The sequence below is a fragment of the Teleopsis dalmanni genome, chromosome X, assembly GCF_002237135.1.
Source record: "Teleopsis dalmanni isolate 2A chromosome X, ASM223713v2, whole genome shotgun sequence".
Taxonomy (NCBI): Eukaryota; Metazoa; Arthropoda; class Insecta; order Diptera; family Diopsidae; genus Teleopsis; species Teleopsis dalmanni.
The window spans coordinates 35407219-35464831 of record NC_051848.1 but is presented as its reverse complement, the minus strand read 5'-3'; the positions used below and the strand labels follow the sequence as shown (position 1 = coordinate 35464831).

The following is a 57613-nucleotide window of genomic DNA, read 5'->3' as shown; positions in this document are numbered from 1 at the left end:
ACAAAAATAATAATAACTATAAAAGAGTAAGCTTATTGTTGCTTCTTTCCTCCGACTACAACTCCAACTCCAACTCCGACTCCGTCTCCTCTTCAAAGCTATAAAATCCATATGGTCCCATAAATCTCTCCTAACCACGCGAATATTGCGCTTACATTGAAGCTTGTAAACAATGTTCGGGTTTTCCTAATAAAAAGTGCCACAAACTTAGGCCGAATGACCAAAAGTATCCGGCAGTAACTATGCGTGTTGAAATAATTACAATAAAGTTTAGCCATAACTCATTAACACACACAGAAGCGAACACTGCAGGCATTTAACAAACAAAATATTTTCTTCTTAGCATAAAGTCTCATTAAAAGTTCACTTTTATGAACAAAATTAATAAAAAATAAAAACAAAACAATAAAAAATAAAAAATAAAAATAATAATAATAAACCGAGTGTATTTAGGTGCCTCCAGTTGAGCGAAGGACACAAGCAACAGGACGAAATGGTGTAAGTAGAGTGTGTTAAGTATATTCCGAGCACATACTAACTGGTACATAACTGCAACATGCCCAGGAGCATCATTAGCAATGACAATGCCACCACCGCTACCCACCGCTACCCACCGCCACCCACAGTACGACAATAGAAAATTAGGCAAAAGTATATGACAAAGGCATTAAGCATATTCGTTAAACAATGCCTGCCAGGATAAGAGTGTGTTAGCAGGATATTTATGGAAGGCACATAACTTCGTTTAGCTTACAAAGTACATGAACTTTTAATGTGAGGAATTCGGATCCAAAGTCAGCTACACAACAACTGAGAAATGCGGTATGACTTTTAATTTTTTTAACCCTAAAATGAGCAGCAAATATTTATAATATATATTATTATTTATTAAGGATATACATATTATGGAAATACGCAAATATGAAGATTGCAGTTTGTAGTAATTAAAGTATTTTAAGTAATACTTTGAACTTCTCCAAACTCAGTTCTGAAATAACTTTACTTTGTGTCTCTAATTCAGATAGTAATACAAGTTTCAAGGACATCGAGGAAATGGAAAGGTTATATCCCCTACTATAAGAAGCATAGTTTATTTCTTCATAGGCCCAAACCATTCTGAGAAGAAAACATTCATTTTAAATTTGCTGATGAAACGGAACTGACTTTACTTAATCCTAGTGACCTAAAAATGGTACATGCTTAGCAAAAAGACTAATGAATCATCAATGGTTTAAGATTATATTTAAAATCTCGATCTAATACATTGTGACCGAAAGGTTTTCGGAGGTTCTCATTTAAAATTCGCGCGCTGTATATTTTTCGATATTTTAAGTTTATGTAGTTTGGCAGCACTGTCCTTAATTACTATGCCAAAAATGAGCGCGAATCTGTCGGACAGTTCGTTTACGGCAGCTGTTGAAACCAGTTCACCTCAGTAGTGCGTTGCGAAAAAAACAATGGAAAAAAATATTGAACAAAGAGTTTGCATCAAATTTTGTTTTTCGAACGAAATTTCGTGTGCAGAATCGTTGCGAATGCTACAAAAGGCTTATGGGGAATCAGTTTTATCGAAAACTCAAGTTTATGAGTGGTACAAAGCCTTTCAGGACTGTCGTACGACCGTCGAAGACATGCCGCGTTCTGGACGACCTTCGACCTCTACCACCGACGAAAACATTGAAAAGGCAAAGGAAATCGTGTTCAAAAATCCTCATGTGAGTGTTAGAGAGATAGCACGAGAGCTAGGCATCGGTCGTGAGATGGCTCGTTTGATTTTGGTGGACAATTTGTGTATGCGACGTGTCAACGCCCGGCTTGTTCCGATTCACCTCAATTTGTTCAACATTATCAACGATTTTAAGGCCAAACATTCAATAAATACCATCGAACAGCCACCGTATTCACCTGATCTTGCACCGTGTGACTTTTTCCTGTTTCCCAACCTCAAATTACCACTCAGAGGAACGCGTTTTGAATCCATAGAAGACGTAAAACAGAATTCGCAGAGGGAACTCAAAGCCATACCGGAAAGCGCCTATAAAAAATGTTTTGATGATTGGAAGAAACGTTGGCATTTGTGTATCGCTTCTAATGGAGCATATTTTGAAGGAGATAAAATAAATATTGATGAAGATTAAGAATTTTGCGTTTTATTTATTTATGACCGGAAACTTTTCGGTCACAATGTACATGAGAACTAAACACAAGCGTACTTCTGAACTTATGCAGAATGCCGAGACTTTATATTATTTGCGTGGAAACTGATTTTAGTTTGATTTTCTTATATCTTATTAATAACAAAATCATTTTAACAATTTATAAAGAAAAATTAATGCATTAGTTAATATCTTTTTTATATTACAGCGGACTTAAGTTAAATCAACCCCATAAATTGTGTAGCATTTTTTTATGGTAGTCTTTGGTGACTAGACCCGGACACCAATCAATTTCGGGTTTTAATATTTTCACACTTTGTTTAACTCTTTTTTTTATCGATTTGTGACAGTTGATGAAGGAATGCTTACTTTTTTACAATTTGGAACTTGTTTTTAAAGTTTCATCCTTTAAACTTTCCAATATCGATATAAAATTGTTTTTATTGCCGGATACTTTTGGTCATTCGGCCTAAGTTTGTGGCACTTTTTATTAGGAAAACCCGAACATTGTTTACAAGCTTCAATGTAAGCGCAATATTCGCGTGGTTAGGAGAGATTTATGGGACCATATGGATTTTATAGCTTTGAAGAGGAGACGGAGTCGGAGTTGGAGTTGGAGTTGGAGTCAGAGGAAAGAAGCAACAATAAGCTTACTCTTTTATAGTTATTATTATTTTTGTTTACTTGTAAATTATATTAAATAGTTTATTAAATAGCTAACACTATAAAGCTTATCATTAAACGCTTAGAGTTACTATTTTAATAATTATTTTCATATTTATTTGTCACAATGCAAGCATAAGTTGTTTAATAATATAATCAAAAGAAATATTAAACCTAATGGTAAGCTACGTAATATTTTTACTCAGCACTTTTTTCCTGTGCTGAACAAACAAACTGATTAAGCAAAAAACTTAATCCGATTTTTGTCTTTTGTGTCATCGAGATAACATCCTCGAGATAACGCACTCAAAGTCTTAACATTTTTTATAAAACATAAATAAGTACATAAGCCAATTAGGAAACACGCTTTAGAAAGATTAAAGGACATCGAATGTAATCCATTTGACTAAAATCAAATAAAAATGTAAATCAAGGCCTAAGCTAACTCCATTACGGTAAGTAAATTTTCTTATATTTCAATACACAACTTTCTATCTTCCTTCTTGATATGCTTTATAAAGTGACCCAAATGAACTGCAACTTTTCTAAAAGCTTAATTTTTTATTTGTCAAAAAATTGTATTATAAGTCATATTCCATCAGGAACATAAACGATTTACATAAAATCTCTAGTTGTCGCTGTCTTTGGCTAAATGCCAGATCTAGGTAGGTCGTAAATGTGTGTATAGTGTATAGTCGTTCGCCATATCCGAATAGAGTATGCGATGTCCACGTGAGATCCACAATTCACCGTAAATTTCGCTGATGTCTATTATGGACAATTTTCATCGTTATGCTCCCGCGGTAATTGGGCCAGTTTTCCAGTTTGAAATAAAGTATTCACGTTCCAGATTTCAAATAGTATCCGAGGACGTGCCAAGTGTATCATCAAAAGATCAGTCCGGTTGTTTCTGTTTCTGTTGTTATTGTTAATTGTTGCTACAAAACCCATTAGTCATGCATCCATTGTATGACTAATATCTTTATGAGACATATCAATTAGATTGTCAGATTTTCTTTTTTTGTTGAGGGTACTAACTTCCAAACTGGTATTATGTGTTACCTTATTTTTTAAGCTCAATTATTTGTCTAGAATAAAGATGTTATATATTTCTACTACTGACATTATTAGTCCTCCATAAGTTTTGAAATTTTGATAGCCTTTATTAAATGAACATATTATATTTCTTCATTATTTCAGTATGATTGTATTTTTACAGCAATTTTCGATTAAAACGGTTTTCGGTGTCGATTTCACTAACTCTTTAAGATTTTTTCGGTAGAAATTCTTTAAAGGATTCCCAACAATTTGAGTACCATTCATCTGAACCTGTGAGCTCGTGCTTATTACCTGCTTTTCTCCCTCATAATGTTGGTGTTGCCGAGCGGAAGTTGTTCTAATTAGCGATAATTGTTGTGTTTTATGTGTGTTTCCGTGTGTTTCCGTATGTTTCCGTGCGATAATTACGAAAAAGTAAAATTAATAATTACATAAATTTATCTTTTAAAGAATGTGTAAGCCAGCAAGGAACGTTTTTGGAAAAAAGGAAATGAAGAAGAGGAATGAAGCATGTGAATAAAAGAACGGAAAAAAGAATTTCTTTAAAAAATGGCTGCACGCGTTGATTACGGTTATCTTTATGTAACAACAGAGATAAAGACAAGAAAAACACGTCAAAAAGTCGGAAAGTCGGAAACTCAATAAGTCGGAGAGCAAAACATCGCAGGAGAATGTGAAATAAAGTAGCGTACATTTCATATATTTGTTGTTATGTTTCGTGAAAAGCCATTTCGTTTATTTTGTAATAAATTTCTAAGAAGAATGTGAGTTTGTGGGTTTGAGTTGCACTAATTATTATCCTGTTAACTTCAGTAATAAAATTGGTAATTCAGTTGTTATGTATGCGAAATAAAAACATTGTTAGATTTGGTTGGAATGCTGGAGCACTTTCACATACATACATATACAAAAATGTATACATGATATGTTTTAGATACAGAAGATGATATGTTCTTTTGTAGTATTACAAGATTATTACAAAATTGTGTAATATTGCCTTTTGTAATATTACAAAAAAATATGGAACGCAATTAACTCCATTCCTCCTTGTACTAAAATAATTCATTCTTAATTCAAACCACATAACATGGGCCTTAGCAATAGTTTACATGACATGAATTGTTCTAAAAAATAGAAAATGGGTAGCATATGAATTGTCTAAAAATAATATCGAAAATCGTTCAATATTTATAATTCTTTACTTATAAAACACTCAAGGTAACACTCAAGGAAATTGTCAGTTGCGATTAAAAGTTCACTTAATACAATTATCCTAAACGCAAAAACTAATGGGTTGATCCAGGCGAACAATCGATGTCAACAGAAAAATCAAAAAATTTATGGACGTGAGATTATGTTATGCATTTGGTAGGATCAGTAAGAAGTAAGGAGAGTAATAAAAACCAAATAAAAATGTGACTGTTAAACGTTTCGAACTAGAATTGATAGATTTGAATCATGCATTGAGCAAAAAATATCCAATTCCATCCAACAAACAACATAAAATGAAAAAAAAAGCAAAGAAGGATTTTCGAATCCTTCTAAATTTTAAAAAAATAGCTTCTTTGTGGTCACAAAACGGTCTTTGTGGTTTCGGCATAAATAATTAACTTTAAAAGTTAGAATTGGAAATAGGAACAATAATATATAATATTGTTTAGCTTTTCCTAATCACGAAAGCGAATTTCTAGAGTAACATAGCTTAGCTTCTTTGTAAAATAGCACTAAAAAGTCGCTTTACATATAATATTTAAAAATATACATAACAAATATCTCTGCAAAAAAAATTATCATCATTGGCTCGATAGCTCTTCACGGATCTTTGCCTGCTGTAGTATACACCTCCATTCGTCTCGATCTCTCGCTTTCGTTCTCCAACTTTTCTAACCTGAAAATTTGTGCAGCCTTTGCTACTTGTGAATAAACACGATTAATCATCGCTTCTAATTTGACAGGCACAAGTTCTAGGCCTGGCACTTGCAGTCTAAACCTATTATTTACGGACTACAAAAAAAAAAATTCGAATATTTCCTAAGACTACTGATAATGAGTACTTGACAATACTTGAAATAGCGTTGTATGGTCAGCCAAATTTCAATAAATTAACTAAAATTTTTGTGCTTGTCTATTCTTTGCATTTCGAATTCTCATAAAGAGATTATGCTTCAAGGCAATTGTCGATCACATATCACAAGACTTGTAAAAAATTCGTCAGGTTTTAATCACAGCCACCAAGACAATTCCATTCCCATTAAAACCTTTATTGGTCAGGACTGCCGCAACTGTGGGCTCTGACCTCTGTAGTATCAGATTAACAACTCTGGTTGAGTGTCGTGAGTGAAACTAATTCTCTACCATTTATACTTCAAAGAGTATCGGGTGGTGCCTACTGGATTTAAGTCGCCTATTACGACACGGATAAGGCATCATCTAAGAAATATTTTATCCTTTTCTTACGGGCTTGGGTGTACAGTAGTAGTTAATTAAAAAACTGTGTATACTGAATATTGTACTTCCATTCTTTTTACACGAAGTATCTGAAGTAATGAAGTAAATTATTCGCTGAAACCCAGATAATTATCCATGGCAATCAGAGCTTTGCAATATCCATTCAACTAGGTGACTTTTTCATCACTTGAAACATCATACGACATACAGTGATAATTTGGTACCTCATAATTTCTTCTTGTTTTCATACAACGAAAACAAACTAACAAGATAACGATACTCGTTGGTGACAGAGTCCATTGTAACATTCAAGAACCATATTCCTTAAATATCTCTAGTAATTTGCTCAACTTATTGAATGAGATAAGTCTAATATATAAAAATCTTGGAAATTTCACTTTCTTAAAGGGAGAAAACCTTTAAGAAGCATTTGAATTAGGATAAAAAATAACTCACTAAAATCTCTGCTTTAAATGTAGGACAACTACCTTTAAGTAAAGCCATTCTAGTAGTTATCCAAATCACAAAGCCCATAATGGACATTTCCCTATGTCTCGTAATTGTCTGATTAACACAATAATAAAGTTGTAAATCTGTTCCGTCCCAAATAGATATCTACGTAGTAGATAAGTGTGCGTCTGATGTGTACAACATGAGTTGTTATGTAGAATAAAACCATTAAGCGGACACTAACATGGACACACCATAAACCACGTCAAGACGCAAGCCTACCAATACATGACACAAGATTTCGGTTTCCTTTTCCTGTTGTGAGTTTACGCACGCCATTACTGGTTAAACGTTTCACAATTTTTTCACCATTCCAGGTCTTTCCTTCACGTTTGCTTAATGAGCAAAGCACTAAAGTTGCTTGGCAAGGATATTCAAAGTCAACCGAAGAGATTTCACTGTTAAACATTGAGAAATATACGTAATTAACTTGTTATCCTTAATTTTTCTCATTACATGCTTTTCCAGAAATATTAAGAGCCACTCCGTAAGCGATTGTGAGTTTATTTAACATTGGCATTACCGTAGACTTGGTGATATATAAGTCAGCAGAGTTGCAATACTGGATTTCCAATAAATTCTGAAACATATATGTGGGTTATTATTTTACAACAGGGAAGGATTTTGACAAAAATTTAAATCATCACAACCGATTCAGCTGAAATATGTTATGAGCTCCTCTTTTAAAATAAAAAAAGTAGGAGTTAGAAAATACAGAGTCGTGAGGTTTTTAGAATTCGCATTTCGGAGAAATATTTGAAAGACAGAAACTTTTAAACATTAACAATTTCTTACGTTTTAAAAATAATTTTTTAAATATTTTATTAATAGTTTAGTTTGTTCTGAATATTTAAAAAGTGAAAGAATGCACCAAAGAATGATGGGTGATCAATAAGACCACAGAATTTGTTGACCGATTCGTTTATTCATAAATGAAAATTATTATATACAAATATTAGCTTAAGAGTGCTATAAGTGAATTGTCGCCTATCTTGTTCATTTTAGCTTTGGATGAAGTGATGCAATCAACAATTAGTGGATGGAAAGGTGCACAGTGGGGGCCATTTACACAGTTGGAGAATTTTGAGTATAGTCATGGCGTTTGTTTATTAAACTACAGATAACCGACCACAGATAACCGATAAGCACCAATAAAACCAAAATTATGAGCAGTGGCTACGGCTCTGAACAGAGACCAACCTGGACACTAGACAACTGTAAACTTCAATGTGTCGACCGCTTTTCGTACCTGTGCAGTATAGTTAAGAACAAGAATGGCGCGGACAAAGACATTGCTGGATGTATGTTATTAAAGCCAAAACCGCATTTGGTATGCTATCATGAAATATAGTGAGGTATCATAATCAGGCTTCATCACACAAAAAACTAAGCTAAGCTTATTCAACCCTAACGTAAAGTCAGTATTGTGTTATGGCTCTGAAACTTGGAAATGCCAAAAATATGGTGGCCAATTCGCATATCAAACGAAAAATTTTGCGAACAGTTCAAATATGCACTAGTACTAAAGTAAAAAAACGTAAATGGAAGTGAATAGAGCATACGCTCTGCAAAAATAACATCTTCATTGTAAAACAAGCCCTGAGGTGGAATCCTCAAGTATCCCGCCGTCCTGGTGCCCCAACCAAAACTTTGCGAAGGACTGTTAAAGGCGAACTACGAGGTTTTCTCTCCTCCTCTGAGAAAGCGTTCCTGTGCCATTATTTTGATTAGAAACTTTTTGAATTTCCGAAATAAGGTCTGACTTTTGATTGAAAATGTATATGTTTCATTTAGATTTATAAATGGCAGTGTTGCTTTGTGATTTATAGATGCTATTGACTCATAACTGCAGTGTCGTATTTTGAATTGCACAACTCATATGAGCTTATTGCCGAAATTTCAATATGTTGAAGCAAGCATTACCTTAATATTGTGTAATAAAATAATATTCTCCTCTGTACGTATTAAAACTGATCAAATCGATTTATTATAACAAATAAAATGAACAATTTTGTTTTTGGCTATTATTACGTATATCTTTCTAGTAAGACACATTTAGCACCAGAAGAGATTTCAACAGCTGTTTTTCATCATTACAATATAACGTTTACTCTAATCAAATGTGAAGAGAACTTATAATGACAGATATAGATAGGATAAAAGCAGTCATTAATAATTTAAATGATTTATTTGGTTCTAGAACAATTTCCGAATATATTCATATTCCAGTAACACAATATATATTTTACCCGTCGTGGTGATTTATTAAAAAAATTGCTCTTATTCACCACTTCGATTTGGTTAACGAATTCGTTATTGAAAAGTAACTGGAATTGACTTTGCGCACCCTGTAATATATTCAGAACATATTTATGGTAGTAAAAATATAGAAATGTATAAATATAGCTCCAGAAAGTATAGTAGTACATATGCTTTGTATACATCATCTCTTCCGCATTCATTTTATGCATATGTGGAACTTACCACTATGTACAATGTGTATATAATTATTTAATTAAACGTTTATTATGTGAGAGACACAAATTTTTAAAATAAACGGATCGGATCCGAATGCGGATCTTTTCAATAATAATAAATTAGTTTTTAATTGACTTTGAATGTGTCGGAAATGTGTCGATATAGTTTTGGTTTAAACATATACTAAGAGGAACATAAAAATGTATGATGTATATGATTATTTCTCCATATGAATAATATTAACATATTAAAATATAGATAATTTCACATCTTTGCAGTTAGGTTATTTGAATTGAATATGGAATTTAATATGGAAATTAAAAATTCATAGAATAAGTGTGATGATCTTCGTCCGTTTAACTTCACCCCAAAATATTGCTTATGGAAATCCATCCCTGCTCAAAACGAATTTTCAATTTTGACATTCGCCATTTATTCCTTATGAGGTGAACATACAACAAATAAAGAAGGATTGCCTTATCACAAGTGGACAGCTTCTAGTTATAAGTAACTTTCAGATTGGATTCTACGAACTTGACGAATTTAAAACAATGGAAGAGGTCAATGGCACTCCCAAACGTTTTGATGATTTGATGAATTGTATCGCAATGACGTAAGTATTCTTTACATCTGTGAATGATATAGTTTCTAGCAAGTACAAAAACAGTTATGTACTTGCTACAGAACTGTTTTATATGACTTATATGACTTTTGTATCATTTTTTTGGTATAAGTGTATTGATGAACGTATATTTCATGCTTTGAAAATAATGGAAATGGAAAATCAGGGACTAGAGAGAAAATACAGAAATATGAAGAATAATTTCCAGGTGATATTGAAAAACAAGTAATGTGAGCAGGAATAAAAAACCTTGAAAAATATTTAATATAAAAGTTATTAACTCCAATTTATTTGTTATTTATTTCATAACTGTAGGCTTGATTGTATGGGATTCGGATGTATCTGTCGACATAAGAAACTAACTAATTATCATTTTATTTCCAATAAGGCTACTCTGAATTTGACAATCAAAAACGCTATCCATAATTTTAGGGAAATTCTACTATCTACTTAATAAAAATAACTAAATAATTTAATTGAATACACAGTATTAAATGAATGAATATGTATATATTAAGATTGTAATAGGCATCATATCAATCTGATTTATTTTTTATTGAGTGTTTCCTTCGTCTCCATGTTAGGTCGATCCGCACCGGTGTAGATGTTTGGCCACATGCCTTCAGTCTCACATTCTAACAGTGGTCTTGCTAGGCGTAAGCTTCGTATGTCTGAAGTTCTCCTTTGGCTTGAGCCCAGATCTTGAAGATCAGGAGGTTGCACTATATCATCAGACAGGTAGTCGATACCCGCTTCTTTTAGAAGCTTTTCTATTTTATCTTTACACTGAGAAGGGTGTTGTAACTCACGTTTTTTCTTCAAAACACCTGGAGCACGTTCGTCACTCAGCGACATTCTGTATAAAATAAACGAAACGAAGTTATATACCATATTATAAATTAACTTGAGTGAGTGTCTACTACTTCATATAATTCGGTCATTAGATTTAATCTATACATTTATCATTCAATGCGGTAAACGATAATTTAAAAGTTAAAACATATATTTATTTTCTGTTGATTTGATATTGAAGTATTACAATTAGCGTATTTTAAATTTAAATGTAGTCTCCGACTAAAGTTCTTGTATGGACTTGCAACTAAATTTCGACTTAAACATATATAATAGTTTTTTCCCGAAAAATAGTAATTGAAATACTTATACACATACCTCATGAATGCATCAACATTTGACGAATGGGTGGTAGATGGTGGGGTTTCAACTGGTATATCACTGAAAAAAAATTATATAAAATTATAATATTACACTTAAATCCACTAAAAAAATGAAGAAAAAAATATAGATTATTAATCAATAAATACTTCATACTTATTAATATACTTTGCACGAGCTGTTTCGATTAACGACTTTTTATCGATATTAGGTGTAATTACACCTTTTTTGCCGTGTTCCTCCTCTAACATCTCACCGTAACCATTATTTTGAACCCGTTGTGCCTAATTAGTGAATTAGTGAATTAGTGAATTTTTAAGAATTAAAAATCTTTATTTTTCACAACTATCTTTTAAAACAGCGAATTATTATTACAGCGAATATTCAAGAAATAAATACCCGAACGGCAGCCAATTGTTTAGGTGACATACTCATTGCTTTTTCGGAATTATCAGACATTTCCTGAAATAATATGAAAATAATGCACTTTTTATCGAATATAACATTTATTCAGATCTTTGTTAGAATGCAATTAATATATTTTATAATAATACAAATTTAAATATTCGATAAAGGCAGCTTCAACAACGGTCGAAAGCTCTGCTTACTAAAAACACACCCCTTATATTGTTGCACTATTATTTATATTTATTTGTTATTTAAATTTAATGAAATTTTATTTAAAAAATAATTAATTAATAATGAATTATCTTGAAAATGTACTTACTATGAAATTTTCACAAATCAATTCACTTGCATAAGAAAAAATTTTGTAAGTCAAAAAGATTGACAGTGCAATTCAATTTTTGACAATCAGGGTTTTGTTTAAAATTTTAATTAGGGTACTCACAAAAACTCCCAAAAAGTCCCAAAAACTCCTAAATGTCTCTTATATAACTAATATTCTGGCAAATATCTTGAAACTTGAAGTTTCTGCTTCATGCAATTCGCCGTGAATAGTAACTGTGCAGCAGCGCAGATGAGCATGAAATAGATAGAAATAGAGCAAGCAGTAGCTCTAGAGGTATGCTGTAGGTTTGTTTAGTAGGTCTAACAATGGAGTAAAGAAATAAAGAAAACTATTTAAACACATACACACAGAAGAAAAAGTGTACGGACACTTCTTAATATTTACATTTACCGTTAATTTAAATTCGCTTGCAAACATAATCATGTAATTAAATGATATTTAATTATCAGTTGACTACCTAGTGTCTAAGAATTAATCATTTAAAAATATTTTGGATGAAAATAATAAATGTTTACTGTTGAAATTCTAGACGTCAAATTAGTGTTAGTGAACGACAAAAACATTACTGTTCAATTCTGAAAAGACGACGTAAGCCAACGAAAAATTGCTGAAGATATTGGTCGACAATATTCATCTGTGCGGAGAGTTGCACATAACTTCAAAGAGACGGGTACTTAGGATTCTAAACCTTTTAAATAATTAACTAGAATTTTTATTATATATTTTAATTAAATATTTATAATCAATTAAAACTTTTGTTGTTTGTAATTAAATCCGAATTCCTATTGACAGTTAACAGCTGACAATTCAAACCTCAAACTGGTTTTAAGGTGTTAACGCAATGCTTAAAAGTGATATTTCTTACGAAAAGTTTTAATGTTTCAAAAATATTTTGAAGAAAAGTAAAGATAGTAAGTACAGTTGTTATAAAAAACAAAAGATGATGTGTATTAAATTTCTTTTTACAGAAGACACACAAAAGTTCTACAATTTTAGATTTGATATAATTTTTGATGAATGTGGGACTTCAGTTAACTTTTTATTATTTCCATTTCATTGGAAGCATTTTTTGTGAGAACTTCATCAACTAACAATTATTAAATGTTAGATCATAATCAGATCATTAGATCTGATCATTTACTAAATAAATTGTTAAATATTTAACTTAAATTCTGTCTGCCAAATTTGCTCGTCGAGTTTTGAGCAGCAGATTACCGAATTGTACTGTTGCACTAGGCTTGAGTATAACTAGAAATAGATAATCAAACCTATCCTTTGACTATGATCACTTGTAGTAGATATTTTTGTAATTAAGATTTGCTAGAAAAATGATTCAATTTCGCTGTGTTTCAGCAACATTTTGATATTGATGATAATTCGATCAATCAAATCTTTTTACTCTGTATGTATTTTCTAGTATTTTTGTACACATCTTGGTCCTCTTGATCTTGTACTTGCCTATTTGTAAATTTAATAAATAAATCAACTACAATATTACTATAGCATATTGTACAATGAAACGTACCATAAGAATGGTATACCTAATTTAATTCAAGGCAGAAAATTGCTTTACTTTCTGTTGATATCATACCAACAGAATATATGGAATCTATAGACTCCATCTATATGGAGTGTGTTGATTTGCTAATGCTCATTTGTATTATGAACCCCTTAATTTTCCACTTGAGCAAAAACTCTAAAAACTTAAGAGAAACTTACGACATCCTATTATATTTGATTATCGCAATCCACACTTTCTTGCTACAAAAATAATATATTCCATAGGATGGCGCAGTTCGCTCATACAAATTTTAGAGCTGTGATTGAAGTGGACTATCATGAGGTTCGCAACAACAATTTGCTTTAGCCAGTTAATGCCATCCACATATTCTTGATACGATATATTTTGTTATTATGATTTTAACAGAAATGAATACAATTCTGTTAAAGCAAGTAAGATTCTGATCTAATGCACTTGGGGTTGATGTTTATATGGCAGCTTTACTAGGCAAAGCAAATTGTTGCTAATTTTTACTGCTTTAAGCAGATCATTTTTTTGTAAAATATCATGACTTTGTTGATGCTATAGAATTTATTAGTGTGATATTAACAGAAACTTATTTATACATTTTTGTTAATAATAATTTATTTTCAAAAACATAAAAATAATTTTGTGTTTTTCTATATATTTGGTCTACATATAGTAGATCAACACATACATATAGCTAATGACAAAAGTAATTATAAGTTAATCCCAGTCTAATAGTATGTTTTCTTAGTACATAATGATCCAGCAAATGAGCAGACTATACCTTGGTGGAAGCAGCTAACTGATACACGTCTATATTAAGTATTGTTCTTCTTTGTTCGTAGAATTTTATAACATTCGCTTTTTTACGGATTATCACTATGCTAGTACTTCAATCTAATGGAAGTATTTCTTTAATATTTTTTCAAAGAATTTAATTTTATGTGGCGTTAATATAGTACCGTAGTATATTAATAGTTCAGTTGTATTTTGGTGGGTACGACTGCTTTTTTTACTTCTCCACAATCTTAGTTATTAATTTCAGTATTGGTTGTGGTATTACGTACGGAACACATCTAAACAAATGGTCTTTTGTATATGTATGCGTAGATATTTTTTTTGAAGGGTTCATCCCCAACATGATTTTCTTTCTTATTTGTCTGTAATGTGGTACTATTTTTTCCACATTACATTACACATTAATAATAACAAATAAAGGCTAATAAAATGAGATAAGTACATAAACAAAAAAAAAAAAACTTTTAATAGTTTTAAATATTTTGGAGCAAACAGCTTAAATTCAGTTGAAAATTGCAAGTTTCTATAGAATGCAGACGTTCTCCTTCAGAATATTCAAATCTTAATAAAATTCAAATAGAAGCAGGATATAATGAAATATTCCTATGCACGTAGAGCCAACAATACATAATATCCTTGGTAAGCAATGTTTTCAACTTGTTCTTTGCAAGTTGCATGAAGTAAACCACATGAAGACATTAACTGCAAAATGCGGACTCAATAAATTACTTTGTCCTGCATAATCTTTCTTAACCAGAAGTTCGCGCTGAACTTGGTAAGGATTGCATACGTTCGCGAACTAGCGCAATTTGTATGTCTGTCTGTCTGTCTGTCTGTCCGTTTGTCTGTCTGTTTGTCTGTCGTTTTATCAGCTTGTGTATTCCCTCCATGCTGTTATTATTATTGTTATTGTTATAATAATTGTTGTTGCTTTTGAAGGTTACAAATTGCAGTGAGAGCACTACCAAAAGGAGCAATTCTTCCATTATTCCTTGAATTTTTTTTTTCTTTTAATAATATTATTGTGTTATTGTTTTTATTGTTTTTTATTGTTTGTTGTTTGCTGCTTAATGTAATTGTTGCTGTAAATTTATAGTGGTCGCGGAAGAATATTTTACACTGATTTATATGCCATTTCCATGCAGACTCATCGTGAATATAGAAATCGCAAAAATATAATAAAAAAATATGAATAATTTTTAGTCCTTGTAAAGTAGAACTGATGTTAAAAACTAAGGACTATTTCTGCTGTGAAGTCAAAGTGCATAGAATCATTAAGCACGACAACTTATAACTTTAAGCAAATCCAGTTTAAATCAAACAATTATATCTATAAAAAATACTTAAAACTGTTAATATTATTAAGGATTTATAATAATCTACACTGTATACAGTTGATCTCTGCTTGTCCTAATCTGTAATTATTTGGAGATCTTTGCTATCCAAAACCAGATCAGGAAATGCAAAATATGTGTTATATGGCGTGTGGTGTATGGTAAGGGGCGACCACTTGTTCATATCATTTGGATTCTGGATCACATAAATCTGCGAGATAGTTTGTCTAATTTAAATACTTTTATGGATAATGTGTATATTCATAGGTATATATGTTTTAATCGCCCATACATTTTATTTTTTATTTATTTATTTCCTTATACACTATATCATTTATTATACGTGTATAAAATGATATTATTCAAGTTGTGTAGTTGAAATGCATTAATATATAAAGTCTATTTCTTTGATTTATATACATTTTGCCATTGTATTTTATTGTGGTGTATGTACCATAGCAATTTACAATAAAAAATATTTGTAGCAACGTATGTGCCTAAATATATACTAATTAGAATGAGATGATCACACCATAATAAAAAACAAATGTTGCGACACATGTGCCTAATTTAACACTAATTACAATTATGATATTAATTACAAAGATTAATACCATAATTAAACATGGTATATGGTATAAATAGCAATGGATAACTAAGTATATCTCTATTAAGCATCATAATTAAGATAAGATAAGATAGTAAGATAAGATAGTAAGTTGTAAGTTCTTGAACTATGCGAATCTGTCATTTTATTTCTAGAATTATTAAATTCTAGATAAAGAAATATTAAAAAAAGAAATATTTATACAAAAAACTCCGGATCCATTTAAATTGAACTCAATGCGGATTTCTGAGATATTCGAATTACTGAATTTATAATAAAAATGCAATAAAAAAAGGATTAAACAAATATTGTATTTTTAATATAAATTCAGTAATTCGCATATCTCAGAAATCCGCATTGAGATTAACTTAAATGGATCCGGAGTTTTTTGTATAAATATTTCTTTTTTTCTTTATAACTTTATTAATAATTACTTTTATTAATAATCTTTTAATTATGCTTTAACATTGTATGTGATAAGTTACCAACAATATCAACAGAAGCCACAATACTGACAATGTACTATATTAATATGCAATACATGCTAACAATATTCTTCTATAACTGTCTATATTTTTATTAACAAATATCACAAAACTAAATGAGAACTATTTTATTAAATATCAGAAACAATTTTTCTATTTATAGTGCTGTTATAATTCATATTTTATAAATTGAATTTCAATTAAATTTTTTTCATTTGGTGTGTTGTTTACATTAGTCTTAATAAACAATCACTAAATATTTGATTATGAATAAATTACTCAATATGATGTCAAATTTTTAACTCCTATACTCTCCTATTCTATTTTGCTTCGTGTTCTTTGATTGTTCCAATCAAGCGGTCGAGCTGTTATCAGTAGAGGATCGAATTAGGTATTGCACTAGGCTAGAGCAGCTCATAATAGACAATTCTTTGTTATTCCTATCAAACAGTCAACATAATCTTGATTGCTATTAATCAAGGCTATATTTCAATATCTGAAGAATCTTCTTTTGATTCTTTTAGATCTCTTGCGGCGAAGTTATAACATTTTTGTTTTTTTATATTTATTTTAAAATTTTGTGTTTAATATTGTATTCAAAAAAATATAATCCGTGAACCTATATAAACTATTGTTTTTTGTACTGATAATATGTGATAATATAATTTTATTTAGAAAACTTTACCCTCACAGGTTATAGAATAATGCTATGAATTTTTTATTGATATTCTCGAATAATCTTTAAGCTTAATCTATACTATGCTATACCTCATAACTTGATATTATAAAAACATAAATTGTTTAAATCTATACTGCTTATTTTATTAAATAAATAACTTTTTTTTATATGTTTGTCGTGTTCTTGTTTTATAATTAATTTTTCTAATTATTCTCTTCACTTTTTCTCAATTCTCACTACCTATATTGCCTCACGAGCGCATGCAGATTTTTCAGACCACCACTATACTTTCCAGTTCTAGTAGTTCATGTAGTATTCAGCTTAGGTTCCTCACATGCCGGAATCACACTTTCGACACCACATATTCGTTCTTTAATAGTATGTTTTTTGTGATTGGCAGTGGAAACTTCGCCATTCTCTATTAAATCTAGTTAAGATTTAATTTGAATAAACAATATTCTTTTTGTTATGTTAACTTTATATAATAAAGTCAATCTTAGGACCCATCTTGTTTGTGCGAAAAATAACAGTACCTTCTTATTTAATACAACTCCTCCATCCCTTGATTTGAGATTCTACTGGATCTCGTACCTTGGTTAAATATTTTTTTCTGACTTTCATGTCTTAATTCAATGTCTTTAAAAGTGTGTTCTTGAAAATTATTTACTATTTTAATATGATTATTTTTTATACAGAGGAAAATTACTACTATTGCAAGTTTTATTACAAAAATTAAAAATCCACTTATTCTATAAGATATATTCAGATGAAACTGTAGTTCTTCTATTTGTTTAATATTTTTAAAATTTTTAATAACGATTTTTTTTAAAATTGATTGTTTTTTGGAAGGGTGTAATTAACATTGGTGGTCGGAATATAGAACTTATCCTGTACCATCGCTTTTTTATTTTCAAAAACAAATTGTCTTGTTTTTATTTTACAATTATATATTGATATTTAATAATTCTTGTTCGAAGTTATATTTCTATCATCACAATCTTGAATATCTTTTTTTATTCTTTGTAATATACACTATATATCTATATTATTAATAATCTACACTTATACCAAAGAATCTAGAGTACTGTAGATTCTTTGCTTATACTATTTTAAACATACTTAAGAAATTAGAATTCAAAAAACTCCAAGAGTTTCCAAAATCCTAATAATTTCCTTTATTTTTTTATATTATTTTTTCCTGTAATTATCTGCTGTAATTGATCTTGTTTATGTTTCCCCGCAGCTATTCCCCACCCCTTTCAGTTACATGTATTTACCGCCTTATAGTCCATTATTTCGCGCCTCTTATGTTATATTAAATTTTATTATAATTTAATATAATTTAATATATTAAATTTAAATAATATTATTGCCTTGTTTTTTTGGGGTTGTTAGAATCAGGTTCCTTTCACTTTATTTGCAAAATAAATATTTATATGTTGTCTTTGTTGTGTCCCATTATATTATTCATTTTTTAATATTCTAATGATAATGTTTCTTGCATTTTCTTTTATTTATATCTTTTATTATCTCTTCTTGTTTTATAAATGATCTTTAATTTTATAATTTTTATTTTATTTATTTAATGCAGTATTTAGGCTATTTTCATAGAATCTCCAGTTATTTCAATTTGAAGCCGGTTTCATTCAAGATGTTTATTCGCCAAGTTGTTTGTTGTCGTCCTCGCTTTCCTCTTATTTGGGAATTAAAGCCTTTTTGTCTTGTTAATTGAAGCAGGTTTTCATTTGAGACTATGCCAGGCCACCCGCATGCTCAGGCATCTATTAGTAAATACTTGCAGGCTTTATTCGGTTTCAGCACTGACTAACCATAGTTCGGAGCCATATAATAGTACAGACTTAACGTTGTATACGTTGATTTTTGTAGTAGTAGACAGTTCATTTATGCGCCAGATATTGCGCAGACTAGCGTCCTTTCCAGCGCCGTCTGTAAGAGTAACATTCTATATAGCAACATTGTTTACTTTAAACGATGATGTATGAGATGATTTAATCGCACACTCTTTAGTTTTTGAAACGTTGAGGTGTAGTCCCGTTACCGAGGCTGTAATGCATATATCGTCAATTTTTGCCTGCATATGTTCCCTGTTGGAAGCGAGTTGAACTATGTCGTCAGCATAGTCAAGGTCTTCAAGATGTTGATTGCTCCTCCACATAATTCCTCACCTTCTGGAAGCAACTGATTTTAATATGTAATTTAATGTCACCGCAAACAGGAGAGAAGTTATGAGGCATCCTTGTTTGATGTCGGTTCGAGTGGTGAAAGGGTCGCTAAAACTGCTGCAGTGCATGACAATCGCATAGGCTCCTTGATATTGAGTTCTAATAATTTTGATAATTTTATCCGGCACTCAAGCAATATTACGTTGCGATCAATCGAGGTTAAAGCTTTAAGGAAGTCGATAAATACCAGGAAGAATGCTGAGTTATATTTGTTGCATTGCTCTTTATATCCCAGAACTTGAAAAATTCAAATATACAATTGAGACGACATCTCGTTTAGAGATTTTCAACAGAAGAAGATAACCTAATACTCGTTTTAAAAATATAATAAAAATCGAAGATAATTGTTTATATTCAGCAAATTAAAATCATGCGCGTCTCTTAATTTGGCAATTAATTTCAATATTTTTTTTAATAAACTCTTTACTCTAATAGAAGTAAGCTTTTCCCTTTCATTAACTTAAATATGCAAAAGGGACAATAAATTTCGCAAACTTTTTTAATTTCTCCACCCAATGAAATTATTTTAATGTTTCTTTTATTCACAAAATTCAGAATTTCTGCATTTTCTTGCGATTTCTCGCATAAAAAGCGAGAAAATTATACGAGGCGAAGTCACAGCAAATGGAGTTCACAGTACGGACAGACAAACAAGCCAACAGACAGAGGGACAGACGGACAGTGGAAGTTGCAGTTATTTTTTCCAGCCGCAGATACTTCATATAATGATCATGATTTTTGGTTAATTTATGCGTTCACAATAAAACTTTTAATTAAATTGTTGGCTCTCATCCTGCAATGCATGAGTATGAATTTTTCTATCTTCCAAATTCCTTATTTACTTTGTGTTCTCGGATACTAAAAAAGTATCTGAAAACTTTTAGTTTCGTTTAACTCAACAATTTCATGCGACGATTAACAGCGTCAGCACATAAATTAACTTAAGTCCGTTCGAGAATTTGACAGCTTCGGAAAAGTAGAAAATTAACATAATGAGCCAGTAAATTTCGGAGATACAGAAAATAATTACAAGTTAAATAATAGCAATGATAACTTCCAGTTTAGAACGGGAGAGAAATTTTTATAAAGTAAAATATTTAAAATGTAATAACGCTGAAATCGTTTTTGTGGTAGGAATTCATTATAATTTCATAATTTTATATAAGATACTATATAATATATTAGTATATTACCCTATACCTATATATATGTCAGTACCATATATAATGTTGTTTTAAAGTGTCAAAGCGACACTCATCCAATACAATACACTTATGTCGACGTTCTTTCAAGTACTAGAAACAATTGTTGATAAGTCTCTTGAGCATAGATAACAGATAGAAATCACAAAGAGGTAAATCAAGCGAATATGATGGTTGTGGAAAGACATGATGAAATGGTCTTGAAGCACCAATATAGTGATAATATTCTAGATAAAGCATTATCATAGAATTGGAAGGTAGCTGCTCTGATCAGCCAGTGCAATCAAATAATGAACTTAATATATGATGTTGCCATATTAATCACGCATCAAGAATCATACTCAGGTACTATATTTCGGTATAAGATTGTTTTCTTTTATTTCAATAATCTCTATGGAAACTATTATTATTTTGTCGTCACTAAAAACCTTTTCAATTTGCATTTTTTCTATATTATTGAACAGCAAGTCCACAAGTTGATTATGGAGGAATACATATTCGTATTTAGGTATAGCAACAGGTGTTACTATTATCAAACTTTAATATCATGTAAATATGAATAAATAAGCTGAGAGATGAATAGATTGTTATAAATATTTGTCACACATTATATGTATGAGTAGTAGATTTGAAACTATATTATTATTATATTATAGATAACAATGCATAAGGGATTTGATAGTCAGTTTCACGTATGCGTAAATGAAAAGTGCACAGCTGAGTACATCGTAAATAATATTATATATTATGGACTGTAAACTTACTGGTTAATGGTTTTAGTACTTTTTTTATTATATTTTTATATACAATAATTGTTGTAATAAATCTACATAAGTGACATAAGAGCTACATACAAATAAACATACGTTAATCAATTTAAAAATTAAAACTAATAAATTACTACTTAATAACAATTTAGTAGTTTATAGAATTATTCGACAAACTTAAAATTTGTAAGAAAGCGTATCCATCTTAACAAATTTTGATTTATACAATAAATGATCTCATTTTTCACATAATTTGCTGCAAAGCCTCCGAGAAATGATTTTGAAAGGTCGAGCCAATAATTGGGTGTAATAGATATCGCAATCTATAAAAAACTTGGAATACATAGAATTGTTGTGTTATTTTAAACACAAAAATTTGATCTGCAAACGTATGTTATCTCTTTTTCATGATTTCCTGCAAAGAATAATCCACGCACAATTATTAACAGTAATATTTAAAATCAATATACTCACTAATTAGAACCATGCTCACATAAGTTATTACCAGAGTACGACAATCCAAAATTTATCTAAGAAATTTCATTTTCTTTTCAATAAAGTTGCATCAAGATTAGGGCACAAATGAGATCATCGAGATAAATACCAGCTTGCAGATAAACATATATCCATACTCAATAGATTTACAAGAAAATGAGACTACACGTATTTGGAGTCCAAAAGAATTTCAAAATCTGAAATAAAAATTGTATGAAAAAGAAAAATTGTAATATCATTCTTGGGTGTAAATAAAAATACCAAAATTCTCGTAAAAAATTAATGAGCTCTAACATTCCAGGATATACGTCTTGCTTCTAATAGATTTGCGCCTTTAGGAAAAAAATTCTAATCGCAAAAAGGTCACATACATAACCTTAATCCAAAGAGCAAAGACATCACATAGAATATTAGGTGTTAGTAAATTGATGCATTCTCACAATTGATATATTCACAGATTAATAAGATTATCCAAGTTTCGAGTCCGGAAAAAAGGGCTGAAATTCGAAATAGAAGCTATATACCTTTATTTATACTGTAATATGTTAAACTAAAACCTATTCTAAAAATAGTGTTCGGCATAAAAATGCATGATAATATTTGAACTTTTCTTACATTATTGTGTATTTAGGGTTCCTTTTGGTCCAAAATCCACATATATAATTATTGAATCAATACATTACAACAAAAAAAACTAGAAGAAAATTCATTTTCATTTCAACAGATTTGCATCAAGAAGAGGGACCAAATGGTAATTGTAAAGAGACCACATAGATAGCCTTCATCCAAGAAAATTCAGTTGCCCTTCACCAGATTAGCGTTAAGAGAATATGAATTTTCGTTGTAAAGCATTCAACTAGATAGAAACAGAAGCTTGTGAATTCATTCCCACACTTGATAAATGTATATGTCAATATAACCAACCATGTTTGGATCCCAGAAGAAATCACTAAAATCTGAAAGAGAAGTTTTACAGTTTTTTTTTTGGTATTGTTATATACTAAACTAAAATTCATTATAATAAGTGTTCGGTATAGAATAGATATGTGTGATAAGAGATCCAGAAAGTAAAAAATTTTTCGTTTCGTCGATACTGGTCACTGGCTACATAATATTATGGTTTCTTTAAGCTTTAGATTTTTTGACAAGATGAAGATTTATTAACAATGTGCTAATTTTCAGGTCTTAAGGAATAACATATTATTGTGAGAAATAAATATTTTCATCTTTTTGTATCAATGTTTACAAACACTATAATAATATCACAAACTAATATCACAAATTCTATGTATCATACATGATATATTTTGTTCAGTGGGAGGTTTGTGGTTTGAGTGTTTTTATTTCTACCTTTATGAAGAATTTTTGGAGATAAGGTGTTGTAGTCCATACTTTAAAGACGATCTCCCTTATGCGATTACAATAAGTTGTAATGCAATAGATTGCGTATAGCTGTCATCGGAAACTGTTTTTCATGAATGAGACAATAAGTAATGAACATTTTTGATGGTATCTTAACGTCGGCTTTCTTGGAGTACAAAAAGTTGGTTTTATATTATTTATTTATATTTTTAGCATTTAAAAGAACTTTCTATATTGATTTAATAAATTTTTAAATCAAACTCTGTTATGATGTCATCGAACAAGAAGTAACTTAAAATCTTCTTGCGAAAATCATTGGACATAGACCTAATAAGATATGTGATCATGTGATCACTGATGTAAGTACAATTAAATTTGAAACTATTCTTAACTCAGTACTTGGCAAGTCCATTAGACTTGGTATTAAAGGAAAATTAAAAATTTTATAATTTCTCCTCAACGCAAAATGAAATCAGATTTGTTGATCTATAATATGAATAATGTGAAGTCACTACAACTAATAAAAACGACAACTAATGTTTTCCATATATATGATCTAAGACAAGTAATACGTGTAAAAAATAGAACTTATAGATAATTGTAAATGACAGATGCGACCACAATTTTTTATTAAAATTTAAGCAAAAAAATATGTGTGATATATCTGTATATATAGCAGTAATACTTTCACCTGTGAAATAATTATAAATATTATATAAAATATATATCTATTTGAAATGTAAGATACTTGCATATACTTACAATTGTAGTTGTTTCTAAGGTATTGGGGGCACGCGGTTTATGTGAAGAAGTTTAACATTGAAGTAAAATGTCGTGATGAAAATGAGAATCCCTGATTGAAAAATATATTTATAATTAGAAGAGAGAAAGAAGATGTTCCGTTTTTGGGAAGTCATGTATATCATACTTACGAAGTTCAAGTCAATTCAGCATTGGGTCCATATTTTATTATTAATACTCAGTAATAAAATTTAAGGATTCGTCATGACAATTTATCTCTTATACTTTAACGCATTTTATTGTGAGTGAATTGGCTATCCTACGGATCCTGAAGAGGGAGTATAAATTGCAAATTGTAGAATAATATATGCATTATGTGTACAAAAGTTAATTAAATGGAATTAAATTAACTTTTAAAAAAAAATGAAAAATAATATCGAACAGAAAGTTAATAGAATTTTGTTTGTGTTCATGCTCATCATTTAAACACCCTATAAAAATATTACTTTCATCACTTTTTACCCGAAATATAGATCTAACTATTGTTGTTCATTTGAGGTTAGAAGTCCTAAACGCAGGGATATTATTAAATTTATGAATAATTTTAATTTACCCAAGTTAACTTTGAATACTTCTCTGGGTGAATTACCATTGCCAATAAGTACTACTATAGGCATTTGAGACGGCAGTTTGACGAAGAAGATGTAAGAGGGCATATTTATTAGGAGAAATGATTAGATTGAGAAAACATTAAAACCGCAGTTGAAGGGAGAAGATATAGGAGGAAACCATTTCTATAGATGAAGTAATCAGATTGAGGAAGCAATAACTGCAGTTACTGTACAAGATATACGTGAAGTAACTGATGGAGCATCAAGTCAAACTCGGAAAACAGGTTGTGAAGGTTTATCAAATAAGTAAAAAAGAAGCATTGAAAAAAAAGGACAGAAATTATTTTTGCAATTATTATTCTGTAAGAGTTTATTCCCAGTTTTTGGAATAAAATTAAATTTTTATTATCTTCTACATTAAACTTAGTTATTAAATTTTGTTGAAAACTTCATATTTTCTTGTAAACTTAATTATCTGCAATTATCTACTGCCATTTTTTTCTTACCTTGATTTTCATGACATGTGCCGTTCTTATATTTTCTCACGTGACTTCACCAGCAAACTAAAATAATTAGTACTTATTAAATAAGATATTAGATTCTGGATTGCATAATTTGACTATAAATTTCTATAAAGGCGGAGTATTTTCAGCAATAGTTTTGGTTACGTTTAATTGTCAACGAAGGTCAATGTCTGGGGCACCAGAAATCGTAATCAAATTAGAAGTGGAAACAAAATTTGATATTACCTTTTATTTGCTTCTAGTTGCTTCCCTGTGATTGTTGGTAATGGTGGTAATACCGTTGGAAGCAACCTATTAACACCAAATTATTGGCGTTTACGTTGCTTTTTATTTTTACGCAAACGTTTTTGCATACGGGCACGAGCTGCACGCCTGCTGCGGAACATATTCCTTCGCTTCTTAAATCCAACATTACGCTTCTTTGGACGTTTCTTCGCACGCTTCTTTGGAACCTGACGTTTATTTGCTTTCTTTGGTGGGGACTTCTTCATATTTTTTTTTACATTGGCACCAGGCTTACGTCGTTTGATCGCATTTCTTGCCTTCGGCTTTCTCTGTAATCGCTTTCTTCTTTTGGCGCGTAGCTTTGCGCGCTCGCGCATTTTTCTTGCCCGGTATTTATGTACTCTTCGTTTGGGCTTGCGTGATCGAGCGACTGATTTTCTTTTTGCAATTACAGGCCCAAGATCAGTTTTCTGGGATGGAATGTTTGACCACAACGACGTAAGGCTTACAGTCTTATTAGCGTCAAGTTGTAAATTATTTTCCGAAGAACAACCAAGTGTGGGAATATTTATAGTTTCTTTCTTTATACTCATGTCACTGACGCTGGGATCGCACAGACGCATTAAGTCTTTGCCAGGTATATATAGGAAGGAGTCAGAACTTATGGCCTGAACATATCCATGGCGAATCCCTGCATTAATCACATTCATAACAAGTGCCTCACAATTCTTCTGGGTCGTCTAAACAGGTAATTTTGAGAGTTAGACTTATTATTTAAAAAAAAGAAAATTATAACTCTGTTTAGGCTACAATCAGTTTTTGAACAGTTTTTTAGGTGTTTTAATATACAATAATTTATTTATATTTTAATTTGTTTACAATAATATATTTTAAACAACTTATTTAAATTTGTTAAAAAGGATCAAAGGTAGCAAAAGTAATATATTAAAAGAAAATTAAGTCAGATGGATAAAAAAGTCAACTGTCAATTTTTTTTTATAATATTTGTATATTTTGAACTCACCTCAGCCATCGCTGCTACTTTACGTAGCAGATCCCTTTTCTTCATCGGCTCCCCATTATTGGCCAAAATTTCAATTATTAATCGGCCTTTAAGAGACATATCAGTAATATGCACTTCTCAGCAATAAGTAGCAACAAGTATAGGTGTATTTTAATATATCAAAATGTATATATACAAAATATATCACTAATAATTTTGAATAAAAAAAATATTCATTTCTCGGACGAGCAGTTTTGTGAAACTGTTAGTGATAAAAAATAAAATAAATAAATTTTGAAACATTTTATTTCCATCTAGTTTTTTTTATACATATTCTAACATTTTAACGCCTACTAAATCATTTCAAAATAAAAATACTTTGTTATTTAAAAATATTTCATTTGACAAATAGTTTGAATTTCTAATGTCAGAAATAACAAATTCCTAATTTGAAATTTACATTATATTTGAAAACAGTATTCTTATGACTGTAGTATGTAGAGAGTCATAAGACAAAGGGTCAAGAAATATTACTCATCTGGATTATGATGAGTAAAAGACATGTTTTAGAAAGAGATATATCACAAATGTCAATTTCTTAAGTGTACTACTATTTTGGTAGATTTTTACTATTTTGGTACATTTTTACTATTTTGGTACATTTTATTTGTACCAAAATGGTGTTTATTTTTGTGTGGATATGCTTATATACTCATACAAATATATGTATATATATATTCTTATGAATATGTTTATGCACAAATTCTGACACGTTTTACTAAGTAATACTATTTAGGGCCCGACCATGTTATATAGAGTGTCGCGAGCATTTCAAAATTGAATCTTCTGGGCTATGACGAAAAGGCTTGTTATGAAGACTGTCACATCGGTATTGCCAATTCCGTATTTTTACTACTATTGTTGTACTTTTTAGTTTTGCCTAAATTTAAAAGGAAATCTAGATATGCTTACTTTCAATTTACCATAATTATTGCTAACAGTACTTACGTCTTATACGTCTTTTCTTGAAATTGGAAAGTGTGCGGTTAAAGATTATTTGCGGCTTATCCACAAATTTTTATTTTCCATTAAAACCACAACAATTTCAAATTTGACGCGACCATGACTCCTTGTATAACTTCTTATTATTTTAATGGCATGCTCTGTTTGTACAAAAGATTTCAAATTTTGCCAATCTCGAGCAATATATCTCATTTCACCTCTCGATTTATTCGTTTTATTATTTATTGTTCTACGCCAAGAATTGCGTGGTCGTTCTCGGGTTCTACTGCCTTGCAGATTCCAAGTTAATGCCGCATGTGCAACATATTTCACTTTTTTTTTTAAATTTGACAAGTCACTTGACTTGATTCAGTTGAGAGTATTACTGATCCATACCCGATTGTAGCTCTGAAAACAGTACGTGCTGTAAAAGGGGCAGTTTGAAGAACAAGAGTTCTTCTTTGGTTCGTGATTTTTGAACCATTACGTGTGATACCCGCAACAGAGTGATTTTTTTTCCCTTGGTAAAATTATAGAAATTTTTTTTTGCATTTGAATTGTCATTTTGTTGATTTTTATTGGTTATAAATTGTTTTGAATTACATATAATATAATGTTGTAAATAAGAAAATATACATGAAATAAGCGCTGTCTAGTTTATGCTGTATTTTGAACATTGAACATTGAATATTATTACTATTATTAGATAATAGGCTATGAATCTACTCCGAACTAAAAGATCTATTGTGCGCGTAAAGGCCCAACTAAAACAATTCTAGACTATTTATAAATCTCGTAAAATGCTGTGGGCTTAATTTTACCCATTTGATTTGGGACTAGGATCCAGCTTCCAAGGTAGTTGAGTCTACTCCTTGTCGCCGTTGGGCAGTTGCATAGAATATGTTCTGATGTTTTCTGCTTCTCATGACAGAGTCGACAGGAGTCACTTTCTACCGCACCTACAATCTTATTGTGGTAATTGAATATAACATAGAAAATCGGCTAAATCAAAAGAAAATAGTTTCCAAAATTGGCACATTTAAGATTAATACAATAATTAATGCAATAATTCTCATAGAAAGCGGCGCAAAATTGTTAAGTAAAATTTTTGTTCCTTGCCGCATTCCCGAATGAAAGATTACAAGTGAACTACAAAAAACGTGTTTAGTTGATGACTTCAAACCATGTATTATATTCGTAATTTAATGTATATTTTTAACACCGAAGAAGAAGGTATTTTGATCAACATCTATTAAATCCTTTTATCAGTGAGAAACTAATGTGTTTACAATAAATAACCCAATCAAATTTTAAGAACTGAATTAATGGAAGACAATTGAAGAATGTTAGCAAGCGATATGAAGACGGTGTCTTCTTTCAACTGCATAAATGAGCTGATAATGATGTGAATGTTCACTCATTAATATAAATGAGCAAGTGCCTAAATGAGACAGTGTGAATGTACTACAAGCTGCAGTGGGAACATACTGTAGTACTCATTTAGATAGAATTTTATGTCTTTGCTCTGTTTGAGAATATTTAAAAAGTAATTATTTTGAAGATAATATCAAGATTAACTGTTATAATCATCTTGAAGTTGGTTGAGGTCAACTATTTGTTATATTAAAAGTGTGCGTGTCACTTTTTACATAAAAAATTTAAATTGAGTTTACGAAAACACAACTCTGTAATTGAACGAAAACACATGTGACGTGATTGTGTCAGGTGCTTTTTCTTTGGCACAACTTATTCAGTTCGCATTAGAAAATAAAGCCACAGTGAAATTTTTATTAATTAATATTTATTTCTATAATTTAAATAGTGTTGTTCAAAGATTATATAGCAAAGATAAGATTTGAAATTGGTGAATTGTTTTTTTTTTGCGAAATACAAAGAACGCCATGATCCGTGGTCGGTTAAAATAATAATACTATCTAAATTTTTATGGTTTTGCAGAGGCGGATAATATACCATAAGAGTTGCCAATATTTTTAAATATAAAGAATATTATGACCAATTAATTACACAGAAATACCGCATTAAGAAAATTAGCTTAGTGTAAGTTTTAGCTTCAATTTAAATAGTACTAGTAATACTAGTAATCTGTTAAAAATATTGAAGGAAGTTTCTGAAGAAAAGGAAATGGAATATTCTACGAAAGTTTCGGTGAAAGGTATGTTAATATTTCATTGTGCATTGTCCATTACTGCACAGCAAAAATTCTTATAAACTTTTCCAAATCGTGTCTATAAATGGATGGATTAAAACTGAATACATGATTTTAACTGCGAAATACTGCAGTCATATCGTTTGAAATGCTGCAAACTAATATGCGATCTACACATAGATAGATCTTCTACTTGGAGATTTTAGTTTAACATGTTTTTTACTTTAGGTATTAGTGTGGACGACGATAACGTTGTTCTTGCTATTACTCCCTCGGGACAAATGATCGCAATAAAAACAGATTACGAAAAACCCAAATTGTTTATATCTGAAAGTGCACGTTTAGAATGGGAATGGGCAGACCGGAAAGAAGCGGAATATATAAAATACAAACTAGAAATTGGAGAAATTAAACATGAAATAGTGAAGGACCGAGTTATCGTATGTGAAAAATTCGGTGTCGAAATTCCTGTTGAATTCACTTTAGAGGATAAAAAGCGTAAACGTTTATTAAAGAGTGAATATCGTTTTAATGATATTTGTTCACGATTACGTGTATATGCAAGTCTCGATCAGGCTAAAACTGATCTATGTCTCAGGGCATTGAAAAGTTTGAAAAATTTACAATTAAATCGTTTGATCGTCTTGCTCAATCCGGGGTGTGTTGATACAATACGACGTTTGCGTAAATATGTAGGAAACTTGAAATCGTGGAAGTTAAGGGTGACACAGGAAAGAAAAGTCATAGCACACGCTGCAACTATCCGTAACCTTGCTATAACTATTTACGATAGTTTTAAAAAAATGTTTAATTTCAATGGCGAAAAACCGTTTTGGGATGAGTATTCCGAATATGTACAGATTTTTCAAGAGGCAACAAAAAAGATACGTCAGGGTTATCTTACTATTGTGACTGAAGATATTTATCAAAAATTATTAGCTAAACATAAAGCTATAGGAAGAAACACTGCAATGAAAACAAAAGTGAGTGATGAGTAACACTAATCTGATTAAGTTAAGTTAATTAATTAGTTATTAGTTGAAATACCACTGAAGTAACGAATTAAAATAGAAATATTTTATTTTTTCTTTTAATACATTTAATTTTTAACTTAAATATTTTAATAATATTAAACGAACGCATTCACATATCATGTCTTTAGCTTCTAATAGTTAGTTCTAATAAAACTAGGGTGTTCAAAAAGTTCATGAGATGGTAGAAAACACAAAGCCTTTTAGTTGTTTATATTTATTTACTATTTTATGCAGTGATTTTAACCAAACTTTAGTTTATGGATCGTATCTCTTTTACGGTTTTTCGGAAAGATGACATAGCATGTCTCTATGGTTGCTATTATGTAAAAAATTTTTTATCTTTATGAAAATAACCGGGGGTCAGAGCTAAATCTGAAAAATGAACTACTTTTTGTAATTTGGTAGTTAAATATTTTAACCCCTAGCAACCTTTGCTGTGAGTTTGTGCAATTATGCGCCGAAACCCAAAAAAAAAAATTGTTCTAATATGTTAGCCGCGTCTATTTTTACAAATTTTTGCTCCAAATTATCATTTAATTTTTTTTAAAAATTAACGGCTATAACATCCATGGCCTATGTCTGAACATGAGATTCTTTCACAAACAGAAATCGATGATATTTATTTATTGTAATATTATAGTTTGAGCGAGTAGATATTTTACTAAAAATGATATCTAACTTTTGTATATAATTTAAGACATGTATAATTTTAAACATGTATGTTTATTTTTATAAGTGTTTATATACATTTATAAACATAGGTTAGGTTAGGTTATACCGGCGATCCCTAGTGGATCCACTTAAGCCTAATCACCCATTATAGTACCGTATCAATGGGAAAAACTTAGGGTATGAAACCACCTAGAACCTTTGGCGAAGCATATAATGCTATTCAGTGTCAGGTCCTGTGACTGGTCCAGGTTCCCAAGAAAGAGGATTCCCCAAGTGTAAAGTCGCCGCACAGCAGATGAGATACACTCTCATCGTCTTCCCCAAAGTTACGACAGATTTGTTTGAAAGGAAGACTTAATCTTCTAGCATAGTTCCCTAGTTTACAGTGACCTTTAAGTAAACCTACCAAAAGACCGATGTCTCTGCGGGACATCTCAATGAGAGTTTTGGATTTCCTTTTATCAAAAAGGGGCTAGACTGCCTACAGATGTTTGCTTATGGCTGAGTTTTCTCATTTTTTGTTAGAAATGTTTGTACAGAAAGAGCTTAGTATTTATATTTGTTACATATACTCATATATATAATATTTATGCATATATTTTTTATTATATTATTCTTATTTAATATTATTGTTATGCGTCTTATATTCAAACGTTCAAACTATTATACTGTTATAAATATCATCCTTGACTTAAATAATTTTACCTAAGAATGTCTTAAATACATCAAGATCCAATAACATTCTAATTTACGTTATCAAAGAATATCTATTTGTCATATTACCTAGTCAACAAACATAACCCTTTTCTTTTCTGTTCATAGTCCTATTTCTCATAACTATAACAATTTTACCTAAAAATCTTTTATTATCCTTAACTTAGAAAGTGTCATAAAAAATACATATCCGCAAGGTCAATGTTAACTTGTGGTGACAAAATAATTTTTGTGTACCTGTAACCAATAAATTCAGTACCACTCATATTCAATTTATAATTTTTATTATTTGTTATTGTATCCTATTTTACATTTTTTTAAGAAATGACCAATATTGAAACAATTTTAAAATACTATAAATACCTAAACAATACTTATGATATTTCATTCTTTCAACAACCGATATTAACATTACTTCTTGCGGAGAGCACATACACAACTTTATCTAATATCTAAGTTTATATCTAAATATCTAAGTTCCTACACACAGTATATAGTACACTTCATCACTATTAATAATAAAATTCATACAATAATAAGTATGGACAATTTCTCTCAGGATCAACATTCACAGCGGCTTGTACAACCAATACCATCAATAGCAGAACGCTACGCAATCACTCAAGGTCTTGCACAACAAAACCAAACAATTTTTATACCACATCAACTACATTGTTTGGACGAAGATGCATTATCAGGGTGGTATATGCCACCATATGAACCCCACATGCCTACCACGTTTACTGGAATCTTATCAATACAACAACCACCTACATCTTAGAGTCATCATTCAACTATGAGTTCGAATACTATGCAAATATCCTTATCATCATATTTGTCACATTCCAACATTGTGAATGTACTAACTATATCACCAGTAAACGACATCAATCAATCATTTGATTTGACAACACCAAGCCCAACCTGGATTATGTCGGTGGGCCTCAAATAAATGTAGCCCACATGGATATACATGTTATCATACCACGAATAATTATGTTACATCGATATTATAATAAAAATGCCAAAGATTGGTGCAAAAGCAGTCTGTTTATCTTCACTATCCTACGATCAGTCGATAATATAAAACACATCATCCTTATTCTCAGTCATCTCATCTATAAATGTATAAGTGCACACTCATCACAATACATAAACTCACTAGAAGTCATTGAGCTATCCTCAGATATAAACATGAAACCAGCACCCGAAAGTCCATGCATTTCATACTTGGCATACAGAAGAATGGCTAATAACTTACCCAACCGACAACCGTCATTTCAAAGTCGATTTCGTCATTCGTCAAGCATAAGAGCTAAACTACAGAAATGACAGCAAGAACCGATACCGGTAGAACTATATTAATTACTGGTGATATGGAATCATGTCATCGATCACATTGCAAACACAGAAAATGTTTTAAAGTAATATACTATAATATAATAACCACTTAATTGTAAATAATTATTTAATATTACAAATAAAAGATATACTAAATATAAGACATATTCATAATACTTGTGTACATTTTATATATATATTTGAAGCGATATTCTATTTTTTTTTTTTGAAATTATTTATTATATATTATGACATGTCCTTCATTATAAAATTGGCAGATAGTTGTTATAAAATTTTTCCATTCGCCTTTGTTTCTGGCAGGAAAACGTAGTTCATTAAAGGATTTTTTCGTTTCGGTTGTGACTGTTCTCCGTCAAGTGGTTCTGGGATGATCTCGTCTTTTTACTCCTTGCGGGTTCCAATCCATGACTCCGTGGGCAATTGCGTATGTTGGCTTTTGATTCAGCTTCCAACCGATGATGATTGGTTTTTCTTCCACAGCTTCGAGAACGACGTCTAGGACTATTATAAACAGCAACGGTGAGAGGGCGCAGCCCTGTCGCACTCCACTGTTGCAATTAAAGCTGTTGCTATTAAAGTTGTTGCTAAGAGTACTTTAACGTAAAACTCTGATCGTGGATCTTTATAGCTCTTTTTGAGAATATTAATGATCTTATTAGGAATACCTTTAGGAATACTAGCGAGTATTTTTAAATCGTATTTCTTAGAAGTTATTTCACTTAGCAGCTCCCATAATGGTTGTATGTTACAGACGACTGCAACAAATATTGCGGGCAAAAACATAGAAATATAAAGACATGTAATTTGCTCTGTTAAAAAAATCATGGATTCTGAAAAGGTACTCTGGGGTTAACATGTCTGTTCAAACGTATAGACAATCGAACTTATTATTTCATGTACGATGAATGATATTAGGTTTATTAAGACACTTCCTGATGCTATTGCTACTATAGGGCAGACCATAAGTCTTCACTACCGAATATATCATATATAATACAAACAACATATGCTCTAATATCAGATTATTTTTTATTTGTTTTTGCCTAAGCAAAATATGTTGTGTACGATATCGGTTTGATTGTCTTGAGTAATCAAATTTTCTGCGTTCAGTAGAAAAGACAATTAAGTCTCTATAATATCAATTCTACATGAATAAATATGTCGTTATATCGAAATGACGAATTTACTTATTTATGTTAATAAATTATTTAAAATTTCGGAAAATATTCAGACTGAAGCATTGAATCCTTACAAGTTACTTTCTTGAATAAAAAGGTATACAGGCATTACTTAAATTTTTTCATATGTTAACTTACTTAGGGTGCAATCCAATGACTCTGCTTTTGATTTAAGTGTCTCTACAACCTTGGCATTAAGTTATCCTGTAAAAGGAATAAAATTCAAGTGTTTGTTTCCATTACTGTGGTGATTAATTACGTTTGCTTAATTGAATTAACATAAAAGTTCATGTTAACATATCCAGCCTGGTGTCGTGTTTCAATTGGAAGATAACGAATCCAGCGAAGCACGTATCACCAGGAATTAATTTGTTGAACACAACCTTTTATTTATGACTAAGGCATGCTCAAGTAACAAAATTAATATTTTGGAATAAAATTTTTCAACCATTAAAATAAGCTATTAGGCATTTTATAATACTTATTAAAGAAAGGACAGTAATATCTTTTATTCACAATTGAACGCTTTTGGATGTTGCCTTGAATAGTATATAATAGTATTCGTTGTGGTTATTGGACTAATCTTAAGAAATCATATTACTTATATGTGGACTGACTTATATATATACTAAAAATATAAAACATTACAAAGTAATATAAAATCTGGAGGTTCGATGTGATTCTCCCTTAATATCTGTATCTTTAGGGCTGTTGGTATTTAGAATTTCCATGGTTTATTGTCGTCGTCTTGGTCGTAGCATCGTAATATAATATAGTTTTGCATTTTAATTTATTCTTATAATTAAATACATTATTTTTTTTTAGTTTGTTATATATATTACTAGGTAACTCCACGAACTTCGTATCGCGTAACAGTCAATGAATGTTATATTAAATTTTAGATTCATCAGCGATCGAATTTTGTGCTTGAATACACGTGCAGTGATGTCGTGCCGATCACTTGATGTTTGTCAAGGATTTGGATTATACGAACTAATTTTCTTGGTAGTTTTCTCACCTGATTTTAAAACAGTAAAATTAGTATCTTAGAAGTAAGACTGACGTCTGTATTCTGAATTGAAAACTATGATGTTGATACCTACCATTCAATGGGTTTATCATTTTTAAAATCGGTCCAACCGTTCTTGAGTTATAAGTGGTCTAACTAACACGACTTTCTTTTATGTATATAGATTAAGAATTTTTATTTAATTTATATATTTTTGTTATACAAATAAAATTTATTATAAAAAACTTATTATTAATATATTTAGCAATACATATATTTTAGTATTTTAGGAAAAAAAAAATAATTAAAGAAAGAATGAACTAGGAACCAAACTGACAAGTTTAGCGAAAAAACACTAATTACCAATTCTAAGTTTTTTTTTTATAAAGCTTACTTCACACCTGTCTTACACTTATTCAGCGGTCTTGCTTGAGAGTGAGAAGTTGTTAGATCTCTCCCGCATGATCGCTGTAGAAATCACATGTAAAGCTCGCTGTAAAATTCTGGGATTGATTTACCCACTAGGAAATCAATGTCAATATGTGAGTATATAATGTAGTCTGAGAATATCTTGCGATACATCGTAATCTCCTCTTTTCGTTTGTGAGCCCACACCGACGCACAGTGTGACAAAACAGAAATCAGCCGACCAAAATATGATATTTTCGGAACCATGAAGATATTGATTTGAAATTTTCTTAAAGTATAGTTGAGATGATCTTTTAAATCTAATTTGAGTCCAATCGGCATACCGGAACCTTACGAAATTTTTGCCCAAACATGGGGCATTTAGTGATGTCCCAAGACTACTCAAAAACTATGATAGGTAGAAAGCTAAATTTTCGTGTCCAAAAAACTTACATTATTATCTAGATTCCTAACTATAGGACTTTGAGCCAATGATGTTATGGGAACAAATACACTCCAACACGAATATTGTCGTTACCTGATGAATATTGAGTGTTTTTATTGTCGTCTGGTTGGCTTTACTATTATATTGTAATAGTATAGCTTCTTGCTTCTGTTGTTCCTTTGAATAAATGTAAATATACAGTGTTTTTTGGTATTCCTTTATAATAAATAATTAATTATTATAAATATATATTTCATTTGTGTTTGTCACTGCTTTTCGGTGTTAGGATAACTCTTTTACTCGGTTCGAGTTCATAATATTAGAAGTGTTATTTGAAAGTTACTACATTCACAATATGTGGTTTCTTAATCGATTTTATAGATAAAAGTTGACAATGCCAATGAAACTCCCATATGTACATGAGCTGCCATAAATATGTTGGCGTCATAATATACTGTTGTGTACTCCGAGTACTCGAGACATATTTACTACATAAAGCAAGTAAGGAAAATTGCTTTGACGATGATTTATAACACGCAAATGCTCAGTTCGAATATTTTATGGAATATATATTATCAAAAGGAAAAGTGTATAGATTTGCATTTTAATTTTTTATACTGAGTGTGTTGTCTTCTCTATAGGAACTTGGAGCTTTTGTGCATACGAATACGAAATAAATTAATGCTGTGTATGTCCTTGGGGAATAGTCCCTATGCTCTGTGATGCATATCAATTGGAATTAAAAATTGTTTTACTGACATTTTTTCTTCTATTGGTAATAAGCAGTATGACATTACATTTGTATACGTGAAAATATTTTTACTCAGAATTTATATTTACAATATATTTATATTTACAGTATAAATTATATGCTCTTCCTTTATATAAATACGAAAGTGCTTAATATGGTTAAAATTACGAATCAAACCAAGGATATCAGTAGGGGGTGAATCATGTGCAAATAAGACGATTTTCCTAAAATAAATTCATCAACAAAAAATAATAGAAAATATAGACATAATCTGGAGCTTAAAGCAAATCCAATATACACAGTATATACTGCATCCATTGAAATATTTATTCATACATATCCAAAATACTTATAAAAATCATATTTATCTAGATATATAAAATGAAAAATGTATTAGAAAATAAATTTTTATTTATTAATATAATATTTATTATAAATTCTGATAAATTTAAATGTCTTTGCTGTAGGTCGTTTTGCGATAATAATTACAGGTTTTAATGACCAAATATATTTAATAAAAATTTTTAAATTTTTAATTAAATTTTTTTGGCTGTTATTTGCTCAATATTTAAATAATAAATTTTTTAAAAAATTTTTTTGTTTATTTCTTAAATGATTTTTTTTTCATTTTTTTTTTTTATTCCATTAATATTACAACTATCATAGATATTTCATCATCCGTGACTATACAGCCCATGTAGGACCTAAGCCTGTTTAACAACAGTCTACCATTTTTTTTCTGTTTTTTCCTTTACTTTTCCTATTTCTTATATTTATTACTTCTAAGTCCTACTGTGCACTGTCTTTCTATTCTTTGCTTGGGCGCCCTCTTCTTCTTTTGGTTCTTAGTTCGTTCTCATAAATCTGAAGCGGTACTCTCATATTCGGCATTCTTATCACATGTCCAACCTATCTTGATCGCAACTTTTTTATAAATTCATTAATTGTATCACCTTCAGCTAGCTGTTTTAGCTAGTGGTTGTATCTTATGCGGTTAATCTTCATTCAACCCAATCTTCAGTAGGTTGATGGGGCGCTTTTTAGATGTTTTTTGTACCCTAGTTCCAAGGCAGGGAGACTTTTCATTTCCAAATTTGTTTGCTGCAGAAATTTAGATATATGGTTAGTACTGCTTTTTTAAATTGTTTCATGTATAGTAGAGATGTTCAGGTCTTTGAAAATATCGTCGTTTGTAATATGCCATCTAGCATCTACTAGTGCTGTTCATATTATTCGAATTTTTTTAAAAACCTAAGTTCTCCGTTTATTCGAATAATGGGATTTCAACGAAATCTTCGAAATTGAAAATAAAATCGGATTTTTTTTTAAATTCGGAGTCTTCGAATATCTGGACGATAGAATTTGCTTTATTTGTAGAAAAAAAATTGTATATGTGTGCAAAATCTAAAATAAATTATATTAGTTTGGTGGCTTATAATCTATCTGACTCTATATTTATTCGATAACTTCGACTTCAGACTTCAAGTATACTTAGTCAAAAACATATGACGTATATGTAATAAATATGTATTACTTATTCTATGTGCTATGTAAAAAGTGTTAAAAATTTGATTTATTCTGTAGCAGTGATAATTAGTGAAAGAGGTTTATCCCCCAGATTAGTACACAATTAATAAATTTTATCCTTTATTTACAAGAACCGCGAATTCAATGACATTAAGCTTCAAATCCCATCACAATTTAATTGTTAATTTTTTACTATGCTTTCAGAGCTTGTTCTTCCTTTTAATTATTAAATTTCCATTGTATTCACTGAATTTATTGCATACAGAATGCATTTCCGGTGTGCACATTCAGAATAGATGCTTAATGGTAAGAGTTGCAGCTCCAATGAAAGACTTTGTTTATATGCCATGCAGAGTATGAACATATGTACATGAACATATGTAAGGTTAAGCAATCCCATCAGAAAAATGTAGAACTTAAAGTGAGTTATTTTTCTTTTGTTAGTATCCGTTTCAACTAGTAGGGCATAGGGCCACAACGATTCTCTTAAACCGCACTCTGTTAACAGTTTCTCTGCATATATCGTTCCATGTGCAGTGCGCTTCTTTCATTTCTCTGTTAATTGTTTTTCTCCAAGTTAATGCCTGTGCACCAGGGCGTCTGCTGCCTTTTGGGTTCCATGTCAAAGCTTGTCGTGGAATATATTTATTTAGTCGTCTGGTAGTATGTTCTGTCCAATTTCATTTTCGCTTTTTTATTTCGGTTACAGCAGTTTTCTGATTTGTTTGGAGCAAAAGTTATGCATTTGATATGTGGTCAGGTCACCATATTTTTAGCACTTTCTAGGACTCTAAAAGTTTTTAGAATATTAAGTATAGAATATTAAGAATAGAAAATGTGCTGATAAACTTAATAGTGAAAATATGTATTCATAATGTATTCATATATATCATGTATATCAGTAGTAGTTTTAAAATCAATTAAAAATTAATGCTACTATATCTTTTTTATGTATTTAAGTTGATATATCGTTAGATCCAATCGCAAAATATATGTTAGCAATAACTTTAAATAATAATAACATCTATCGAGAAAATCTTTAAAGATTTTCCAAAAAAATTTTTTTCGAATCATAAGCACTTTTGGAACCTTATTTGCAACTTAAAATAGATAAACGATTGAATTTATACGATTTTTTTCGTTTCTCCAAATAAAGAAATTTTCTCTCTACATCAGTGATTCCCAACCTTTTTTGACCAAGGATCAACCTCTTTTGACCAAGCTGTTCAGTAGGGACCACAAAGTTTACGAATGTAAACTGTATGATTATTTTAATATGCTTTGTGCATCTCTGATGTATAATCTATAATGAATTGTTTAAATGGATATGTACATTATATAAAATAGGTGTATAATTACTTGGAAATTTTTTGTGCTTATTTCATAAGAAGTGAGGTCTCAGTAGACAAACTCCGCCGACCAATGGAGCATGTATCCAGATGAAGCAAATTGCTTGGTATGAAACAATCAGTATGACAACCTCAAAAAATTTAGAAACTTCATTTAAAACCATATTATGCTTATGATAACAATCTCTACACGTATTTGGTGGCACCGTCTGGTTTCCCACTGGGTGCATATTTACTACGTTTTTTGCTGCATTAAATTCATGTTAAAAATTAAAATATTGAATTGCGGAAGTTGAAACAAAAGCATTTTATTAATTATTTAATTACTTACTTTTTATTTAATATATTACGAACAAAACATTGTTGCAGTGGTTGTTGTTAAAAAAAATAATACGAATTTTTTAATTATTTTTGCATTTTAGAGTTTTAATCTCAAAAGAATAAAAAAAATTCTTTTCGAAGCATTTGGATTTTAATTGTACAATTAATGTTAATAGGTGTGGACGATAAAAAGGATATATAAACATATATGGATATCAAATGTAAAATCTAAATGCATAAATATTTGACTGCTATGTATTAATACGTTCAAGTCCCCATGAGACGAGTCCACCTCCGATCTGACCTTCTCCGATCTGACCCGCTTAATCGCAGTCGAGAACTGCGTGACGATTTTTAGAGCCTTTGTTCTGATAAGACCTGATGTCATAGCCACCATGAATCTTCTCCTTTCACTTCTTTTGAGATGAGTGAATTTTGTAGGTTTCAAAGTGAGGTTGCTAACTTTGGAGCCGACGACAGTTAGACTGAACTTTTATGAAACCACACTGCCGGTATCGGAATCACAAGAGTAGAATTTGAAGAATTTGAAGAAAAAAATTCAATGATTTCCTGCCGATTTGCTTGAGTACGCGACGAAATTTTTGCTGGTACGTTCACCGTTTCCGCAAGCGGAGAAGAAGACGGTGGCACATCCGGGTCCATCTTGACGCACACTGTAGCGCTGTCAAGAAGGATGGTTCTCTATGTCACAATCGATGAAAATATTTTTATCTGTTTTGTTATTGAGATGCTTTGCTACTTTACAAAATATATGTATTCATTTAATAAAATCAGCCAGACTTTTGTTGACAACTTCTTTCTTATTAAAAGCAACATTTTCATCTATCGGTTTGAGTTTTTCTTTGTATCTATTAGTTGCTGTGATGGAAATTCGATACCTACTATCAGTTGCATAATTATGAAGTGGAATAAATAATCAGATAAGGTATCAAATGAAATATTTTTTTTATCTGAATTGTAATTTTTTCTTCTAAATAAATCACGTCTCATTAAAAAAGTATGAGATAACATTGTTAACCATACCTTTCATAAACAATTCAGTGACATTCGTAAGACAATATATAATAACATATATTAAATAATCTGCAACTACAGTATCTCAATGATTCCAATTCCAATTAAATAATAAATATTATGTTGACCAAAATGATTAATGCCACATTAAGCAACAAAGTGCTTTCTTTACGTACTTTTTTCAGTACATATTAAATTTATGTATTGGGAAGGAACAATGCAACATCCACCATATTCTCCAGATATGTCATTCTCTGAATAGTATTTATTCAGGTACCTAAGAAATTTTTTAGATGAAAAAATCTTTACTTTAAGTGGGGATGCCAAAAAACATCTCAAACAGTTTTATTGCAAGTAAAGAATGAATATTTTATTAGAGTAGATAAACTTATCCATATGTGAGTTAATATATATTTCAAATCTTGAACAGTTGGTGCTTTTGTTGTATTTATCAGTTGTTATGGTTGCTGTTAAAATCAGGATAAGAACTGAGGAGATATATGAAATTCAATTTTTTTTCGTAGATACTTTATTCTATTTGAATTGGAGTTTTTTCTAAGGATAATAAATTATATCATGTAAACAAGAGTCTGAGATAAAAGTATAAGCCATAACGTAGACATTTTAAATTGAACACAGCATTTGTATTCGTCAGGCAATATTTAATAGCATATATTAAATAAACTGTAACTACAGTATCTCAATGGCATGATAGCTAGCATATAGTTTTATCTAGGAATATCATGTTGACCAAAATCAATTAATGCCAAAATGAAGCAAAAAAATGCTTTATTAAAGTACTCACACTTTAAATTCATTGTTGGTAAACAATGAAGCACCATATTTCATCTGATACCTTCCGATTAATATTTAATCCAGTGTTTAAAAATTTTTTGAAACGATAAGACCTTCGTTTCAAATATGTATGTTCTGGATTAACTGAATCGGTTTTTGAATCGATTGACAGAAAAACACAAAAATTTTATTAACGTGCAAATGTGCTACTGCCAGAAAGGTGGCAAGAGGTGTTGGACCTGACTGGCCCATATATGATTTATTTTTATGAAAAACGTAGCAATTACTTTTCCAACAATCTCATATGTTATTTTTCTTTAAAAAAGATATTGAAAGTTTATGAAACATACACTTTATCTTGATATAAAAGGCTTCATATGAAATAAAAGTAGATGTAGAAGAATTATATGATTTGTAACTTATCTATCTATTTACGACTTCATCATATGAATATGTTTGCATTTCAACTTCACTTATCATGCTTTAGCCTGTTTATGACAACTTTCGGTGAATATTCTATATATCACACAATCAATCCTTTAGTTTGGGAAACGCATACTCGTATCTATCAGTTTTGTCACTAATGAATCCGAAAAACATGCAAAATCCATTATGGCCAAAAGTCTGCAGTTTCCGAAATTCCAATTGTTCGTGTGCTTAAAACTCAATTACAAGCTCATTTCAGAATATTTTTTTCATTGTTTTTTTCCGCCCCCGCAACGCGCGTTTTCCATTTACTGCCAAATATTAATAGTAAAAATTGCATACAAATTCTTTTCAACTCCTGCAATTGCATCTCACATATGAAAAAATGATTCGTATTTTTTGCTTGACACTATTCTGCATAAATTGCCAGGCACCATGAAAAAATTTGGTTACATCCGAATAATCCATGAATTTTTTATAGGTTGGCTCTGGAGTTCGCTTTTTTACGTCCCTGCTTTTACTATTTTTGGTCCTTTTGGAAGTTTCATGTTTGGAATATATTGAGTGGTTTGGATTGAATTGGTTTAATGTGTAAAATTACTTGTAAATTTTGAATATTATGTACACTCTCGGAAGTGCTTGCAAAGAGCAATATCAATCCATATATTGTAAGAATAGTGTTTTTTATTTTATGTTTATGTTTTTGTGATTGAATAATGTATGTAAAAATAATTGTAATAAATAATTTAGTTACTGTTTTCTCTTGTTTTGATTTTTATAACTACATAAATTTTATTTAATACTGCAACTGCATTATTTGCATTTCAATTCAAGTCCTCAGAAGAATGCAAGTCTAGTAAATAACAATGGAGTTCAGTTATAGTGATACACCGAAGAGTTGAAATGTTTGTTACACAAAGCGGATATAGTAACAACAATACAATATAAATCAAAGGATCCAAAACAAACATAGTAGTGACTATCTATCACGAAATATATGTGCTTGTGATGAGCTGTTCATGTTTATACATGGCAGAGACCATATCTAAGATAAATCGATTGTGTCATCATTCTATACAATATAAATATATATAAATATAAATTTGAGAAACTTGTGATTCCCTAGATGAAGGGTCTTCCAAATACCTGTCGGGCTATAATTAGCGAATACTCTTATTTTTTTCCCTTTACTCTCAAGTGAGATCATAAGGTCTCAATCCAAACACGATATCTTATTCAGTTAAGAGATAATATTTTTAATTGTGACCACTTCTAGTTCTCAACACTGACCTTTTTCATGTGTTTCGTGGACTGCAAAGTTTTCGTTTACACACTGGATTCAACACTAATGCGGCTTTTCATATAACAATCGGGTTTTTATGGAGTGTGTCCAAAACAATTGCAGCCCATACTGTACTCATTATACAATACTTATACAGTGATTGTTGTAATAATTAAATTAACTAATATTTTAAACATCTACCTTCTGCTCAAAAAGTATTCGGATTTTGTTGTTCGTTAACTACTCCTTAAGTAATAGACCTTTTTCAAAAATTTAAGCGCCATCTGTCAATTAGTTTGTTTACAGCAGCTGTTAATGTGAGACTACCTCAAGTACATTTAGCGTTTTTTACTATGGAAAATTCTTGTTGTACGCGATTTTTTGACCAAACACGGCACCACTGTCATCGCTCAGGCACCATATTCGCCAGATCTGGATCCGTGCGACTTTTTCCTGTTCCCGAAACTCAAATTGCCTTTTCGTGGTAAGCGTTTTGAGTCGATTGAAGCGGTAAAAGAGAATTCTCTGAAGGAACTAAAAGCCATACCTTCACGAACCTACGAAAAGTGTACGGAAGATTGGGTTGGCATATGTGTAGCGCTTCAGAAGGAGCATATTTTAAAGGAGATAAAATAAATTTGAAATAAAATTTAAATTTGTGTTTTATTTACAAAATCCGAGTACTTTTTGTGCAGAAGGTATTATTTCAATATAAAAATATCTTATTGAAAATCTTATAATTATACAATGCGTCATAATCTATTTAAACTGTAAATTATTATTTTTATTTTTATTTTTATTTATTTAACAATATATCTTCATTGAATCGCTTTTTTAATTTTTTTGTTGGGTATATTTGTTCATTTCGAGGTAGATTAAGATTTTAACAAATGTCATAATGAGTGACATTCATAAAGAAGGTTAAAAAGCAATACAAAATTTATAATATTTTGGTTCTGTGAATTTGACTTCTTTTCGTTGCCAAACGATAAATTCAGGAAAGTGAATTATCCTTTTTAAATATTTTAATCCTTATTCAGTTTGCACACGAACTTTTATTTCACCAACTGAAAGTGCTTGCAAGGGGTAACGATGGACTGTCATGAGAGAGAAATAAGGGTAGAATTATGATGCATTAGGCTACGAATAGATACTTCACCATAAGGTGGTTGGTTGACGTAAATTGTGTGCATTCTTGTGGATGGCAAATAATCATTTCAAACACATTTCATACATGCAAATGTTGACACAATATCATTTGATAAGGTAAAAACTTTAAAGAAATGTAATTCTTTTTAATTAATTTGTTCATGATTGATTTAACTTAACATAATCACAAATAGCTTCACAAATAACTTATTATGTGAACGGGAGAAACAACATCTACTTGAACACTGGAGAGCCCAAACAGGCATGTGACAGTCAAGAAGATTCATTGATCCCGAACACATCAAAGTTGATGCTATCCTTGGCCTACACTGAACTTCTTACAGGACACTGTAGACTTAATCACCACATGAAGATTATAGGTGCGGTGGAAAGTGACTCCTACCGACTCTATCATGAGGAGTAGGGAACATCAGAACATATTCTATGCAACTGCCCAGTGGCGGCAAGACGTAGATTCGACCACCTTCAAAGCGAGATCTTAGTCCCAAATCAAATAGGTAAAATTAAGCCCACAGCAATTGATTTAGTTGTTGGGCTCTTAGGCGCGCAATAGATCCTTTAAGTCGGGGTGCATTCATAGCCTATTATTTAATAATAATACCTACATAAAGTCGTATTATAATCTTCTTCTTTTTCTTAGACTGCCTACTTACTTTTAGGGTTAGCGGTCGGTTTTATTAACAAGAAGCTTATTTCCACGTAATTTTCAATTTAAATCTGCAACATTACAAATTTTTCTTTAATAATTTCAAATTTCAAATTTAATATATTTCAGAAAAATATTATTTTAATAAATCTACTGTTTAGAAAATACTATATTATGATCGTCTAATTCTGATTCTGTTAATTTGTATGGCTGTTTAAATTGATTCGCTGATATCAGTTGCATTGAGATTTCCGAATATGAGAATTTTGAAAGCAATAAAAAACCAGTCACTTTAACCCGGCTTGATGCTTTTATAGATATATCCTTAGGGGGTACTGGTTTACAAAATGTACTTATATCTATTGTTTTTTTTACTAATTAATAATAAGTGAAAGTCCCAGGTTGACCTAATCTTCGTAGAATAAGTTCAGGTATTGAAAAATTAATAATCGCATAAATATTGTTGGGATAATTCGTGTTGTTTGGGCAGCTAGGATTCTATAAAGACTAGGCATTCTTTTAATATTTATTATTGTTATAGAAAATTAAACGAAAAAGAAACTATTACATAGAACTTCTTTGCGATGGTCCAGACAAATTTTTATTGAAGTACTTTTTCTATAAATTGCACTGCTCATCAATACGAACAAATGCTCTGATAAAGTAGAACCCATAATCCCAATTACATGGATATAGTTTTTCTATATAGATGCCTCTTAAGAAACATGATATTACAGTGATGAGTCATTACTAACTATGAGAAGTAAAAAAGTATCTATTGGACTATTACTACAACTAACCACCAAAGCCACTAAGATTTTGATAGCATTTTTAATTTATTATTAAAAATAAATTTAGTTTGCAATAATTATTTTCAATCATTCATGATATTCATAAAATTTTTGTCCTTAAAATGACAGAAATCTCAATTAACAGAGTCAGAATTGTTTATACTACAAAGATTTATGGAAAATGCTTTACGTTCAGAATAATTTAATAAGATAGTTCATAAAAATTTTGTGGTTAGACCTCTTCTGCCCTAAAACCTTAATTAACTTAACCCAAATAAGCTTCCAGTTTATAAGTTTATATGATTTATGTAATTGCTAGCTAACATATTCTGTAATTTATCATCAAAAACAGCTGAATGGAAGAGGAAATTTCTTTTTTTATATTTTATTTCGAAACAGATTTTCCACAAACTTAGGCACATGCAAAGGTGCCCTAAATAAAAGTGAAACAATTTGTCAAAACCAACTTTACAAAATCATATATCCTGCAACCGCTTACATGTTTCCATACTCGTATCTATTCAAATAAAGAAAACTTCAACCGCACGTCTGCACAAAGCCTTACAAAATTATTTTGGCTCATCACACAAATCTCCACACAAAGTTACTAGCTGGAGCTCTTGCTACATGGAATAGATGCGTCCTCCTTATATCCTAATTATAATGATAAAGTACTCGGAGTGAGTGTGAATGGATGTGTCTGTGCTTATTTGCATACTTGTAGTTTTGCTTTATCTATTAAGACACTTTATTCCCAATGGGTTAAACAGCTACGTATCCTTCATCTTATGTTGTTTGAATGAATGAAATATTTGAAAAATTATACTTGTACGTTTTTCGCGTATATATCCATTAAGAGTATACAATAGTCCAATGTAAATATTATATTTTAATTAATTCTTCATTACTAATTTAAATCTAAAAATATTTAGTGATTTATGTATGTACCTCGTACTTCCTGTTCTAGATAGCAGTTAGAATATTTCCAAGGTACAACATGCATGTCATAAAAGACGATTCAAATCCAGTAGTCATCACCCGATAAGATTTGGATTACAAACGTTAGTGAGTTAGTTTACCCTACAGTTAGATTACCTACACTTACACTGTACTGTTGATTTAAGTCTGGTACCAAGGTGGTCAGCTTACATAGCTTAAGCTGTTCTGATCAATCGATGTTGTCCCTTTAATGGGAGTGTCGCTATGGTTATGTAAAAGACTCTAATTTGCGGAGGTAGAACGGTTTTATTTACTTACTATGACTTAATGTGGAGTTGCATTTTCCAATCTACTACATCCAGCTTTAATTGGTACAGGTGTAGTTCTTTAAAATTTTAATGGAAGTGTTTCTTGGCAAATTATAAATCGACACAGCAGATAACCTCGTTAAAAAAGCTGTGGATTCTGTATTTTATATACTTAATATATATAATTTTTTCTTGCTATAGTAAAGTTATAGTTTTGTTCTATAGTAAATTTATATTCGTAACAGTGTAGCATAGTGATTTATTATAACTTTCAGATTTTAGGATATTGAACCATTGCATATAACAAAAAGTCCTAGTAAATATCTTTTGAATAAATTTCCTGAACTTAACAAAAAAAACAAAGATTGAAGTAAATAAAAGATATCTAATCGCTCATTTCAGTATATTTCAAGAAATTTGTTGAATATATTATTTATTACATTTTGGGTCAAAAACAAAAAAAAAATAAATTTTTGATATACTAACATACAGCTGCTCAGTTTAAAGATCCTTCATTTTTTATCGGTTTTGAAATTTTATTGAAAATAATGATTTTGCATTTTCTTGGCAGAGCTCTTCCTTCTAAAATGAAGGAATTCGGAGGAATTAAACTTCAATTAATTTTGATTTTTGTGCTTTCGACATAATTGTTTTCTTATTCGGCAACATTGAGACGAATAGACGAAGAAACTCCCTTGCCTATAGTGACATGTCTTATGTCTACTGGCTACATAACCTCTGCCCTTTTGTCTATCACTGTTTAAACGTGACATGACTTTGCTTTTTCCTTCAATTTTCCTTCAAACTAACGTGTGCCAAATACTGACAGTGGTTGTAGGCTTTACCCAAATATCAAGTTTCATTTCATTTCTGAAACTTTTAGAAAATGGGGGTCTGCTTCCATTCATGCAGAAAAGTTGTTTTAAGTCTATTGGGATATTCCTGAAAATTTCTGCTGCTCACTTTGGTGCCGTGTAGTTGCGATTTTAATGGGTGCTGGGGTTGTTTAACTGCGGTTTCAATGATTATTGCCGGAATTTTGGAGTTATTAAGTGTTCAGGGAATTTTGTGATGCTTCCAGTTATATTTGGGTAAATTAAATACAAACCCAAAAAACTGTTCATCCGACTGAAATACTATGAGAAATTTATAAATAAATTTGTGTTTTAAATCAAAACTTTTGAGTAAATCAAAAATCAATTTTTTATTTTAAATAATCTTTTCGAAATTGAAGAGCACAGGGTTGGGAATATTAGGTTTCATATATTGTTCACATGCTTTCTTTTGTTGATATAGAAAAAGGAAGCTTTGAATTTAATCCTAAAAAATATTTATTTTCATAAAATAAATGTAAAACAATATATTGCTGAAATTGTCTACTTCACATTGAAATTTCCAGAAAAATAGTATAGAAATTTTATAACTAAAAATAAAATAATATGATTAATTAATATAATTATTTTACAGCTGATTTACTATTTCTTTCCAATAAACCACAGCACGCAAATTTGTTAATGAACCAACTTCGAACATACAAGTCAAGTACGGCTTTGGGTTACTTGGTTGATGAACACTAACTCTGAGCTTCAAGTTTAGCTAGGGACGAGTTCAATCTTTTGCATTTGCAATCCCGAAAAATTATTTATAAACAATTAACATAAGAAATAATACCAAAATCACTAATGATAAGTATTTGGCAATACTCCAAACAGCTGTATGGTCAGCCACAAATTCAAGACAAAAATGCACTGATCAATGGATGTTTCAAGATGAACCAAATCCAAAAAAATGGTAGCTTTTTTTCGGGAAAACTGGTCATGTGGCAACTATATGGATACAATCACAGACACGTAAAACGAACAATTCCGTTTTAGTAAAATACGGAAAACAAACAAGCGCCGTCGGATCATTCTCCATCTTCATCAAGGCAAAGCGAGTACTCACAGATTTCGCAATCATCTAACAACTGACTATATAACATCCGCGATACAGTTCCCATTTGGTACCCATGCCTTCTTCTTATTCCCAAACGTTAAGAATTAAAAAGCGGGGTGTCTGAAGAAGATTTGAATAAATGCTTACAATAAAGCCAGTTTCAACGACAAATTAGTATTTTTTCATTATTAGGTTCAAAATATAAATAGTGACTGTCGTTCTGCAAAGCTTACTGCAGTTCTTACTGGTTAATGGTGCATAGGACCACATGCAGAAAAACTACGTATATCTTACAATAGCTATTGCAGAAGTTATGAAAATCTGCAAGAAAAAGAAACCTTAAAAACATTTTTTCTAGTACATGCTCCGGCTTTGTAGTTCTAAAGAAATAGATTTATAGGGAATTACTCTTTTGATAGCTTATTACCGATCATTCATCGGTAAAGATGAAACATCTGTTAAGTTAACTTGATTTGATGGGTGCGATTTTCTTTATCTTCCTTACAAGGAATATGGTAGCAAAACGAAAATAATTGTTAATTAAGGTCAATGGAAAGTTGTCTACAGTCTTGTCACTGCAATTCACTAACCAAACAACCTCCCTACTATTATGTACTTGATAAATTTATGAATACTTTCAATACAATTTAACCTCTAAGCTTATTCACGGTAAATGAGTAGGTACTATTGGCAACCATTTTAAAATTAACATATTTTATTTATAATGTATTTGATGATGAGTTTTTAAAACGAAAAACCTAGAATATAAAAATATCTTAAGGCAGCTACTATAATTCACAAAATTTTTAATTAACCGTCATATGATGTTTAGAATAATTTTATTCAGTCATAATTTCCTGAAACTAACGCCTTGGTTAGGTTAAGCCTTATGCGCAAAAATGCCAAACATTTCAGCAATATTCTATTTGCAAAAATATTTAAATTGTATGATTTTAAATCAATTCCAAAAATTTTCCACAATTCATTCGTAAAAAAGATATTCCCATACTTTCCAAACAAAAACGGGGCAAATTCTGAAAGCTGCTTAAATACAGATGGATATATTAAACACCGAATGAAAAGATTGAAAAATGACTTTTAAGAGAATTTTTTATCATTTTTTTTTTTATGAAAATAAATCAAACAAAATTAAGAAACAAGAAGACATATATATAAATAAATGCATATATGAAAGAAATTGTCCATGAAATATTTTTTTCGTATCAATAATATTGTTTTTATATACAAAAGTATCTTTTTTTAAAAAATTTAGGACACAATAAGTTAAGGCTTCTTGATTGTGTTCTTTTTAGAATATCGATAAAAGTTCATTTATAATTCAAACCATCCAAAATGCAGAAATATAAATATTTATATCCTTTTTGTAGCTGAAATTTGTTGTTATAGAAACATTCTTTTGTGCTTTCATTCATATAAGATATCACTCTTAGTATGCACTGAAGAAATTGAACTCCCCAACCATAAACAGAAGAATAAATATTTATGCATATCAGTTCTTGCTCTGCTCTTTTTATTAAATCCTCTTAAAAAATTTATAGAGTTTAACATTGATGTACTTTAAGGAATTACAAGCGGGTATCCCTATGCAGCAAAATCCGCTCCGTTTAATATATTTTATTTTCAGTCAAGCGAATACGTATCACATGACTTAAAGTATAAAATATTAAAAAAATAAATTTATTAAAAAATGTATACTATATATACATATATATATGGTATTTATATAAAAAAGATGATAGCGAGCGAGTCTGCGAGAGGAGGTACTGGAGCTATTAAATTATAATAACGATGTGAATATTGCACATTAAAACCCATTAAAATCATATATCTGCACATATTCGCATATGGAGTAATGTTTTTATGTCATTTTATTGCACAGCGTAATATGGAAAAATCCAAAAATTAAAAACAGAAAGTCCGCCAAGTGCACTTCAAAAAAAAAAAGAGAAACAAAAAAAAACAAAAAAAGCACAAATAAATAAAATAAAATAAAAATCGTACGATTTAAAAGCAGTCCTGTCATAATTTTTAATTCTACTGGTTTCATCCACAAATGCACATAAATATATGCGCACTTATTCCTAGTGGTGCATCCTTTAAAAATAAGGTGACCAAATTGTAATGTTAAGCAGAAAAACTAGGAGTAGTCAAAGAGAGCACTACATATACCAAAATACTACATTTTCAGAACTGGCATTTAATTCACATTTATAATATGTACTCTTGTGGTCAGCGATAAAATTTTGCAGTTCAAGCCTTTTTTTTTGCATTTTAATAGATATAACTGCATTATATAGGAATATGTAAATTATTTTATTACCAATTATCAATTATTTATTTCTTTATTAAATATATGTTTTACACTACAGAGCCAAAATTGAACTGAACTCTTTCCTCTGTGAGGGAGCTTTTTACAACACTCTCACCTGAGAGCTTTTAAACATAATTCATCGGATATTTTTATTTAAACATAGAAGTGTGGCTGATTACGTGTTAACTCCTCCCTCGCTAAGTAAGAGTCGTCCTCGGTCTCTTTTTGCGTTGAATACAATAAGTTAGCAATTATTGGAATATTTAACAAAATATATAAAACAAAAATATGTTATTATTAAAAAATATAACAATAGTTAGATAACAATATATTAAATATAACAATAGTTAAATATAAACAATAGTTTAACAATAGTTAAAATCATACAATTGTGTAATAGAGAATACTCTTAGAACATTAGTATTGTGAATGCATCAGCTCGCTTCGCCCTTGCAAACCACTACAGAATATTACCTAAGGTTGTCCTTATGGACCACCCTTCCCTTTATGAGGACAGATGATCCTAGGTCTGCTTCCACCTTTCCTTCGACGCACAATGGAGTTATTTTGTTTCCCAGTCTTCTATTTGTTTTGACGAAAACTGTTTCGCCCACTTGAAAGGTTCTATTCTGCCTCGCTTTATTATGCTGTTTTAGCTGGTTTTCTTGGGCTTCTCTAATTTTGCTCTCTATTTCCTGTTGTAGTTCAGGTGTAGCTGAATGAAGAATATCTATGGGTTTCTTTTTGGTTGTGGTGTGAATTGACCCATTGTATGCTATGGTTGCCTGTATAATAAGTTCGACTGTGTCGTCAATTTTCCTATCTATTTTCAGACACCTAGCAATTTCTATTAATGTGGCGTGTAGCCTTTCTACCTGGCCGTTAGACGTACTGTGTAAGGGAGGAGCGTTAGCTAACGTCACATTAAAGGTATTTGTCAATGTAGACCTGATGGTTTCCGAATTTAGTGACTTTTCATTGTCACAAAAAATTGTTTTTGTTTTTGGAAAGATATTCATCAATTGTAAAATTGGAATTTTCACATCCACAATTGTTCGTGAAGCAATGGGTTGCACTATAGCAAACTTCGAAAACTTATCTATACATGTGAGAAAATATTTTCCATCTGTGGAAAATATATCTACATGAAGAATTTGACCAACATATGATGGAATCGGGGTTTCGCCGATTAGTTGTTTTTTTGATGTCTGTTGTATTTACCCTTTGAGCAGGTTTTGCAATTTGCAACGATTTCGTTGGCCAATTTTGTCATTTTTGGGAAAAAATATTCGCGCAAGATCTGCTTAACATTTTCCTGTGCGGCCCTGTGCGCCCTATTGTGTTCTATTGTTACTATGTCCCGTTGATCGTTTTTATCGTATATGTCCATGACGAAATGCTTGGAGTACCAAAATTTTGTAGACGGAAACGCCTTGACGAGCTCATTCTGGATACAAGCAATAATTGGTAGCTCACAGTAAATTGCATTTACTACGTCAGGTTTTATTGCTTCTCTAACACTCTCCAATAGTTCTTCTTCATTGAAAAAATTTATCAAGTGTCTAGTTTTTTCGCGGAAGATTATAAAAGTACGAGTCGATGTCGCATTTGTTCGTTCAATGACGATTTGGTTTCTGAAACAATTCACTGGCTTATCAGTCGCTTCAATTGCATAAGACATTGATAATTCGCTGTGGATGGTGGCTGCGTCAGAACTAGGCATATTTTCAAGCGCATGAATGTTCTGCCGTGATAGCGCATCGGCTACGTAGTTTTCTTTTCCTGGCTTATAAAGAATTTGGGCATTATGTTCATCTATGAACGCTTTCCACCGCTTAATTTTCGCGTTGGGGTTTCGGTCTGAAACCGCAAACGACAGAGGTTGATGATCAGTAAAAATATTTAAATTTTTAACACCATATAGATAATTTCTGAGATTCTTTAGAGCCCAAACAATTGCGAGTAATTCCCTTTCATTGGTAGCGAAATTCATTTCGTTGTCTTTCAAGGTCCTCGATATCATAGTTATCGGCTTCCCGCTTTGTGATAGTACAGCGCCTAATCCTAAAGATGACGCATCCGTTGTTAGGTCGAATGGTTTTCCATAATCTGGATGCTGGAGCAAGACGTCTTCCGACATTAAGATTTTCTTGAGCTTGTTGAAAGCTTGACGCTGACTGTTGTTTAGCTCTATTTGTTTTTTCTTCGATTGGTGAGTGCTAACTCTACCATTTTCGCCCTTAAAGATATCTGTAAGTGGCCTGGCTATTGAGGCGAAGTTTCTTATAAAGCATCTGTAATAGCTCGCTAAGCCCATAAATGACCTGACATTAAATAATGTCGTTGGTTCAGTATAGTTTCGAATTGCCTCTATTTTACTTGGGCTTGTTCGAATACCCTCTCCAGTTACCGTGAAACCTAAGTACTCAACGCTTTCCTTAAAGAAATGGGACTTCTCCCGTGAAATCCTCGTATTGGCTTCGTTCAACTTCCTCAAGACCCACGCTATGTGTTTAATGTGATCTTCTTCTGTTTTTGAGAATACGATAACGTCGTCGACGTAAACGTGACATGTCTTTCCAATTTGGTCTCGAAGCACGTCATCAATAGCCCTTTGAAATACGCTGGGTGCGTTCTTCAAGCCAAATGGTAGCCTACAAAATTCGTATTTTCCGCTGTTGACCGAAAAAGCAGTTTTCTCACGATCTCTTTCTGCCAAAACTATTTGGTGAAAGCCAGATTTTAAATCGAGAGTTGTAAAATATTTTCCTTTTCCTAAGTTGGCGAGTATCACCATCACGTTAGGGATGTGATATTTATCGTCTATCGTTTTTTGATTTAATTTTCTGAAATCAATTACAAGACGTTTTTTTGTGTTGCCATGTTCATCAACTCCCTTTTTGTCAACAACCCATATTGGATTATTGTATGGCGATCTAGATGGTCTAATTATACCATTTCTTAGCAAGTCACGCACTTCTTTATTCACAAAATCTGCTACGCCCATAGGATAAGGATATAGTTTCGAATAAATGGGGTCGTCACACTCAGTTCGAATGGTAGCTACAATATTTGTGTTGAACGGAAGTAATTCGTCAGGATCAGCAAATACCGTTTGTTCACTTTTTAATAATTTTTGAAATTTTTCGTTAACTTTTTCTGGAATTTTAATATCCTCAATTCGAGTGAAATTTACATTCGCACATTTTAAAAACTGGATCGGTTCTGATCCCGTATTATACTTCAAATTTTTATTTTTAAAATCTATTTTTGCATCGATTTGTGTTAACAAATCGAGGCCGATGATTCCATCAAATTTTGTAAGATCGGGTAATATAAAAAAGGTGCTATTAATATTAAACAGGTTCACGAAGCATTTATCTTTGATTTCATTAAAACCATGTATTGATTTTACTATAAAAGTGTTGCTTACTGGTTTTGTATATCTTAACTCTTTAAGAGGTTTAATGTAATTCTTTGACGCACCGGTGTCAATCAGCAGTTTTATAATTTTCCCTGCAATATTCCGCTCTATGAATGGTAGCAGGGAGTTTCCACTAAAAAATTAACATGGTCAAAACTATCAGCATCGTCATCAATTTCTACTAGTGATTCTTCGGCTAGTTCCTCGTATTTCCTCATTTCTTGTGTTTGAGAAATGCTTTCGTGTGGCATAAAATTCACTCTCTGCATTTTTTGCCCTGTTAATCTTTCAGAGTCATTTTTTCTTTTCATATTTTGGTCCTTATATTGAACCCCGAAAATAGTGTTGTTGTATTTCTCTGACGTATTATAATTACTCCTTTGAGTTTTGGTATTGTTCCAGTGTCTCGTCCTAGATGAGGTTGGATCTACGTCCATTTTTTCAACTTGTCTTTTTTCAGTATTTTGTCTTATAAAATATGGATTTTTGTTTTGATTATCAACTTGATTACTTTTAACGTAATTGCTTACCTGACTATATCTGCCCATACTTCTTTCATTATTTTGAAGCCTTTGTTCAGTTCTGTGAGCTTCATCTTCCAGACTCCTCGCGAAGTGGGTTGCGAATTTATAACGCTCATGGTTTGCCTCAACTTCTTGTGCCAGAGCTAATGCTGCGGGTAAATTGGTTGGCTGTGCCGAGAAAAGAATGTTGCTTAAGGCCCTTTTTGTACCTGAAATAAATATGCGCAACGCATCCATTCTGTATTTTTCATTTAAGGATGCTGCCAAGGTTCCATCATAAGTCATAATGACTTTGTTGGTAAGCAAAGTCAATTTTTGTTCCACTTGTTCATAGAATTGTAAAAGAGTCAGGTTACCCTGACGTAGGGTAGACATCTCCTGTTCGATGAGGTAAATAGGCCGCTTATCAGCGTATGTGAAGTCAAGACGTGCTATTATAGCTTTAAAATTGAGAACAGTGTTAAAGGATGCTAAAACCATGTCTGCCGATCCTTTTATTTTATTTCGTATAATGGCAACTGCCTGGTAATGTTTCGAGCTCCCATTATGGTTTTGAAATAATTTATAAGCAACGTGAGCCGCTTGTCGCCATGACACGTAAGTTTCTTGCCTGCCCTCAAAGTCAGGCAGAGATTTGACAATGTCAAGTGATTCTTCACATTTTATTCCACTGATTATTCTTGTTTCCTCATAGATTTCTACATCCGGGGTATTTACTGTAACTTTATTTAGACGTTTACTTAACTCATCTAATTGTTTTTCAAAGATTTGCCTCTGTGAGGCAAGAGCACCACTAACGGCAGCCTCAATTACGGCTTTCAGCTGGTCTTCATTCATTTTTTCACTATGAACAACTCTATGGCGTTCCTGTATATGTTTAAGTTTCTATTGCAGAGCCGTTATTGGTAATAGGTTTCTAATAAAGAGTTTGCAAGGGAGGGCTATCGCAACAATAATAATACAAAAATAATATTATTTCAAAAAATTTATTTAATTCTAGCAATACAATTGTAAATTTAAATAATCTAAGAATAATATAAAAAAATTCTCCTGTTGTCGCGAAAGTGACTGGTCGCGCCCTGAGTTCCTCCAAATGTTATATTATGTTTTGTTCGTATTACAACTGTGTACCTTTTGAAACCACCAGCACACTTCAATTATTTTCTTTTAAATTGTTTATATGTTGATTACTTTAAATATTTTTTGTCTTTATTTTAAATCACCTCTCAGCTGCACGTTTGCAATGCTTTTTTGTTTGTAATAAAAAAATTGTTTGTTGTTTTAAAATGCAAAAAGAGGTAAAGTTAATGCAAATGTTTCTTTCTTCGTGGACAGTTCCCACTGTACAACAATTTTTATTTCTGTTCGGATTTTTATAAAATAAATCAATCCACTAATTTATAGTCATTTTCAATTTAAATTGACTTAGTTGTTTTCTTTTATAATTATTAATAATTTAAATATCGCGTTTAACAAAATACAAAAAACGTGCTGAGACAAGCTTTTCCGCACGCAGTATTTGCTTAAAACGTGTTTTTTCACTTCGGTGTGTTTGGAGCTGAATTTTGGTTCAGCATTACTTCCACATTTAACATTTATTGCC

General features: G+C 30.9%; 3 protein-coding genes across 8 annotated transcripts; 1 reads left to right on the top strand and 2 right to left on the bottom strand.

The window, feature by feature from the left end:
• Positions 1–10428: 10428 nt before the first annotated feature.
• On the bottom strand, positions 10429–11875 carry LOC119662369. Its single transcript, XM_038071972.1, has 5 exons — positions 11837–11875; positions 11509–11571; positions 11266–11393; positions 11107–11169; positions 10429–10792 (listed from the first exon to the last, which is right to left on the bottom strand). Exons 2-5 carry the CDS (start codon positions 11566–11568, stop codon positions 10483–10485), a joined length of 561 nt encoding a protein of 186 aa, XP_037927900.1. The 5' UTR covers positions 11569–11571; positions 11837–11875; the 3' UTR covers positions 10429–10482.
• Positions 11876–21567: 9692 nt separating this feature from the next.
• LOC119661907 lies at positions 21568–26741 on the bottom strand. Of its 6 annotated transcripts, none has more exons than XR_005250632.1 (10): positions 26486–26741; positions 25462–26201; positions 25219–25275; positions 24293–24429; positions 24123–24213; positions 22614–22954; positions 22439–22495; positions 22260–22374; positions 21978–22195; positions 21568–21918 (listed from the first exon to the last, which is right to left on the bottom strand). XR_005250632.1 is itself a non-coding variant. In XM_038071418.1 (5 exons), the coding sequence occupies exons 1-2, from the start codon at positions 26582–26584 to the stop codon at positions 25542–25544; spliced, it is 759 nt and encodes a 252-aa protein (XP_037927346.1). In that variant the 5' UTR covers positions 26585–26741; the 3' UTR covers positions 22616–22854; positions 22923–22954; positions 25219–25275; positions 25462–25541. The 6 variants fall into 6 exon arrangements, 2 of the variants coding, with proteins under 2 accessions (XP_037927346.1, XP_037927345.1); XR_005250633.1 differs by having other exon boundaries at positions 22260–22495; positions 22614–22854; positions 22923–22954; XR_005250630.1 differs by having other exon boundaries at positions 22260–22495.
• Positions 26742–29402: 2661 nt separating this feature from the next.
• LOC119690065 lies at positions 29403–33434 on the top strand. The gene is made up of 3 exons (XM_038105048.1): positions 29403–29639; positions 29862–30616; positions 32613–33434. The coding sequence occupies exons 1-3, from the start codon at positions 29609–29611 to the stop codon at positions 32832–32834; spliced, it is 1008 nt and encodes a 335-aa protein (XP_037960976.1). The 5' UTR covers positions 29403–29608; the 3' UTR covers positions 32835–33434.
• Positions 33435–57613: the final 24179 nt, after the last annotated feature.

Excerpts from the sequence above, each read along its gene's own strand:
- LOC119662369 (XM_038071972.1), bottom strand. The coding sequence starts at position 11,568 with ATGTCTGATAATTCCGAAAAAGCAATGAGTATGTCACCTAAACAATTG. Across the intron at positions 11,394-11,508 it reads AACAATTGGCTGCCGTTCGG|GCACAACGGGTTCAAAATAA; the intron begins GTATTTATTTCT and ends TTCACTAATTAG. Across the intron at positions 11,170-11,265 it reads CGTGCAAAGTATATTAATAA|TGATATACCAGTTGAAACCC; the intron begins GTATGAAGTATT and ends ATTTTTTTTCAG.
- LOC119661907 (XM_038071417.1), bottom strand. The coding sequence starts at position 26,584 with ATGTCTCTTAAAGGCCGATTAATAATTGAAATTTTGGCCAATAATGGG. Across the intron at positions 26,202-26,485 it reads AAGTAGCAGCGATGGCTGAG|ACGACCCAGAAGAATTGTGA; the intron begins GTGAGTTCAAAA and ends TTACCTGTTTAG.
- LOC119690065 (XM_038105048.1), top strand. The coding sequence starts at position 29,609 with ATGGAATATTCTACGAAAGTTTCGGTGAAAG. Across the intron at positions 29,640-29,861 it reads TACGAAAGTTTCGGTGAAAG|GTATTAGTGTGGACGACGAT; the intron begins GTATGTTAATAT and ends TTTTTACTTTAG. Across the intron at positions 30,617-32,612 it reads ACACTGCAATGAAAACAAAA|GATCAACATTCACAGCGGCT; the intron begins GTGAGTGATGAG and ends AATTTCTCTCAG.